Source organism: Bufo bufo, chromosome 5 (assembly GCF_905171765.1).
Source record: "Bufo bufo chromosome 5, aBufBuf1.1, whole genome shotgun sequence".
In the NCBI taxonomy this organism is placed as follows: domain Eukaryota; kingdom Metazoa; phylum Chordata; class Amphibia; order Anura; family Bufonidae; genus Bufo; species Bufo bufo.
In genome coordinates, this window is record NC_053393.1 from 556608987 (window position 1) to 556681075 (window position 72089).

Below are 72089 nucleotides of genomic sequence, written 5' to 3' on the forward strand. Positions count from 1 at the left end.
CAGCTGGTTCACTGTGAAGTGGGAGACTGCGGATTAAAAGCTACGACTGCCCCCCGACATGTTTCACCAATATTCTGGCTTCTTCAGGGTTAATGGGCAGCAGGGGGCTGTCATGTACACAGTTCTCAGTATATTCTAACCTGAAGCGTCCCCATCACCATGGGAACGCCTCTGTGTTAGAATATACTGTCTGATCTGAATTTTCACGATCTAACTCAAATCCGATGGTATATTCTAATATAGAGGCGTTCCCATGGTGATGGGGACGCTTCAAGTTAAAATATACCATCGGATTGGAGAAAACTCCGATCAGATGGTATATTAATATATTAATAGGGACTCCTGACTTTACATTGAAAGCACCATATTGTGTCAACGTCAAACAGATCCGTCCCCATTGACTTGCATTGTAAGTCTGGACGGATCCGTTTGGCTCCGCACGGCCAGGCGGACACCAAAACGCTGCAAGCTGCGATCGGGTGTCCGCCTGCTGAGCGGAACGGAGGCCAAACTGATGCATTCTGAGCCGATCCGCATCCACTCAGAATGCATTGGGGCTGTACGGATCCGTTCGGGGCCGCTTGTGAGAGCCTTCAAACGGAGCTCACAAGCGGAACCCCCGAACGCGAGTGTGAAAGTAGCCTTAGACAGCCCGGATCGGCACTCCTGCCGGTCCAGGCTGTTAGAATAGGAGCGGCTCTCATGCAAGAGTGGAGCCCCCACTCCCCGCTGCAAGGGATTTCCACTTATAGTATGAGGCTTCCGTGTATATAAAGTGTCGGTTCACCAAAAATTTGCTTATGTTTCAGGTATATGCCAAAGTACTGTCAAAAAGGTATACAAATGTTTAGTGTTGAATCTTTAAAGGGAACCTGTCACCTCCAAAAACCATCCCAAGCCGCCAGCAGTACCTGAAAGTAGCCGGCAGCAGTTCCTGAGAGTAGCCGCCAGCAGTACCTGAGAGTAGCCGCCAGCAGTACCTGAGAGTAGCCGCCAGCAGTACCTGAGAGTAGCCGCCAGCAGTACCTGAGAGTAGCCGCCAGCAGTACCTGAGAGTAGCCGCCAGCAGTTCCTGAGAGTAGCCGCCAGCAGCGAGTTTCTAATGATCATTTTCGTTCAGCAGTCAGATGCGGTAAAAGCTCCGAGAACGTTCCTTTATCCCCTGCCCGCGCTATTTTCTAGTCCAGGTAAGCGCGCGCCTCCTTCCTGCCTCTTCGCTGTGACTGACAGCCGGCAGTTTGGCAAAGCAAGCCGATCTCTCTGCATAAGCGCCGTCAGTCACAGCGAAGAGGCAGGAAGGAGGCGCGCGCTTACCTGGACTAGAAAATAGCGCGGGCAGGGGATAAAGGAACGTTCTCTGAGCTTTTACCGCATCTGACTGCTGAACGGAAATGATCATTAGAAACTCGCTGCTGGCGGCTACTCTCAGGTACTGCTGGCGGCTACTCTCAGGAACTTATGTTGCTATAGGTTAAACGATAGATAGCTAATTAAAAATGGGGGCCTATTGTGTCTATAATATCCCTTTTATGATTTATTTTTTTATTTTATTTTTTTTCCTATTTGGTCTTTTAGGCCAGTGAAGGTTTTGGTTCTTAAAAAATGACTCAAACACTACAACACACAGGATGAGCTGATGGCTGCCGTAAATGACTACGAAGAAAATGCAAAGTCAAACGTTGTTTGTGTTAAGCTCACCGAGGACTTTGGCACTTTGGTTTTATCCGTCTTCTCTCAGTCTTCTATCCATTCATTCTAACAATCATTACCAGGTGTCTGCACATAGACAAGGTTACTGAGTGCAGACAGGTCCCTATATCGGCTATTGCAAACATACTGGACTGATGTCCTTGGTACAGATCAAAGAGCATTTCTTTATAAAGCTCCTCACTACATAGCATATGGCTTGCTTTATTTAACTCTTCAATACCCAGGTCTTTATTGCTACAGCTAAAATCATATGTTACACTGTAAATGTTGTCAGATGTAATCTTGCATCTCCTCTTTATTTTGCAGTATAATTAGTGATGTGTCTCTGCTCCTGTTGGCCTGTAGCTCAGGACTAATGTTCATCTAATTCTTATATTAAACTGATTTAGCTCATTAAAAAATACAAAAGGTTTTTAGTCCGCTGTCTAGATCTTAGTGTTTTCATTCTCTTTTTAAGGCAGAGGATCATTCCTTCATTAAAAAAAGAACTATTATACAGGACACCAAAAAAATGGACTGTCCAGCAAATATTTTTATGTATCGTACATTAAACGTTCCAGACTATAAGGTGAGACTATGCAGATGTCATGTAAATAAAATTCTAATTTTATATTTAAAGGAATTTTCAGCATTTATGTTCAGTATTTATAACCCAAAAACTGAATGTTCATTTCAAGAGAAAAATGTAACAGATTTTAATAACTTTGTTTTTATCTGCTTATTCTAATCTGTAAATACTGTGACTTCGCTTTAAAGAAAATAATAATAATTAGGGAGGGACGCACAAATGATTTGCTTTAAAGGGAGTCTGTCATCAGCATTTCACTTTTTTAACCCTTCACATAGCTCCCTAGCATGCTTACAGTTAATAAAAACGTTACCTCCGCCCGCCCATCCTTTCCCTCTGACCGCCTATCTACCAACTTGTTATTCCGCCGAGATCCCGCGCCTGCGCACTCATTCCTTTGGCCGGCGCATGCGCACTGCGATGCCCATACCTTGTACGACATCACAGTAACTATTGCGCATGCGCCGGCTGACTACGCGAAAACACAATAAAGGAGGCGGTCCATCGGCGCATGCGCATTAATTACTGTGATGCCGTACAAGGAATGGGCATCGCAGTGCGCATGCGCCGGCCAAAGGAATGAGTGATCGGGATCTCGGCGGAATAACAAGTTGGTAGATAGGCGGTCAGAGGGATAGTATGGGCGGGCGGAGGGTAGGAAGGGGCGGAGGGAAGCAATGAAAAGGCTGAGCTAGCAGGGCACCTAGGAGGGTAACGCCGCCCCTGGGCACTTGCGAGTCCTCATTTGCATATATTATAAAGATCGTTTTTGATGGTTCTATAAGTCCAGGATTGATGCCAGAGGTAACGTTTTTATTAACTGTAAGCATGCTAGGGAGCTGTGGGAAGGGTTAAAAAAGTGAAATGCTGATGACAGACTCCCTTTAACTTGTGTAAGGGATCGCCTCTTATTCGGGGGTCATTCTCACAGATACGACTTTAGGACACCAGGTTTCAGGTCCAAACAGTGCATTTATTTTACACTCCAACCAATACAGGTCATCATGAAGTCGCAGCTTCACCGAACACATGTGACGTCCACATAAAATACCAAACACTTGCCCGGCTGGGCTCTAACTAACACAGAGTTTCCTGACTCACCTAGGTCACAGGTCACACCCTGTGAACTCGTGCGGCTTTGTCAGCCAATGTCCCACAGCCTCCTGGCTGTACAGAGCACAGTATGCCCACTGTCTCTAATTCACTGCTTCTTGTGGGGGATTGGGGCTCAGTAGTCCCCCCAACTCCAGGCTATCTCCCAGCCTCGTGGACCCTCAGCCTTGCCCAGCTGAGACCACACAGACTCTCCAGAGTGAGCCCCACCCAGGATCCAGTAGCAGGATTACATAGGATCCCTGGACATGAGCATGTCTCAAGTCCCGGACTGGAACCTGGGGAAACAACACCTCAATGTTCACATTGGCACATATGTTCAAACTCTCTCTCTCTGTTCAAACCTGTGGGGGTGAACACATGTACCAACTGGATGCTCGTGACAGGGCATCCGCATTATGCTGCCATCTTCCGGCTCAACGTTCCCCCTGGAAGAGATGGCCAGCGTCACAGGCTTCCCTTTATTTTGCCAGACCCAGGCCATCAGAGCTTGGTTTGTCATAAACACTGCCTTTCTACAGTGTCTAAGGGCCTCCTCCGTAATCTCTGCGCTGGAGAACTTCGCTTTCTGGCTTCTTTTCTAGATTTCTTCTTAGTCCCACAACCTTTAACTTCCGCAACCTTTACAGCCGCGTTTTCCACGGGGAGCTCCCGCCTCCTCCTTTTGTTGGAGATCCGGCTGGTCAGTTTTATGTTTCAAATGCTTTATTGAAAATTATTTTCATCATCATAAAAGCATCTTGGTGCAGCAAAAACAAATGTAAAAACAAATGCATTTCGATCATACATTAAGTATAGACATAAAAGGAAATAATAATTAAGAAATAATACAAAAAAGACAATAACATTCGTAAAATGGAGATCCAGTAGCAATCGTCAGCTAGAAAGTAGTAAGTAATATTAGATAGCATCACATAATTGAACGGACTATGCATTTCTAATTTGAGATAACATCATACGACATAATACACATTACAGTGATAGACTACGTTGCACATTGGCGGAGTAGGGTGAGGAGATCCAGGGTTCCCATAACTTTTCAAACGCTTCAAAAGCGTCCGCACGAATTGCCGAAAGTTTTTCATAGAGTAGTATCCTATTAACTCTGTCCAAAACTGCTTGGTAGCTTAAGGAACTTGTTTTCCACTTAAACGCTATATGAATTCTGGCAGCCATTAAAATATGTCGTGACAGTTTGAATTTGGCAAAAGTTAGCCCAGGAGGCTTATCTCCCAAAAGGCATAAAGCGGGCGTAATTTGGTAAGGACATCCTAAAATTGTGGTAAGCAACTTGCCAATTTTAGACCAGAACAGTTGAACGTGAGGGCATGTCCACCAGATATGGTATACTGTACCATTTTCATTACATCCTCTAAAGCATAATGGCGATACATCTGGATATATACGGTGTAACCGAAGTGGCACTAAGTGGGTTCTATAAAGAACTTTTACAGAGGTCTCTGCTAGCGTGGTCTGCCAAGAAGTCTTGGTCAAAGTCTGGGAACGAAGGAACCACTCAGATAGTGGACATTCCACCTGCATATCTCTCTCCCACTCCACCATGTACGGAAGATGAACCCCCTCAGGCGAGGGATCCAGCATACCTTACAGTCTGGACAATAATCCCTGTCTACATAAAGAGAAATTGACAAATCGTTCAAAGGGAGTAAAGTCTAAGGTCTGATTATCAGTCTTCAAGGAATGGAGAAATGAGAATACTTGATTAGCCGTGAATGATTCACCTCTGGGGAGGTTAAATTTATCTCTAAAATCACTCAGGGCAATCAGTTTCCCCCTGACCAGGAATCTGTGCAAAGTTGTACATTTGTTATCAATCCACCACTTGAAATTGGAGGATTTCAATCCCGGTGGGAAGGCAGGATTGCCTATTATGTGGAGGAGCGGAGAGAGTTTCAACTGTAGTGAAAACTTAAACCTAACTGATCTCCATAACAGCAGGGCCTGGTACGACAGTGGTGAGTCAGAGCGAATTTTTTTCGGAATGGGTAATGTAGACCAGAGTAAGGCTCTCCACGACCAAGGAGAAAGAAGGGACTGTTCCATCGAAACCCGTAGGGGATGAGTCTCGGGTTTAGTATGTGTCAAGAAAAGCTGGGCCAATCTAGCCGCTTTGTAATATTTTATGAAATCAAGAACTGATAGACCACCTTGTGTTTTGTGTCGGCACATGGTAGCCTGAGCTATACGGGCACGTTTATTGCCCCATATGAACTTCATTACCTCCCTTTGTAGGCCGTGGAGGTCTCCACCTGGGACCGGAATTGGTATAGTCCTGAATAAGTAATGGAGCTTAGGTAAGACAACCATCCTAATTACATGTATTCTACCTATCCAGGATATCGGTAATGTGTTCCAGGTTTTAAGGTCTTCTCTAATAGTTCGGTACAGAGGGATGTAGTTCATCTTATACATCATGTGAGGATAAATTGGCACTATTGTACCTAGATTTGGTATGTGACTGGACAAGTAGTGAAATTGGAAGTTTTTTTAGAAGGAGAGACTTCAAGGAGGGTGGGGTATTACATAACATAAGTTCGGATTTTTGATGGTTAACTCGTAATCCAGAGGCCTCTGAAAAGTTTTCTAAAAGTCGTAGGAGGTTTGGCAGTGAGACAAGTGGGTTGGTAAGGGAAAGGAGGAGGTCATCTGCAAACAAACTCCATTTGTGTTCCATGTCACCAACTTTGACCCCTGTCACATTCTGGTCATTTCTAATAGAGATGGCCAGAGGTTCCATCGCCAAGGCAAAAAGTGCCGGAGATAGAGGGCATCCTTGGCGTGTGCCTCTAAGTATTTGAATAGGGGCAGGATTCTGGGACGGGAGCTTAAGGTATGCAACTGGGGTTAAATAAAGAGCCCTAATAGCCTGTACAAATTGACCTTTAATACCTATAGACTGGAGGACTGAGTACAAGTAATCCCATGTGACTGAGTCAAAAGCTTTTTCTATATCAAGGGCCAGGACAGCTAGCGGTGTATTCCTTTTATTTGCTATTTGGATCAGGTTGAGGGTTTTACGTATGTTATCAGGGGCTTCCCTACCTGGAATAAACCCTACTTGGTCTTTCCCAATAAGATTAGGAAGCAGGCTATTAAGCCGGCATGCAAGTATAGACGTGAGAATTTTTGTGTCCAAGTTCAATAAAGAAATTGGTCTATAGTTGGAGGGAGATAGGTGGTCTTTTTTGGGTTTTGGAATGACTGTTCTGTTAGCTGCCAAAAAGTCAGGGTGTGGGGTATTACCTTGCATTATATGGTTACAAAATTTAGTGATATGTGAGGTTAGGAGGGGGGCAAATTTTTTATAATAAAGGGCTGACAGTCCATCTGGGCCAGGTGCTTTACCTAGTTTCAGGGACTTAATTGATAATTCCACCTCCTCATTCACTACTGCTTTGCCTAGATCATACACTGCCTCAGGGGAGACCTGTGGTAATCTAATAGAAGCTAGGAAGTTGTTAAGGTTCTGTCCCTGTTTATCACTCGGTTTGGCATACAATTTTTGGTAGAATGTGTGAAAGGTCTGATAAATGTTTTCAGGGTTGGAAGAAATTTGGCCTGTTTTTAATCTAATCTGAAATACCTGGTTAATGGTCTGCTTGGCTTTGAGTTGACGGGCTAACATTTTATCGGGTTTATTAGCATACTTATAATAGTAAGATTCGGTCCACCGTAGCGCTTTTTCCGTTTGATCCGTGAGAATCATATTAATTTGGAGTTTGGTGTTCTTAATCTTTCTAAGGAGGTATAACGATGGCGTTCTTTGGTGTGCATTTACTAATCTGCTAAGCTTGGATTCGAGGTTGGTTGTTTGTCTTTCTTTTTTCAAACGTGAGGCCTCCTTGATAATTTGACCCCTCATAAAGGCCTTGTGAGCGAGCCAGACTATTATAGGGTCTACATCCTGGTCAGAGTTGTCTAAAAAGAACTGTTTTAACTCATCTTGAATCCGATCACGTATAACAGGCCTGGTCAGTAGTGACTCATTAAGCCTCCATGCAAACAACCTACTAGTTGGGGTAAACGGGGTGATATAGTTGGGGTAGACGGGGTGATATCCGCAACAACCATGTCATGATCTGACCATGACATCACTTGGTGTCGACAGTAGGCTAGGTGCGGCAGAAGGGATGAAGAGATTAAAATCAGGTCAATGCTCGTATAAAGATGATGGGCGGGAGAGTAGTAAGTATATCCTCTCTGAACACCATTATACTCCCTCCAGGAGTCCGCTAAGGAGAGGGACTTTATAACATTCACAATCTGATGCCCCAAGACAGCTGAGCGTGGAGTGTTAAGCTGGGAAGAGCGATCAATCAAAGGATTCATCACAAAATTGAAGTCCTCTGCCCATATAATCTCATCATACCGTAATGCCTCTATTAGATGGCACATATGGGTGAAAAAGGTAATCGGGTCCTCAGTTGGAGCATATATGTTAACAATACACATAACTTTCCCTTTATTTTCTCCCAATAGGATAACATAGCGACCTTCCTGATCTATAATGTGATCATTAATCTGGATCGGAAATGAGTTCTGTAGTAGGGTAATTACTCCCCTACTTTTAGTACGGAAGGTAGAGGAAAAGAATCTAGAGTATCGGGGGTGAAAATATTTAGGATGAGGAGAAGGTGTAAAGTGTGATTCCTGTATACAAATGATATCTGGGTTGTGTCTATGATAAGTTGTAAATGCCGTTTTGCGTTTACCCGGGGAATTCAAGCCCCGTACATTATGTGATAATAACTTACACATTATCCCAGCAATATATAGTATAGCTTAGCATGACTAATCGCCTAGGCCCTAAAAAGCCGTTAGTTATGAGAGTTAGGATCTCCATATGGACATTAAAACTAGAAAAAATAATCAAAAACAACATTAACAATGCTGTTGAACAGCAAGAATGGCTAGGCCTAATGTGGCCTGCAATAACAAGTGGACCTACTGCAGATATCAGGGGAGCAATATCCATCCCTGAATCCACACGATAAGGCCCAAAGTGGGAGGACAACAAGAATATCCGAATCACTGGAACCCTGGCGAATGTCCTGAGTCATATCCTTGTAGGAAGCCATAGGTAATGAGTCCCGGCATCAGGATGTATGGTGATTAGAATAAGCAGTCACTCCTTGGACACAGAAAACAGAGCTTCATTCTCAATGACCCAGTGATTTAGTGTTGGTGGGCACCTGAGTCCAGACTCTGGCCGGGCGCTGAGGCCTCGGAGGCGCCATTGATTTATCCAGATGATCCACCTTTAATCCGGCTTGACGCAGCTTCTCGATCCCCTCATCAGGGGTATGTATCGTGTAAGAGCGGGAGTTAAGCTGAAAGGATAGGGCTGTTGTGGTGCCTGCGTAACCGGCTTCATCTCTCTACGCTTCCGAAGCGTTGTGGGAGCTAGGTCCGCATAAATGTGCACTGCTGGCGGGAGATCGGGTAAGGCCGCCATATTTCGTGCCGCATTCAGGATCATATCTCTTATCTCCGGATAGTGTAGCTTCAAGACCACATCCCTAGGAGTGTCGGGAGTGCGCGGCTTCCCCAGGGCCCTATGTATCCTATCCATTCGCAATTGACTCGGCTGGGGCTGGGTGAGTAAGGCTGTGAACAATGTGCCCACTGTGCTTGGTAAGTCCTGAAAGGATTCAGGTAAGCCCCTTATACGTAAGTTCCCTCTCCTTGACCTGTTCTCCAGATCTTCAATCTTTGTCTCAAGAGCTTGTAGCTGGAGGGAGTGCGCGTCAATGTCCTCTCTGTCAGCGCCCACGGCATCAGTTAGCTCGTCCGTTCTGGACTCCAGGTCAGAGACACTGTTTCCCAACTCATTAATCTGGCGGGAGAATTCAGCAACCACCTGGGACAGTTCGGTTTTAAAGAGAGCTGCTATGTTAGCATAAAGTTCTGCCTGACCTGCTTGTGAGGAACCTGCGTCCATGTGAGGTTCATTCTCAATTGAAGAGGCCGGGCTCGCCGGTGAGGCCGCGTTGTCGGCCATGATGGAATGTCTCGTGGTCCGGAAGATCTCCGGTATGGTCTGCGATGCAACAGGCGTTCCCGGGATTTTCGATCCTCTCTTGCCTCGAGTAGCCTTCTGCGACCCCTGCATGGTTGCTCAGGGCTTGTGGAGCCGAATGAACGGCGCTAGTATAGGGTAAATTCCAGCGGTTGGAGCGGAGCTCACAGAGACATGTCTGCTCCGTAAGCCTCGCACATGCGCCCCCAGGCTGGTCAGTTTTCAACCACCCTTCAGCCGCTCTAATGTCACCTGGATATCAGGCAGTAGATCCTTCAGATCACTCATCTGCTTCTGATTGCAGCTGTACTGACACGTCTGGTCCTCTACCACTGCCTGGGTATAGGTCTCAGTCACTAGACTGACGTTGCCCCACTTAACTCTCGTCACGTCAGGTATAACTGATGTCTGGTCGCTACTAGCAACTACTTTAATTTCGCCAGACCTTGACATGGTAGCTTCTTTCTCTGAGTTGCCATCGGTCACAGCACATACGTCACCTATACCGCTCGGGTCATTATCAATCCTGACCTCTAGGGGCCCCGATGAGCTAATCCCCCCCGGGCGCCTTCCTTAGTAACCAACCAACATTGTGGAGACTGCATTTCCCCCTCTGGTACGTGCGTTACACCCTCTAGCCCGATCATATTCTCCTGCACCTTCAAACACTAAGCTGGAGCTGGGCTTTGCTCCACACTACTTATATGCATGTCTTCAGACCTTTTGATCAAGTCATATCGCGGTTCATGAAACATAGCAGTTGCAGAAAATAAAGTTTCATCATCATTTACATTTTTACCGCCATGGGGGCGCTTCTCCACTGACCACAACCTGCAACGGAAAAGAAATATCGCTGTCACCACATATTTCATATGACATCACATTTTCCTTATACATTTCCGCACTCTTGTCACCATCACTTTGCACTTTACCAGCACCACTGTTTTCAATGGTCAACATTCTTTCCCCATGGAGGTCAATGTGCAGCTCCCTTAGATCTTCACTTAAAGGGACAGGTACAGGTTCTGCAGGAGTTTCCTCACCATCTGCAGAAGTGTCTACCTTACCCCCAGCAACAAACCGATATCACGGCCCAATAACACATTATGTATACGTGAAACTGCATCACGAAGTTCACCAGTCCCAGATTGCCCTGGAGTCTCACACTCGGAGAGCCCCCGGACAGTCCATGCCAACTCCATGAACGTCCTGCACATAGGTCTCAGCCACCCGACTGGCAGGTACCAGGACCACCTGGCTCTCTGTGTCCAACAACGCCTGGACTGGACTGCCCTTCTCCACAAGGTCACACATTGGCGTAGCAGTCTCTAGTCCTGGTGTTTTTACACCGACTGGCTCGGCAGATAGCAACTGCTGCCGGCTCATACCACCGCACAGGGCTTCTGAGGCATTAGGGCATGTCAGGGAACCATGAACCAGACGTACAACAAGAGATAAGTGAAAATAGAAGGCTTTATTGAAAATAAAGCTGTAAAGCAAAAGTCCAAACGGATGGTGAAACCGAGCAGAGTCTTTGCGAAGCCAGAGGTCAGGAACCAGAAGGGTAGTCAGACGAAGCCAGGATCAGGAACCAGCAGGGTAGTCAGACGAAGCCAGGATCAGGAACCAGCAGGGTAGTCAGACGAAGCCAGGATCAGGAACCAGCAGGGTAGTCAGACGAAGCCAGGATCAGGAACCAGAAGCAGCAGCAGTCTTAGAAGCATGTGAACACAAGAGGACCAAGCAAGGAACTGAAGCCACAGACCTCCTATATATATGAGCTAGGCATCCAGCTCCTCCCAGGGGAAGGAGGAGCCGCAGGGTGGAAGGCTACAAGAAACCCAGGACCCAAGATGGCCGCCAGCACATGTCAAACGAAGGAGAGCAGCAAGCAGGTAAGACCATGACAGTACCTCCCCCTCAAGGGCCCCTCCTCCGCGGAGCACAAAACGGTTTCTGAGGGAAGCGTGCGTGGAAGGCTCGGAGCAAGGCAGGAGCATGGACATCTGCGGAGGGAACCCAGGAACGCTCCTCTGGACCATAACCACGCCAATGGACCAAAAACTGCAACCGACCGCGGACCAGGCGTGAGTCCAGGATATTGCTCACCTCATATTCCTCACGATTGCCCACTTGGACCGGACGAGGCCGAGGAACCGAGGAAGTGAAACGATTACACACCAGTGGCTTCAACAGGGAGACATGAAACACGTTGGAGATCCGCATGCCAGGAGGAAGCGCAAGGGCATAGGCTACCGGGTTTACCCTGCGAAGCACTCGGAAGGGACCAACAAAGCGAGGCGCCAGCTTGGGAGTGGGCACTCGAAGGTTGAGGTTGCGGGTGGACAACCATACACGGTCTCCGACCTGGTAGGAAGGAGCAGGCGCTCGTCTGCGATCAGCCTGGAATCTCTGGCGCTGCGCAGAGACCTCAAGGGACTTCTGGATCTGTACCCAAGAAGCACGTAGGACGGAAAGGTGATCCTCCACAGCCGGAATATCCTGGGGAGAGAATACCTCCGGTAACACGGCAGGTTGGAACCCATAATTGGCCATGAAGGGAGACGTCCCAGAGGAAGAGTTCACCGCCGTGTTCCTGGCAAACTCAGCCCAAGGCAGGAGGTCAACCCAATTGTCTTGGTGATCGGAGACATAGCAACGAAGGAATTGCTCCAAGGCCTGATTGGATCGTTCTGCGGCCCCATTGGACTGAGGGTGGTAGGCCGAGGAGAAGGAGAGATGAATCCCCAACTGGGAGCAAAAGGCGCGCCAGAACCTGGACACAAACTGACTCCCCCGATCCGACACAATCTCCTTAGGCAAACCGTGCAACCGGAAGACCTCCCTGGCAAAAATCGTGGCCAACTCTTGTGCAGAGGGTAACTTCTTGAGAGGAACACAGTGGCACATTTTGGAAAACCGATCCACAATCATGAGAATGACCGTATGGCCTCGGGATGCAGGGAGGTCCACAATGAAATCCATCCCCAGGTGTGACCATGGGCGCTCCCCGGTGGCTATGGGTTGCAGAAGGCCCAACGGAAGGTGCCGAGGGGACTTACTCTGGGCACAAACGGAGCATGCCGCTACATATGTGGCGATGTCGGAACGTAGGGAAGGCCACCAGAACAGACGTGAAACAGCCCAGGACAGCTGATTCTTTCCAGGATGCCCCGCGGTCTTGGAGTTATGGTAGGTTCGCAACAACCGAGTGCGCAACTCCTCAGGCACAAAACATCTGCCGTTGGGTCTCCCAGAGGGAGCACCAGATTGAGCCGCCAAAATCTGCTCACCCAGGGGAGAGGTCAGGCTGGTGCGAATGGCGGCCAGGATCTGATTCGGAGGTATGACCGAAGTCGGAATCGACTCCTCCCTGGACAGCTCGGAGTACTGCCGTGATAAGGCATCCGCCCTGATGTTCTTGGAACCGGGTAGGTAGGAGACCACGTAATTAAAACGTGACAAGAACAGAGCCCATCTGGCCTGACGTGGTGTCAATCTCTTGGCCTCAGAAAGGTAGGTCAGATTCTTGTGGTCCGTCAGGATGAGAACCGGAACCACCGAACCCTCGAGCAAGTGCCTCCATTCTTTAAGGGCCTGCACGATGGCCAATAACTCCCTGTCACCAATCTGATAGTTGCACTCCGCGGAAGACAGTTTCCGGGAGTAAAACCCACAAGGAAGCAGAGGACCCTCTGGTGTTCTACGCTGAGACAGAAGGGCGCCTACTCCCGTCTCAGATGCGTCCACCTCGAGGACAAAGGGCAACCCAGGGTTGGGATGCGACAGAATCGGAGCCGACACAAAGGCGGACTTTAGGGCCTCAAAAGCTCGGATGGCCTCGAGCGGCCAGACCTGGGAATTACTGCCCTTCCTGGTCAGATCCGTGAGAGGCTTGGCCAGCATGGAAAAGTCCCTGATGAACTTCCGATAATAATTGGCGAAGCCCAAAAAGCGCACAGGGAACGAAGACCACTGGGCTGGGGCCACTGTAAGACAGCCGAAACCTTCTCAGGATCCATGGAGAACCCCTCAGCGGAAATGATGTAACCTAAGAAGGTTACCTGGGATCGGTGAAATTCGCATTTCTCAAGCTTACCGAACAGCTTGTTCTCTCGTAACCGTTGCAACACTCGTCTGACATCCAGAATGTGGGCCTCCATGGATTCAGAATATACCAAGATGTCATCCAAATAGACTACCACACACTGCTGCAACAGGTCACGGAAAACATCGTTGATGAATTCCTGAAAGACTGCGGGCGCATTGCACAACCCAAAGGGCATAACCAAGGATTCGTAATGACCGGTCCTGGTGTTAAACGCGGTCTTCCACTCATCGCCCGCCTTGATCCTTACCAGGTTATATGCCGCCCTCAGGTCGAGTTTGGTAAAGACCGTGGCCCCTTTAAGGCGATCGAACAGCTCGGAAATCAAGGGTATCGGGTAAGCGTTCTTGATCGTGATGCGATTGAGACCCCTGTAATCGATGCAAGGCCTCAACTCACCGCCCTTCTTTTTCACAAAGAAAAATCCAGCCCCTGCCGGGGACGAAGATTTGCGAATGTGTCCGCGTGAAAGCGCCTCCCTCACGTACTCCTCCATGGCCTCATTCTCCGCTACCGACAGTGGATAGACTTTGCCACGAGGAGGAACGGCACCAGATTGTAACTCTATGGCACAATCGTATGGGCGGTGCGGAGGTAGGGCAACCGCGCGCACCTTATCGAATACATCCCGGTACTCCTCGTATTCAGGAGGCAACAGAGAGTCCGAGGAAGTACACAGCAACTTGACAGACCCATGGATGCAACTAGCCCCACACTGCGGTGACCACGAGAGGATCTCGACCGATCTCCAATCGAAAGTCGGATTATGTTTCTGGAGCCAGGGGTACCCCAAGACCACCGAGTAGTGTGGAGACGAAATAACCTGGAGGCAGACCGACTCTCTGTGAACGGCACCAATGGCTATCCCCACTGGAAGGGTCTCATGAGTCACGTGTGGCGGCAGAAGGGGTCTGCCGTCTATCGCCTCAAGAGCCAGTGGGGAACCTCGAGCCTGCAGAGGAATGGAATTGGCGGCAGCGAACACACTATCAATGAACAAACCACCAGCACCAGAGTCCACCAACGCCTGGGTCGTCACCGAGCCCCCGACCCAGGAGAGGACAACAGTGATCAGTGGTTTGTCAACACGGGAAACCGGGGACGAGGAGACTCCACCCAAGATCTGCCCCCGACAGGATCTCAGGGTACGAGCGTTTCCCGGACGGTTCGGACATGCCAACCGAAAATGCCCACCGAGACCACAGTACATGCATCGGCCCTCGCGTCTCCGGAGTGCCCTCTCCCCCTCGGACAGGCGAGCAAACCCCAGCTGCATGGGTTCACCCCCGGACAAGTCATCCCCAGGAGGCGTGGGAGGAGAGGGAGGCACGGGTGGGACAGCAAACGTAGGCACCAATCTGTTAGAAGACCTCCGCAGGTTCTCCTTAAAGGAAGGTCTCTCCCTGAGTCTGGTGTCAATCAAAATCAGGAAAGAAATAAGAGACTCGAGCTCAACTGGTAGGTCCTTAGCTGCAACCTCATCCTTCAAGGCATCCGAGAGACCATGAGAGAAAGCAGCGACCAGAGCCTCATTATTCCAGCCCACCTCTGCTGCCAGGGTACGAAACTCAATGGCGTATTCAGCTACGGATCGTGAACCCTGTCTGATGGACATAAGGAGCTTCGCAGCAGAGGCAGCACGAGCCGGCACATCGAATACCTTCCGAAGAGAAGCAACAAAACCGGAAAACTCGGCAACCACCGGATTGTTGTTCTCCCATAAAGGGCTGGCCCAGGCCAAGGCCTTGTCCGAGAGCAGCGAGATCAAGAAGCCCACCTTTGATCTCTCAGTAGGAAAGGCATGTGGCAGCAACTCGAAATAAATGCCCACCTGGTTAAGGAAACCTCGGCACTGAGTTGGCTCTCCCCCAAAGCGCTGTGGAAGAGGGGCAGAACCGGTCATACCCCGAAACACCACAGGCGCAACAACAGGTGTCGGGGTAGACTCTGGCGCAACAACCGGAGCGGCAGTAGGAGCGAGCCCAGGAGCGACAACCGACCCATCGGCAACGGGAGCGAAATGAGCCGTGCGTTCAAGCAGGGTTTGCAACGCCACAGCGAACCGACCCAACAGGTGATCCTGCTGATCAAGTCTGGCAACCAGCGTGGGTAGCGAGGATGGCCCTGTACCGTCAGAATTCAGGGCTTGGTCCTAATGTCAGGGAACCATGAACCAGACGTACAACAAGAGATAAGTGAAAATAGAAGGCTTTATTGAAAATAAAGCTGTTAAGCAAAAGTCCAAACGGATGGTGAAACCGAGCAGAGTCTTTGCGAAGCCAGAGGTCAGGAACCAGAAGGGTAGTCAGACGAAGCCAGGATCAGGAACCAGCAGGGTAGTCAGACGAAGCCAGGATCAGGAACCAGCAGGGTAGTCAGACGAAGCCAGGATCAGGAACCAGCAGGGTAGTCAGACGAAGCCAGGATCAGGAACCAGAAGCAGCAGCAGTCTTAGAAGCATGTGAACACAAGAGGACCAAGCAAGGAACTGAAGCCACAGACCTCCTATATATATGAGCTAGGCATCCAGCTCCTCCCAGGGGAAGGAGGAGCCGCAGGGTGGAAGGCTACAAGAAACCCAGGACCCAAGATGGCCGCCAGCACATGTCAAACGAAGGAGAGCAGCAAGCAGGTAAGACCATGACAGGGCACTGGTCAGCCACATGCCCAACCTCCAGAGCCCCGCTGCCTGTCACTTTAACTGCTGTATAAGAAACTTGAATGCTCTTACCCACAGCCGTCACGGGTTTGGCGCTTCCCAGTGCTGTACGCACGTCTCCCCAGCAGTCATCTTCCTTCTCCGGGATGTTGGGTACCTCCCATCTTGGATTCCTGGTCATAGGACAACCAGGTGCACACCTTCCCACTTGGCCACATCTCCAGCAGCGCTCTCTCTGTTGCCAGGCAGCTGCCTGCTGTCGAGGTTGGTTGCTCTTAGCAACAGCATTACGGCATCTACCGCATCCTCTCTAGGACCCTGTGCACCTTGAGAGCCGCACTGCTCTCCATCTCACTCTCTTCCTGTCGGTTGCCCTTGGCAACGGCATACACCACCTCTGCATCCAACCGCATCCCGAGAACCTGCAGTTCTTGGCTCCTGGTCGCGAGGTCACTGTCCGGTTTCTCCGCACAGCGGAAACCATGGGAAACTCCTTGGGTTAGGACGTCTCTTGGTTTGTCCAACCCGCACATAAGCTTTTCCTGCTCCTGTTGCCACATCATTTGCCTTTGGCTAGCCTTCAGATTGGCCCGCATCAGCTGCTTGGTGAAATCCTCCATCCACCCCATAGCAACTGACAGTCCTTCCAAACAGGTCAGTCTCTCTCACTGGCTTCTGGCCCTTTAAATCCTGCACACTGTGCACCACAGAAAAAAAAATGTCCAGATTAACACCAGCAGTTTTCCAGCAGCCGCTGCTCCTGCAAACCAGCAGGCTTCCAGCACTTTTACTTCTCAGCAGGGACAGCTGCCCGCATCCGGCACCAATTGTAAGGGATCGCCTCTTATTCGGGGGTCATTCTCACAGATACGACTTTAGGACACCAGGTTTCAGGTCCAAACAATGCATTTATTTTACACTCTCTGCTTCCACAGGATTTCAAATTTTATTTATACTAACTCTTTTATTTAACAAATTTTAATATTTCCATTTCAGATGCAACCATTATGCTTTGTGATTTTCACCGTGAAAAAGCACGGACAGAGTGGGGGAAGAAAAAAGATCACAATGTTTACCAGCATCAAAGGAAAATTTTAAACATGATCCGCAATATTGCTCATGCTGATGACATGGAAAGTTTTAATAACTCTCTGAAGATTCTGCAGACAAGTGAGATATGGCAGAAAAAAACACATTTTTATCAATGGTTTTCCACAAAGTGGCTGCCATCCCAGAAGGTAATCCATGTATTATTTAACAGTGCCTAAACATTTCTTTAGGACCGGACGAAAAGAGAAAATGTAAAAGTTGTTTTCTCGCTCGTATCATTGGGGGACACAGGACCGTGGGTATAGCTGCTTGCTGCCACTAGGAGGCGACACTAGGCTGAAAAGTGATACCTCCTCCCCTGCCGGCTATACCCCCTCCAGCCTGGAGAGAGCATATCCGTTTTTAGCTTAGTGTCGTAGGAGGCAGACCTCCCTGCTTTAGCAGGGTGGCTTCCTTTTTCTTATTTTGTTCTTTCTTGTTTTATCTTTTTCCCTTTTAGCGAGGGGAAACGGAGGGGCCTATTTCCCCGGTCTACCCCGGGAGCAAGGCCGGTGTCGGATCCCCTCACCGCTCGCCCTCCCAAAGAAGCAAAAGTGGACCAGGGCAGCCCAGCTCCCCTGCTTCCCGCCAGCCAAAGGGTCACCTGAATCCGGTGAGACCCCCGCCATTCCAGTCTCCTGCCACTTCGGGTGCCAGCGGCTGAAGAGGTGACCCTGCTGGTACTCTGAGAAAGGGTGAAGAGAAGATCCTGCGGCCTGCGCCTTCCACATTGGGGGCCACCTTTACTGCAGGCCGCATCCCTATATCCGGCCCGCGGGGTGGGCTCCCGCGGCCGGTACCGACAGGCCGCATCATTAACCTTCCGGGGGCCTCACTCTTTACGGCCCGCGGGGTGGGCTCCTGCGGCCGGTGGACGCGAGCGGGCACATCCTGCACACCGGAGTCCCTCTGTTAACCGACCGGCAGTATTCCCGGTTGGCCGTAGAACTTTAGGTCCCGGCTTTGCGGCGTACAAGGCCGCAACTTTCATTCCAGGTATGGATGGGGCGGGTTCGTCCCTCAAGCGCAAACTCTTCCCGCCTAGCTGCCCCCCTCCCCCAGGACCGCGCTGAGCTCCACCCCCGGTTCTCACAACTGGGTTAACCCTTCATGATAAGCCACTCTTGCAGCCAGCATCGGATTATCCGATGTTATCTCCCTGCAGACCAAATTCCTTGATTTTAAGGAACTTAACCCCTTCCTCCCTCTTATCTAGTAGGCGGGGGCATTACAGGTAGCCTGCCCCCTCAGCCCATATCACCGCAGGACCACCCTAATTGTGAGGTACCAGACTGGGCCTATGTCCCATCCCAGACAGTGGAGGATGGCGCACAGTTCCCAATCCGCCCTCCGGGGCCGTTTGGTTGATTACTCTCCACCTGCATAAATCCAGGGGAGCAGATCTAAAGGATTCCCAATCCGCCCTTCAGGGCCGTTTGGTTGATGATGCTCCACCTGCGCAAATCCAGGGGGGCAGATCTGATGGATCCCAATCCACCCTCCTGGGTCGTTGGTTGATTAAGCACCACCTGCACAATCCGGTGAGTGGTTCTGTAGTAGTTCATATTCCACCCCCTGGGTGGTTTGATTGTTATATCACCTCCGGCGCCAGGGCCGGCCTTAGGTGTCCAGGCGCCCTGTGCGAGCTAACCTTGTGGCGCCCCCCCCCCCCCCCCAAAAAAAAAAAACACTGCTTGTTGCTGGCATCATGGCATAGGCTGGCTGACTATCCAACCAAGTAGTTACCAGCCCACACACCCCAAAGGCCGGTGTAATGTTATACTTCCCTACTTCGTGAGATTTCCCTACTCTCGTCACTTCCGGTTGCACCGGACATGACGTGAGGAGGTGTGCAGCGCCGCGCAGGCGCACAACGTCAGGTTAGGGAAGTTTCACAGCAGAGTGCGCATGCGCCAGGAGTCTCGCCGGCGGTTAGGGTAGGGAAAAACTATGGGCCAATGCGCAGGCGCAGTGATCGGATGGATGTTCTCAGCTGAACACCGGCCGACACTGCGCATGCACCGGGAGCCTCACCAGCGGTTAGGGAAGAGAAAAATTACGTACGGGCCAGTGCTTTTTCCCTACCCTAACCGCTGGTGAGGCTCCCAGCGCATGCGCAGTGTCGGCCGGTGTCCTGCTGAGAACATCCATCCGATCACAGCACCTGTGCACTGGCCCATAATTTTTCCCTACCCTAACCGCCGGCGAGGCTCCCAGCGCATGCGCACTCTGCTGTGAAATTTCCCTAACCCATCGTTGTGCGCAGTGCGCCCCCCCAATATAATAAACATTGGTGGCACAGTGCGCCCCCCCCAACACCCTAGTATAATAAACATTGGTGGCGCAGTGCGCCCCCCCAACACCCTAGTATAATAAACATTGGTGGCGCAGTGCGCCCCCCCAACACCCCAGTATAATAAACATTGGTGGCGCAGTGCGCCCCCCCAACACCCCAGTATAATAAACATTTGCGCAGTGTGCCCCCCCAATATAATAAACATTGGTGGCGCAGTGCGCCCCCAACACCCCAGTATAATAAACATTGGCGCAGTGCGACCCCCCTCAATATAATAAACATTGGTGGCGCAGTGCGCCCCCCCTCAATATAATAAACATTGGTGGCGCAGTGCGACCCCCCCTCAATATAATAAACATTGGTGGCGCAGTGCGCCCCCCCTCAATATAATAAACATTGGTGGCGCAGTGGGCAGTGCCAATGAGGGTTAAAAAATAAAAAAATAATTAACTCCCCTCCTCCAATTGATCATCTTCTGTTCTTTCTTTATGACCTGTCAAAGGACCTGTGGTGACATCACTGTGCTCATCACATGATACATCACATGATCCATCACCATGGTAATGGGTCATGTGATGAGCTCAGTGATGTCACCACAGGTCCTGAAGAAAGACCCGCAGCTACGCGATCAACTGGAGGAGGTGAGTTAATTTTTTAAAATTATTTTTTAACCCTCATTGGCACTTCCCACTGAGCCACCAATGTTTCTTATACTAGGGGGGGGCGCACTGTGCCACCAACGTTTGTTATACTAGGGGGGGGGCGCACTGAGCCACCAATTATGTTTCTTATACTGGGGTGTTTGGGGGGGGGGGCGCACTGTGCCAACAACGTTTCTTATACAAATACAGGAGGCGGGTGCCGGAATCAAATAGCCGACACCCGACCTTTGTGACAGGGAGCTGCGATCAGCGGCAGTTAACCCCTCAGGTACCGCACCTGAAGGGTTAACTCAACTGCAGCTGATTGCAGCTCCCTGTCACAGAGGTCGGGTGTCGGCTATTTGATTCCGGCACCCGCCTCCTGTATTTGTATTTCAGGTCAGTTATCTTCATTGGTGGCGCAGTGGCCACAGCCCCTCCCCTCTTCCTCCTGTCTCTCTTCTTATTGGCAGCGGCGGGGGCAGCAGGCAGGTCAGACAGGGGAGGGGGAGATGGAGGGGGCGCCCCGAGGGAGAACACAAGTGCTGCCTCGCCTGCCGCAGATTACATTGCGAGCTGTCGGCCGCCCAGCGCCCCTGTTACTATGGCGCCCTGTGCGGCCGCACAGCCCGCACACCCCAAAGGCCGGCCCTGTCCGGCGCAGCCTGCAACAGTCATGGCTAGATGCTGAGAGGTAGAACTGTGCATGAACCGGACAGAGCAGGACATATTTCTCCTCTGTCACCTCCACCCTTCCCCCCTAAAGTCACATTCAGAACCCTCCCTTCCTGAAGGAGTTGGCTCTGAAGGGGGGATCAGTTATTCGGACTCTGATATGAATCCAGTTCAATCTTCTGAGATGGCGTCCATGCTAGCCAGCAATACTGATTGTATGCATTACCCCCTTCCTTAGGCGGCATTTGCACTAATACTGGATACAGTACTTACTTTATGTATTTCCTCCTTCCATAGGGGACTAACTGCACTAGCACTGGTATCAGTGCCAGCCATAGACGCTCCCCCTTCCGTAGGGGGCAGAATTGCAGTTCCACTGGGTACAATACTGTCCGTGAACATTTAGCCTCTTTCATAGGTTGCGTTATGTCATTATCAATGGTTGCAGTGTTTACCGTATTCATTACTCCCTTACATAGGTGGAGGAATTACTCTTCCCACCGGGTACAGGACTGGTCATATGCATTTTTCCCTTCCATAAGGGTGTCATTTCTCTTCCATTGGATTCAGTTCCTGCTGTGGACATTTCCCCTTTCCATAGGTGTGGTACTTGCACTACCTTGGGTTACAGTATTTCCTGTATATGTTTCTCCCCTTCATAGGTGGAGTGATTACACTACCACTGAGTGCAGTGCTTACCGTAGACATTACCCCCTCCATAGTTGGGGTAATTACACTACCGTTGGATGCGGTTGTGATTATCAGGTTCTCCCCTTCCTTAACCGGAGGATGGCACTACCACTGAATGCTATTCCATCAGTCGTTGGCCTTCACCATGCTTCCGTGGCATTACCCTCTTCTACAGTCGTGGCCAAAAGTTTTGAGAATGACACAAATATTAGTTTTCACAAAGTTTGCTGCTAAACTGCTTTTAGATCTTTGTTTCAGTTGTTTCTGTGATGCAGTGAAATATAATTACACGCACTTCATACGTTTCAAAGGCTTTTATCGACAATTACATGACATTTATGCAAAGAGTCAGTATTTGCAGTGTTGGCCCTTCTTTTTCAGGACCTCTGCAATCCGACTGGGCATGCTCTCAATCAACTTCTGGGCCAATTCCTGACTGATAGCGACCCATTCTTTCATCATCACTTCTTGGAGTTTGTCAGAATTAGTGGGTTTTTGTTTGTCCACCCACCTCTTGAGGATTGACCACAAGTTCTCAATGGGATTAAGATCTGGGGAGTTTCCAGGCCATGGACCCAAAATGTCAACGTTTTGGTCCCCGAGCCACTTAGTTATTGTCACGGCCATGGCTATGACCGTGACTCCTGAACCGCATGCGGTTGTCAGCGGTTTAGTTTGATTGTCAATCACAGGTGAGGGCTGTGGTATTTGCCTCACCTGTGGTTGCCGCTGGCAACGGTATGTATGTGGCAGCATAGCACTCTGAGCTGTATTATGGCAGCTTGCTATGTTGTGCATGCGGTTGCACCTAGCAATCCTTCTGTTAGGTGTGTGTGTATGTATGTCTGTGTACACTCTGTGTTATGTGTGGTGTGCACGTACATCTTCCCCTCACTGTGGTTGCCCGTGGCAACGTTTGGTCGTTGTTGTACATGTGGTGGCAGTGTCCCGGCCTTCGGGCTGACTCCCTGGACATGAGTGCCACCCATGTCGTTGCCTGCGGCAACAGCCACAGTGTATGTGTTGTTTGGACACTTTTCCTTTTTAGTGTGTGTTTCCCTTCTTTGGTGCTGGAAGGGTTAATCTCCTTCCTAGTGTGTGTGTCTCACTGGGTGTGTCTGACTGTGGGGTGTGGCTTCTTGGCCTATAAAGCCTCACTGCTTTTCCAGGCCTGCAGGTTGCTTCAGCCATGCTTAGCTGAAAGCAGCCTCCTGTCTTTACTACCTGCCAGTGAGAGCCACCCCTGTGGTCATAACCATAATGTCACATTAAGTTTATTTCTAGTTATGTGTGATGTCTGTTTGATGTTTCCATGTGATTTTGTGCAGCTATGGATCTGGGTCCCTGTGTGGGGATGTGTTTGTGATCTGCACCCTGCTTACACAGGGATCCAGTCAGCAAGGCTGTGGCAGGTAGGTGGAACTCCTTGTTCACCTGCCATATCCATAGAGCTGTTTATGTTTCCCATTTTCCAGCAGCTTGGCCATTGAGACTCCTGCTCCTCCGTGTCTAGGAGGAGTGGGTTGTCTTACTCAGCTCCTAGTTTAGGGCCATCTTGAGGGCTAGCAGGGACTTCTAGGTTCCGGAGCATGAGCCCTCCTACCATCAAGGTCGGCTCATGTAGCTAGGAGTCAGGGTCTGGTTAGGAATGCGTTTAGGAGATGACCTGCTCCCTAATCCTGTCTTCCTGGCCAAGCAGCCATAACATCATCTGGCTTCACACGGCTGAGGATTTCCCCCATCCTCAGCCGTGACAGTTATCACTTGTGCCTTATGGCACGGTGCTCCATCGTGCTGGAAAATGCATTGTTCTTCACTAAACTGTTGTTGGATTGTTGGAAGAAGTTGCTGTTGGAGGGTGTTTTGGTACCATTCTTTATTCATGGCTGTGTTTTTGGGCAAAATTGCGAGTGAGCCCACTCCCTTGGATGAGAAGCAACCCCACACATGAATGGTCTCAGGATGCTTTACTGTTGGCATTTCTGTTTCATAGACCCCTTTGGACCCAGGATTAATAAATTATATAGTTCAAATAGCCAAAGGCTACAAAGCTCCTGTTTCTAGTCAAATAAAACTTAACATTTATTTCCATCAATAAAACTAATACAAAACAGGAGAGAAGAAAAGAAAGAAAAAACTTTTAAAACTTTAAGGGTGCTGTGATGTTACCACCGGCAGTATACTGGGAATATTCCCATAAGTGCGTCCTAAGTCGCTTGGGATAATTCCCACTGAATTCACCTAAATTGTCACTGCTATCATATAGAGTGTTCAGAAATAGACTCAAATGTATCGCTAGGAGAGATTCCTTATTAGCGCCACTCTAAGTTTAGCTGCTGCCGCTGGTGCGTCCAAGTATAGTGAGTCTGCAGTTCTCACTACTTAAACACTGAGTCCATCACATCCCTAATTAAAAAAGATATCAAGCTAGAGCTCTCCCAACATGTTTCGCCACTAGATGTGGCTTCATCAGGGGATAGAACTACTATCAACACGAGTGCTTCGTAAGTAAATGCTTATACCTGTTAGGGGTGGGCTCTTAGTCATCCTCTGCCCTATCCCTGTTCAGAACTCGTGTGACTGCCTGATCCTCCTATCAAATACCTTACGAGCTTCTCTTCCGTCATCTATTCGCGTCACCCCTTCAGACGCGCATGCGTCAGAACTTAGAAGATTTTCCCAAGTTACTCTGTGTGCCTATCGCGCATGCGTCAAAACTTCTGATAGAATCCCGTTTCACAACGTCTACTGCGCATGCGTCAACACTTCTATTTAAGTCCTATTCGGCACAGGCTACTGCGCATGCCCTCACACTTAGAGATTTCTATCTTTAGCTCTCCGATATTATTCCGGATGTATCTTGGGCATGTGTGAACACTCTTCTTCCGATTCTTTTTCTTAGGTCTCTGGTGCGCATGTCTTGGGACATAGAGTGTATTCTCTGCTTTTTTAGTCTGAATAGGCTATCTACGCATGCGTCGGCACTTTAAAATTTGTATCTCTATTCAATATGAAGCCCTACTCATCTGGCAGTTTGAATTTTGCCACACTATTACTCACCATATATTTCTATTTATTTAGGTGATGCACTGTAAAGATGTAATAGATTTTTATATATTATGGCTTGTCTGCTAGCCACATATATCTATATAGGGGCTTAGTTCTTTCATATCTTTAGTCATACAAATTAGAGTCTTCTTATTCATTTTCTCCCCTCTTTTTACAGGAGGGAGGGGGAAGGGGAAGGGGGGGGGGGGAGAGAGCATTTTTTCAAGATACGGAGAGGATCAATTTCCTCCTTCCCTTTCTCCATGTAAGTTTACTTTATATTTGTAATTTTTCTATTTTTTTGTTATTTGTATCAATATTCATACCAATATTTCTACATGCAATAAGTAAATTGGCCTTATAGTTTCATTGACTTGTGGCATTATTATATAGATTAAGGGATAATTAGAGGTCTTTTGTTGGTATGCTCTTTCCCTTTTTCCTACTCTTACATAGAGAGAGAGAAAGGGAACTTCAATTTCCTATTTTTATTTTTATAATCAAATAAAGGCCGTAAAAGAAAACCCTTCATTTAGTCCTTGTGGACTCATTGTACCCAGTCTGTGTATCCACCTAGCCTCACTCTGTAATAGTTTTTTATCCAGATTGCCTCCTCTTGGTCCTAGAGATATTTTCTCTATACCCCAGAAGCGCAGTACTGTACTCTTGTTGTTATGAAAGTACTTGATGTGTCTGGCTATTGCTGTGTCTTTACCTGTTTCTATGGTACTTAAATGGCCCGATATTCGACGTCGCAATTCCTGTGTGGTTTTACCCACATAGAGTTTTGGACAGGGGCAAGAGGCTAGGTAGATTACCCCTTGAGTTTTACAGGTGATCAGTTGCCTTATCTCATACTCCTTTTTATCCACAGGATTGATATATTTTTTAATACGTGGAACGTACCTGCAGAAGGAGCAGTCCCCGCATGGGGCTGATCCATGGTATCTCTCAACTCTCCTGCCACATTTGGCTCCTTCTTCCATGAGGTGGCTATGGACCAGTTGATCCTTAAGATTGGGGCCTCGTCTGTATGTAACTGATGGATTACTGGTAAGTACCAAATTGAGGTCTCTATCTGATCTTATTATGTGCCAGTGTTTTTTTAGGATACTATAGATTTCATTATTGTATCCATCAAAAGTCCCTATACATCTAATGGTCTCATTTCTTTTAGATGATATGTCTTTTAGAAGATCTTCTCTCTTTGTTTTAATAGCTCGATTGTACGCATTTCTCAAGGATCTTTTGGGATAACCCCTCTTTCTGAATCTTTGAAGCAGTTGTTGACTCTCCCGAGAAAAGGAGGCTTCATCCGAGCAGTTACGACGTGCTCTTAAGTATTGGCCTATCGGAATGCCTTTCTTAAGGGAAACTGGATGCCAACTGTTCCAATGCAGGTAACTGTTTGTCGATGTAGGTTTCCTAAAGACCTCTGTCACCAACTGTCCTCCCTCTTTCTTATTTTAAGGTCCAGAAACACTATTTCATGTTCTTGAATTTCATGCGTATATTTCATACCTATATTGTTTCGATTTAGCGTCTGGACAAATTCCTGAAACTGTGTACGGTCACCATCCCACAGGATCAAGATGTCGTCAATATATCTGCCCCAGAAAATAATGTGGCAGACATACGACGACATCTCTTCCGTGAAGACATGACAATTCTCCCACCACCCTAAAAATAAATTTGCGTAGGTTGGGGCGCAAGACGTCCCCATCGCGGTGCCATTAATTTGTTTATAATATTGTCCTTGAAAGACAAAAAAATTGTGCTCTAATATAAATTTAAGTGATAATAATACAAAATTATTGTGCCTACTAAAGTTTTGGCTGCGGGTGCTCAAATAATATTCAGCTGCGTGTATCCCCAGTGAGTGTTTGATATTGCTATACAATGATTCGACATCAAGACTGGCTAAATAGGTGCCTTCTGTGATTATGATGTCGTTTATTTTAAGAAGGAGGTCTTTGGTGTCTTTTATATAAGAAGGTAAGGTGGTAACGAAAGGTCGTAGGATTTGATCGATATATTCACTTAAGGCTTGTGTAAGGTTGTCATTACCAGACACAATCGGTCTACCTGGTACTGGTTTTCTATTTTTATGCACCTTCGGTAATGAGTAGAAGGTAGAAATCATAGGGTTTTTATTAAAGAGGTATTGATATTCTTCTTTGGTTATTATATTAGTCTGGAAAGCTTCCTGTAATAGGTTTTTCAAGTCATTCAAATATTCCTTCGTAGGGTCATTAGGTAGAAGTTGGTACGTCTGCTTGTCTTCTAGGAGTTTCAATACCATGTCTATATAGTCTTTTCGGTCTTGAATAACTATATTGCCCCCTTTATCACTAGGTTTAATTATGATCCTTTCATTTTTCTTTAGGGTTTCTAGGGCTTCTTGTTCCTGAGTGTTCAAATTTGGTTCGATATGTTCCTTCCTCATCTGTAATGATTTGATGTCCTGTGTGACAAGCTGTACAAAGGTCTCTATTTCCTGGAATTGTGTGAATTGTGGTGTAGTTTTTGATCTAGGTTTCAAAGTAGAGAAGGGGGGGTCAGGAATAATCTGATGACCCTCACTCTCCTTCTGTAATGCTTCCAACAATTCTACACATCTCCTTTCCTTCTCATATTGTATACGAGCATCATGTTCTTCTTTTTTATGTACCTTATGTAGAGCCAGTTTCCGTGCGAAGAGGTTCACATCTTTAATCCAAAGGAATTTATCACATTGGGGGACCGGAGCAAAGGTAAGGCCTTTGGATAGAAGTAATTTTTCTGATGGTGTTAAGGTGTAATTAGATAGATTAATAATCTGTTTCTCATCTATTTCTTCATTTTGTGTCCTATCAACTATTTGTTGTAGCCCCATCTCTCTCGGTCCCTCAGTTGAACCCCTGTTTGTCCTAAAAAAAGGGGGGCAATATTTGAGGTCCTCTCTCCCACATTGGTTGGGGGAGGAAGTGCCTGGGTAGATCCTTGTGATGTTTGTGTTTGGAATACATTCTGTCCCTGACCCGGAATCCCAAAAGAAAAGGGTTGAGTGGAGGCAGATGGATAAGATAGAATAGATGTACCACCGGGATTTATTGTTGTCCCCTGTTTTGGCATTAACCCCCCTGGACATGATTGGGACTGATCGCGTCTTTCAAGAGATGATTTTCTAGGGGGATATTGTCTTTTTTTATTTTTTCGTTTAGTACCCTTAGGGCGATCTCCCTGTCCAGTTGAGCTATAACCTGATCCCTCTGTGCCAGAGGTTTCTGTCTCTGAATTCTCCCTGTATGTTCTACGAGAATTCCGGTTATTGATTCTATTATTCCTCCAAATATATACACGGTTGCCTTCAAAATCAGTGCGATCTCTCAGGTACTTTACGTGTTTCCTTTCCTTTATTTCGTGTTGTAAAGTTTCTATGTTTTTCTTGATTTTTTGTTCAAGGTCAAGGAATTCCGGGTGTGGGGTGAACTCCTGTATTTCTTGGATCTCCTTCTCGAGCTGTTGGTCGATTTTATTAAAGAAAGCTTTTTCGTATTCAGACAGATATTTGATTAGTCTGAGTGAACACTCCGTTAGGAGATCCTCCCAGCCCTTTGTAAATTGGGTATCCTCTAGATGTACGTTAGGTCTCAAAGGGATACGTAAACCTCTATATACCATACCCTGTTGTAGGTATGTTTCAAGGCTTGCTATTTCCCACCACGACCGTATATGTTGACTATAGGTTTTATTTAAATTCCTGAAAGCAATGTTTATATCTGTCTGCCCCAATGGAATATGTGCATTAGAGAAGACCTGACTTGCTTCCAGGGTCAGATTTTCCAAACTCAGTTTTTGTTTGAGAAAGCCTGCCATTATATTTGGGGGTAGATCTTAAATTTTCATCTCCTATCTATCACACTGTGGACATCAGATATACAGAGTCTATATTCATAATAATGATCAATAGATGCTCTGTTGTCTATAGCTATTCTAGGGTAGATATACACTGAAGTTGGTTCTCTATATGCGGCTAATAGAGATAAACAGTAGGATTTCTTTTTCAAATGCAAAGCTATTACAGACCTCTAAAAAAATCCCTTCTTCAGCACGACTAGGGGTAAGCCTGTCTGCTATTTTGAAGGGGGTCAGTAAGGGAGGGTTTGACCTCCACTTGTACAATTCTGTTTCATAGACCCCTTTGGACCCAGGATTAATAAATTATATAGTTCAAATAGCCAAAGGCTACAAAGCTCCTGTTTCTAGTCAAATAAAACTTAACATTTATTTCCATCAATAAAACTAATACAAAACAGGAGAGAAGAAAAGAAAGAAAAAACTTTTAAAACTTTAAGGGTGCTGTGATGTTACCACCGGCAGTATACTGGGAATATTCCCATAAGTGCGTCCTAAGTCGCTTGGGATAATTCCCACTGAATTCACCTAAATTGTCACTGCTATCATATAGAGTGTTCAGAAATAGACTCAAATGTATCGCTAGGAGAGATTCCTTATTAGCGCCACTCTAAGTTTAGCTGCTGCCGCTGGTGCGTCCAAGTATAGTGAGTCTGCAGTTCTCACTACTTAAACACTGAGTCCATCACATCCCTAATTAAAAAAGATATCAAGCTAGAGCTCTCCCAACATGTTTCGCCACTAGATGTGGCTTCATCAGGGGATAGAACTACTATCAACACGAGTGCTTCGTAAGTAAATGCTTATACCTGTTAGGGGTGGGCTCTTAGTCATCCTCTGCCCTATCCCTGTTCAGAACTCGTGTGACTGCCTGATCCTCCTATCAAATACCTTACGAGCTTCTCTTCCGTCATCTATTCGCGTCACCCCTTCAGACGCGCATGCGTCAGAACTTAGAAGATTTTCCCAAGTTACTCTGTGTGCCTGTCGCGCATGCGTCAAAACTTCTGATAGAATCCCGTTTCACAACGTCTACTGCGCATGCGTCAACACTTCTATTTAAGTCCTATTCGGCACAGGCTACTGCGCATGCCCTCACACTTAGAGATTTCTATCTTTAGCTCTCCGATATTATTCCGGATGTTGGCATGACACGGGACTGATGGTAGCACTCACCTTTTCTTCTCCGGACAAGCCTTTTTCCAGATGCCCCAAACAATCGGAAAGAGGCTTCATCGGAGAATATGACTTTGCCCAGTCCTCAGCAGTCCATTCACCATACTTTCTGCAGAAGATCAATCTGTCCGTGATGTTTTTTTGGGAGAGAAGTCGCTTCTTTGCTGCCCTTCTTGACACCAGGCCATCTTCCAAAAGTCTTCACCTCACTGGTGGCACTCCGATCCCACAGCTGAATCCTCTTTAGGAGACGATCCTGGCGCTTGCTGGACTTTCTTGGATGCCCTGAAGCCTTCTTAACAAGAATTGAACTTCTTTCCTTGAAGTTCTTGATGATCCTATAAATTGTTGATTGAGGTGCAATCTTAGTAGCCACAATATCCTTGCCTGTGAAGCCATTTTTATGCAACGCAATGATGGCTGCACACATTTCTTTGCAGGTCACCATGGTTAACAATGGAAGAACAATGATTTCAAGCATCACCCTCCTTTTAACATGTCAAGTCTGCCATTTTAACCCAATCAGCCTGACATAATGATCTCCAGCCTTGTGCTCGTCAACATTCTCACCAGAGTTAACAAGACGATTACTGAAATGATCTCATCAGGTCCTTTAATGACAGCAATGAAATGCAGTGGAAAGTTTTTTGGGGGGATTAAGTTAATTTTCATGGCAAAGAAGGACTATGCAATTTATCTGATCACTCTTCATAACATTCTGGAGTATATGCAAATTGCTATTATAAAAACTTAAGCAGCAACTTTTCCCATTTCCAATATTTATGTAATTCTCAAAACTTTTGGCCATGACTGTACAAGCGATCCGTTAACGGGGGAATCTCCTAAGCATCTTGGCATGCTATAATTCAACTATGCCACGACACTAGATGCCTTGGCTTCCTTCAAGGTGGGCTGTGGCAACAGTCGGTGCCGTTGGGCCTTGTACTCTGCAGCTAGTGGTATCGGGATACTGCCACTGGATACTGTGGCTATTTCCATGTTGTGCTCGTCTTTTTCTTCCGGTGCGGGTTCTGGGCGCAAAGATGTCAACCGTTCAGGAGGGGGCACCCAGCAACACTTGTGTGTCCTAGAGACCTCCCATCCCCATGAGTCTCCACCGTTCAGGTCGGTCACGGTGTTGGGCCTCGACAATGCACGTCATTATTCGACATGTTGATATTACGATACAGCACACCGAATGGCACTGTCTCTGTATTCCTTGTCCACCACTCTTCCTTTTCTAAGTGAGGGTGTTTTTGCTGGCACTCCGCAATAGCCATTACAGCGTGTTTTTCTCTGTGGTGAAGGTTACACGCTAGGGCTAGAGATTGTAGTCGCTGCAGTGGGGCAGCCCACCTCAGTCACTACTTCGGCGGCTGCTCCTGTTCAGCACCCCCCTTGTTAGGTGGAGTACTTAAGGCTGGCTATCCTTATCTGGGTCACAAGGGTACCATGTTTCTACTGGGCGTCCTTAGGCCTCCCCGCATACTGTAGCTCCTACTGTACAGGGCGTATTAGCGTCTCCACTATATACTAGGTTTGCTACGGCGCAGTTCTTTCGTCGGGTGACTGGTTCCTCTGATTCTGGAATCAGTGACTTCGACGGGGTGGCCTCCTCCTCAGCTGGAGTATGGCGTTAGCGTTACTCTGATGGCTTTCCTTATATGGCCTCCTACTCCGGCGGAGTATTGCTGTACCAATAGATTCTGTAGAGTGTCAGTCTCAGTTGGCAATAGGCTTAGCCCTGGCCTCTTTATGGTTTACACTACCGATAATTGACCGTTGCTCCGACAACCGTTGTTCTGCTATAGTCAACTCGGGCTTGGCGATGGCGTAATTGCCATAGCTGTTCAGCACCTACCTTTTGGGTGCGCTCTTCTCGATAGCTTAGTCCCTACATAGCCATAGGTGGTACGGCTATAGAATCCCACCTCTAATTTTCCACGTGAATAGGGTTTCCCGGGTACGGTGAGGGTGTTGGACGTCGTATTTGCACTCCACCAAGCAAGAGTATTTTTCTCATCTTGGTCGTCTGCCCTTCCAGGCCGGATTTCCACATTGTCAATATATGGTCATTTACGGGGCTTCCCTTCACTGGTGATGTTCACATAAGCTTTACTTCTACCTTTCTCCGAGGTTTTGGTTCGTTGGCCTGCAGTGGGAATTTTTTTCGGTGGTTTCTCAAGCAGCTTCTCTCGCTAGAAGTCCCACCACAAGCCTCTACGTTTGTAGGGGCATTGGTACAATTTACCGCTTCCTAAGGGGCGTTCTCTTAACCACAAGGGGTTCCTGTGGACCTGGATTTTAGTTCTGCTTCCACAGTTGCGGCCAGGAGCGACCTGTGAATCGTTTGGGGGCTTTCAGTGAGGAACAAGTCCTCCCTCTGGGACGCAGTCTTCTCCTTTTTATTTCTGGGAAGGCAGCATTCCGGGTGGCAGATCTTCCACCCAGCGGCTCTCTGAGTCGATAGCGCCTTCTTGTAAGTGCTTTTTTCCCTTGTCATTAGCATAAGGCAGTGCTCCGCCCAGTATCTTCCTTTTTTGCAGAAGGTAGTCGCCGCTTACCAACCCATCTCAGACATGGTCTCTCTTCTTTCTCTGTCGCATTATAGAGAGCAGGCTTTCCATCAGTCCATAACTAACGCTTTCCGCGGTACGGACTCTTACCTGTTTGTTTCCTGGGGGTCCTGGTCAAATTGACGATCTCTAAAGGGGCATATTCCAGGTATATCTGTCTGACAGTTGCTCGGGCATTCTGCTCCTAGGACATTGCACCGCCCGGCGGAGTTATGGCCTACCCAACCAGCGGTAGGCGCTTCTCGGTTTTATCTGCTCCATGCATTAGCTTCCAGCGGTAGAGGGCAGTGTCTTGGCCTTCCGGGCGCACTTTCTACAAGTTTTTCCGGGTGCCTTCCTAGGCATCGGTGGATACTGCTCCGGGCAGCAAGGTCTTGCAGGCGGCAGTGGATTACGCATCCTCGAGGGCGTTTTTCTCCATGGGATGGTGATTTGTTTCCCTCCCCGGGGACTGCTTTAGGACGTCCCACGGTCCTGTGTCCCCCAATGATACGAGCGAGAAAACGTTATTTTTGTGAACTCCCCTGTAAAATCTCTTTCTCGCTTAGTTTCATTGGGGGACACAGCTCCCACCCAGTAATTCTGTTTGCCGCCAATGGTGGCGGTTGGTGGGCCTGCACGGTCCGCAGTTCTGGTTCGGTCCGACTGTCATTTGTCAGTTGTTGATTTTTATTAAATTTTTTTTCCTACTCCTATTGCTTGGGCACAAACGGATATGTTCTCTCCAGGCTGGAGGGGGTATAGCCGGCAGGGGAGGAGTTATCACTTTTCAGCCTAGTGTCGCCTCCTAGTGGCAGCAAGCAGCTATACCCACGGTCCTGTGTCCCCCAATGAAACTAAGCAAGAAAGAGATTTTACAGGTGAGTTCACAAAAATCTCGTTTTATTAAGTCTACTTAAAGTCCCCAAGAGACAGAAGGGTCCCAAAATAAAAAATTCCGAACAGTCTATTATAACTTGTATGTTGAATTATTCTCTTTTAGAAAGATTATTGGCTTTACAAATTCAGTAGACATCCACGTCTCCTCCTAGCAGTGAACACCTTTTTACTTCTCTGGTATCTCCTGCTCTCTTTTGACATCCAGGGATTTACATGCAGCAGCCAAAAACACCTAGAATAATGCACTTGCAGCTGAGTGAACAAATGACATGAAAGTTTTTTCAGGATGCACTCAGGTATGTATAATAGTCTATATAATTCTGACAGTCTGTATGAGGTCTATAGGCCGTGTGATTGTAGCAACTTTTTTTTTCTAGCAGCTATGGAAGGTGTGTGTGTGTGTGTGTGTGATGGGAGCTGGATACAGTGACACATTTTGCTTTTATAATTTGTTTGTATTATTATTTTTTCCATAAACTCCTCGTATGTTCTATACACAAGTTTGTGTTTTAATATAATGTAAACTTTGATGCCTATGTGTCTGATTGAAAATTTGAATAAATAGGTTTTTGACAGATATTTTCTTCCTTTCCAGGTGACTGCATAATCAATTACTAGATGTGGAAGACTACACAAACTTGGAGAGGCTTGCTCTGGATGGAAATCCCATGTAATTGTAGGTGCTATGGAAAAAAATCTTAAAAGGGGTTGTCTATTTTTATTTATTATGAAATTATTACATTTTGTAATTTATATGTATTAGAAATTATGCTCGAGTTCCACTGTTATAACTATATCTTGAAAAATGTAAATACTGTTATAGCCTATTTCACGTGCATGGCATTGGGGGACACAGCACCATGGGTATACGTCCAACTACCACTAGGAGGCACTAGACACAAAAAGTGTTGGCTCCTCCCAGGTGGGCTATACCCTCTCCACAGGCACTAGGCTATTCAGTTTTAGTCTAGTGTCCGTAGGAGGCAGACCTGTCCTGCTTTTTTTGTAGGTCCTGCTGTTTTTATTCTTTTTTCTCTCTTCTCAGGTCTCGGTGATCTCCACCGTTATACCTGCTCCATCCTGTTCCACTTTAGTTGCCCCCCCCCCTGCGGGCGCGTACTTCTGTACCATCGCCGGTCACCCAGTCCCCACAGACTGCATCCGCAGTGGCTTGCCGGCATTCCCACGGTTCCCGTGTTGAGTCTGCCGAAGGGGTGACCCTGCGGCGCCCGAAGATATCGGATGGTGAGTATATCGGATGGTGAGTATATTCCCCTGTCCCTGCCCCAGGGTTAGGTTCCCTCCTGTGGCCAGGGGGTGGGCTCCACCTTAGCTGGGGGTCCTGGGAAGCCTCCATCTTCCTCCAAGCCAACCCCCCCCCCCTTTTTTTTCTTGGTGGGGGGGTTATATTCTTGTTTCCCTTCCTTTCTCTTCCCCCTTGGTTGGTTTTTCTCTCCTCCTTGGCCACACAGTCTTCTCCCCGGCCTTCCCCGCTACTTTAGTCCCCGGCTTCTGCCTGGACTAGGCCTCATCTTCCATGGCCCGTTCCCAGCTCCCAGGTGCTCCGTTTGCCCTGATCCGCCCATCCCCAGGCGTCGCTTCTCCCCCCCTACCCTCCTCACCTAGTTTTGTGGGTCCAGAGGGCCCTCGGTCGGCCGCGATTCGCCCCGCCCCCCTCGCTCCATTCCCGGCCTCCTCATAAATCGAGGCCCCGGCTTTTGGGCCTGCTAGGCTGCGATCTTCCCAGCCCCTCCTCCTTGCTTCTACTCCCATGTCTCTCAGTCCAGTGTGTTCCTGCTGAGATTTCCTGGGCCTGTATCTGGTTCCTTTTTCCCCTGATACTTCATATGCCCATAGTTTCCTCTGGTCTTGCGCTTCACAGTGATATCTTGTTTTCAGAGGCTCGAGCCTCGTCTCTTGTTTTTGGGATGCAGGTCTTATCATTCTCTTTTCCTGGCCTTTACTTACAACCCCCTCCTTCTCCAAGGGTTGGCGGTTTCCTCTAGCAGCCTTGGGTTTTCACCTTTAAATAGGGGGCGCTTAACTTCTTCACCTGCCTTGCAGTGAGGGGAGACCTGCTCCCTTCACATGTGAGCCTTGCTATGGCTTCCCTCACTCGTTTGGCTTCCAGTGCTTCCCTGTTTCCTTTCTCCCCTGGCCTGTCAGGGGTTGGCCACAGGTTTTTTCGCTCTTTTGGTCTGTGACAATTTAGAGCGTTAGGTAGTTCCAACACGCGGTGCTGTCCTAATTTTTTCTCCAGCCCTTGGCTGAGCTCGGTGTTCCCTTTTGCTGCCTTCTTGCATTTGGGATTTTCTTCAAGGCATTTGTCCTGGGGTGCCGGCAGTCTTCACTGCTTCTTCCTTGAGGTTTCTTCCTTGTTATGGAACCTCTTGCCCATTCCGTGTTTTTTCCTGTTGGGTCACATGGTTCTCCTGCACCTGTATTCCCAACCGGTGGCATGGCTGTTCTTTTCCCACCCTTGGGGACTGCTTTGGGATGTCGCATGGTGCTGTGTCCCTCAATGCCTGTATTTTTAAAATATAGAAATGTTTAATAAACTGATGGCATCTTGAACTATTTAAATAAACATTTTGATAGAAATGTGACATGGATAAGAGCAAGACATTCATTTTTGTGGCAAATTTTTTTTTTTTTTATTCGCTTTATTGAACACACAAAGCCAATTATAATGACACTTTTTGTACATAATCCATATTTGTTACATAGCAGTAAGAACAGATCGAAGCGTACAAATATCATGTATATAATACAATATATAAAACAATAAACTCCTGTGCTGTATCTGTATAATTGTGTCTTTTTTCCATACAAGATGTTTACATTTTTATCAAAGAATAGCATCATTAAAATCCTTCACATATTGTGGCTTATCTACTTCATTATGTCCCACCCCCTCTCTCCCTTCAAACTTTGACAGTCTAACTTGAGGCTTCCGTTAATCTTTGAGCTGAATAAAGAGTTCTCGGTGGCGAACACCATACCCCCCACACCTTTTGAAACTTGGGCGTGCAGCCTCTATTCTTGAAAACTATGTTCTCATAAGGTATAATAGTATTAACCAATTGTTTCCATTGCGCTAAAGTGGGTGCCCTATCTCCCATCCATCTAATGGCTAATCCTTTACGTGCTAAGAACAGTGTTTCTCTCAGGAATATCCTTACATGATGAGAGTAGAGGGTCTCATCCAATATTCCAAAGAGACAGGTCCTCGGTTGCAATGGCACTGCGCTGTCCAATAGGTCTGAAAGTAGCTTTACCACTTCTTCCCAAAATTTTTGTATGTAGGGACATGCCCAGATAAGGTGCCAAAAATCTGCGTCCGCTGACGCACATCTATGACACTCAGAATGGGTAAGTCTACCCATCCTATGTAGCCTCTGTGGGGTTAGGTAGCTCTGATGTATTATACACACTTGAATGAACTTGTTTATGGCTGGTGACACTAGTGTGGGGGATTCCAGAATATTCTCTTCGTCATCATTAGACAAATCTGGAATCATAGCTTTCCATCTAGATAATGCTTGCATCGGATTACTTTTAAGTTTAACATCTAGGAGGTGGGTATATAATGCTGATATAAAGCCACGCGGTCCTTGAGAGCGTATAACTCCGATCATTGGAAATGTTGACAATTGAACTGGGGTATCTCTGTAGTGTGTTTGCATGGCATGTCTTAATTGTAGGAATCTATAGAATGCCCGTCTAGGAAGTTCATGTCTGTGATTCATGGACTCATAATCGTTGAAAACATTGTTGCTATATAGGTTTCCCAATGTGACAACCCCATGTTCCCTCCAGAACGCTCCTTCTTGTAGTGCCATCAAGTCAGGAAACATGGGATTATCCCAAATCGGGGTTTCCAACAGATCCGACTCCACCCCATGTAGACGTTTACATGCTGTCCAAACCTGAACAGCTCTAGAACTGGCCATAAATTGGTAAGTTCCAGGTAGTCTGCTAGCTGTTTCTCCTGCCTGAAGAGACCGTCTCCCTGTGACATCCATGACTTAATATTTCTCAATTGCCCAGCTAGGTAATATAATTGAATATCAGGCAGGGACATGCCTCCCCCCTTTTTAAGGCGTGACAGGTTTAATATAGATAGCTTGGCTCTGTTCGCACCCCACAGAAAAGGTGACATCAAGGAGGCAATTCTCTGGAAGAATGTTTTTGGGACTATATATGGTGCGTGCTGTAGAATATACAGACATTTCGGTAAAATAATCAGTTTTATCAAGTTTATCCTTCCTGACACAGACAAAGGCAATCCCTGCCATACCCTGAATTTTTCTTTGCAATACTCTGAGAGGTTGGATATTTAGTGTATGAAAGGAGGTGACCTCTTTTGTTATGTATATCCCTAAATATTTATAACTGTTTACAATAGGTAACTCCCCTTGGGGGAAAGAGTCTTCTAACTCATATAGAGGGCATAGGGTCGATTTGGACCAGTTTATCCTTAGTCCTGAGAACTGGCTAAATATTTCAATTATGGTGATTGCTCTAGGGAGTGTGAGTTCCGTTTGTGACATAAAGAGCACCATATCATCAGCATATAAGCCGACCCTATCCTAATGCTCTCCTATTTGAATTCCATGGAATTGCGAGTCCACCCTTATTCGCATAGCCAACGGCTCTATAGCCAAGGCAAATAGCAGTGGTGACAATGGACACCCTTGTCTTGTCCCTCGTCCCAGGCTGAAACTATCCGACAGCAACCCATTCACCAATATGCCCGCTCTAGGATGTTTTGTATAGCATTTCCACCCATTGTATAAAGTTAGGGCCAAAACCAAATCTATTAAGAACCTGAAATAAGTAGGGCCATTCAACAGAGTCGAACGCCTTTGCTGTGTCCAAGGACGCCAAAGCCCATTTCTCCTTCTTCTGTAGTCCTATCTGGGTTACAACTTGCACCCTTCTGATATTATCAGTGGTGGACCTGCCTGGTAAGAATCCAGATTGATCCGGGTGCACCAAGGTGTTAGCTACTTTTCCAAGACGTATGGCCAACAACTTTGCTATGATCTTATAGTCGATGTTTAATAAGGATATCGGACGATATGACCCGCACTCATCTGGTTCCTTGCCCGATTTTAATAGTACTACTATAGTTGCATCATACATTGATGGTGGAGAGCATCTATTTTGAAATGCATCCTTGTACATGCACAACAGAAGTGGGTTGATGTGGGCAGCATATTTAATATACACTTCTAGAGGTAGTCCATCTGGACCGGGGGCTTTACCCCTAGCTAACTGTGCTATAGTATCCTGCAACTCCAAAGCAGTTATAGGGGCCTCCAGACTTTCTACTGCCTCCCGCGTTAAAGTAGGGAATTCCAGATCCTCAAGATATTGCATGACATCATCTATCCCATAATTCACTTTAGACTCATACAGATCCCTATAGTACTCTTGGAATCTACCTGCTATAGTTTCCGGGTCTAATAATATCTGTCCATCCAATGATTTGATGCGCAATACTGCTGGGGATGTCTGATTTTGTTTAACTATGTGAGCGAGCAGTATACTGGACTGGTTACCCAGTTCAAAATACGTTTGTTTGACAAAAAAACATTTTTCTTTGAGCTTTTTCTTTAAGTAGAGCAAGGTACTGACTGCTTGTTATTAACCAAGACTCTTTATTTAAATCATTGGGGTCAGCAATATATGCTGCTTCCAATCTGGAACACTCTGCCGCCAATCTTTCCTCTTGTCTAGCTGATGACTTTCTAATGAATGGTATAGTAGATCTGAGACAACCTCTAAGATACGCCTTCATAGTTTCCCACAATAATGCGCAATCCAATTCCTCTTCATGTCCTTCCATAAAAATCTGCAATTGATCGGGAATGCGATCAGACGGACCAAACAGGGACAACCAAAAAGGATTAATCCGCGTTGAGCATCTGATCACATCCCCTCCCAGCCCCAATACTAATTGTACTGGTGCATGGTCTGAAATACCTTTTGGTCCGTATTCTATAGTATAAGCTAAGGAACACATAGATGAGTTACCCATGGCATAATCTATTCGCGACAGTGTGTTATGACTGGTTGAATGACATGAGTATTGTCTGATGTCAGGATATTTAAGTCGCCACATATCCGTCCATCCTACCTCTTCCATTAATGCAGCCAGGGACGTCCTATTATTTAGGCGGTTATCAGCAACCTCTGCCTGATGATGTCTATCTAGATTCCTGTCTAGGGTCATATTGAAGTCTCCAAGACTTACTATACGAGCTGACGGATAGAAGGCTGCAAAGCTCACCGCCTGCTGAACCACCTGCAAGGAAGAAGGCGGTGGAATGTATACACCAAGAATAACCTATAATATACAGTTTATGTACGCAGCTACGAACACATATCTCCCTGCTGAATCTATCTGACATGCTTCCACTTCCCATCTAAGGGACTTGTGTACCATGAAAGACACTCCCCTTGACATGCTAGTATGGCATGAGTGTTGTGCCCATTGAACCCAGGGCTTTTGTATATGTCTAGTATTTTCTGCCATTAAGTGGGTTTCCTGCAAGCAGAGAATATGTGGATTGAATCCCCTGATTGCAGAAAATACCATGGTGCGTTTCCTAACTGTACCCAGTCCTCTGACGTTCCAGGACATTATACGTAATTCCGCCATTTCAATCTTGTGTAAATGACCTTAGTTACCTCTTTTTTTTCTCCCAACACTTCATCATTTCCGATACAGCACATAACACATAACTTTTGAACTATCAGGCTTACCCTGACATATACTGCGAGGGCCTGCCTGATGCAACCTTATACCATTCACATCACTCTTGTCACTTATAGACAAAATACCTCGTTTGTAAGGTGGCACTTCAAGTAAACGGGGTGTGCATATGGTAATTTACCAGTAGCACTGTAGATCTTGTATATAAACAAACTGTAACTTAACCAGGGACCCTATCCCTAACCTCTAATGGGATCCGGCCGTCTCCCGGAAAACTATGCCAGCGGGGACTGTTGTCAAACTAGATACTACAACTAGTACTAAATACCTCCTGTAACGTGTGAGATTATTATTTTACCCCTACTATCATCCTCCTGTAGCTCCTGTTTAGTGTGCGCCATTTGCAGCACATGATCTCTGTCCATAGAGTTCAGTAGCCTTGCAAGTAGAGGTCTTGGAGGAGCTCCCGGTGGAAGGGGTTTGGCGGGAACGCGATGTGCACGTTCTATAATAAACGTCGTTGAGAATGTTGCTTCTGGGAAGGAATTGCGGAGCCAGGTAGTGACGAATGCACATGGGTTATTGCCCTCTGCTTTTTCAGGCATCCCAATTATCCGCAAATTATTACGCTGTGTGCGATTCTCATAGTTGTCACATTTCTGTTGCCAAAAATTAACCTTTTGCTCCAGCTCTTGCATTTTAATGGGAAGTGGTTGCAGTCGATCCTCCACGTCTGAGATCCTGTCCTCTGTCTCTTTAACGCGGTCCCGTATGGCCTGCATGTCATGGCGGAGTAGGCCTATATCCACTTTCACTTCCTCCAGCTTACCCACCATTGATGGGCGGCAGGTGGCTATTGCTTGCAGCAGCTGCTCAGTAACCTGCTTAAGAGATGGTTCGGCGGCTGTATGCGCTGCTCCTTCAAGTGCAGGATCCTTCTGTGTCCCGTCTAATGAGGGTGAGCGAGAGCCTGCGCCATCTTGGTCTTCCACGTGGGCAAACTCTCGTAGCCGGTCTGCAGCCGACTGCGCTCTATTCCGGGACATGTTCGTGTTGCGGGTCTTTCCCGACCTTCTGCCTGTTCTGGAGGTAATTTTTGCGGCAAATAAGTGTCAGGATCAGTTATAAGTTAGGGATTTGGGTCCGGAGCTCCACTACATGCGTCTGCTCATGTCAGCTTCCGGCCACGCTTCCTTTTGTGGCTAATTTTATTATAATTTTTTTTTGCAGGTGCATGGTCTGGTCATATCGGAGGCATACAACAATAGAGGTTGACGCGCGTTACCAGAAAGATATGTGGTGGTGATGTTTCCTGAGAACATCGAGCCTTAGGGAAAACGCTAAAGAATGGATATTGTGTGAAAGGTAAGTGTTTTACACTGCTCAAAAAAATAAAGGGAACACTTAAATAACACAATGTAACTCCAAGTCAATCACACTTCTGTGAAATCAAACTGTCCACTTAGGAAGCAACACTGAGTGACAATCAATCTCACATGCTGTTGTGCAAATGGGATAGACAACAGGTGGAAATTATAGGCAATTAGCAAGACACCCCCAATAAAGGAGTGGTTCTGCAGGTGGTGACCACAGACCACTTCTCAGTTCCTATGCTTCCTGGCTGATGTTTTGGTCACTTTTGAATGCTGGCGGTGTTTTCACTCCAGTGGTAGCATGAGACGGAGTCTACAACCCACACAAGTGGCTCAGGTAGTGCAGCTTATCCAGGATGGCACATAAATGCGAGCTGTGGCAAGAAGGTTTGCTGTGTCTGTCAGCGTAGTGTCCAGAGCATGGAGGCGCTACCAGGAGACAGGCCAGTACATCAGGAGACGTGGAGGAGGCCGTAGGAGGGCAACAACCCAGCAGCAGGACCGCTACCTCCGCCTTTGTGCAAGGAGGAACAGGAGGAGCACTGTCAGAGCCCTGCAAAATGACCTCCAGCAGGCCACAAATGTGCATGTGTCTGCTCAAACGGTCAGAAACAGACTCCATGAGGGTGATATGAGGGCCCGACGTCCACAGGTGGGGGTTGTGCTTACAGTCCAACACCGTGCAGGATGTTTGGCATTTGCCAGAGAACACCAGGGTTGGCAAATTCGCCACTGGCGCCCTGTGCTCTTCACAGATGAAAGCAGGTTCACACTGAGCACATGTGACAGACGTGACAGTCTGGAGATGCCGTGGAGAACGTTCTGCTGCCTGCAACATCCTCCAGCATGACCGGTTTTGCATTGGGTCAGTAATGGTGTGGGGTGGCATTTTCATTGGAGGGCCGCACAGGTAGCCTGACTGCCATTAGGTACCGAGATGAGATCCTCAGACCCCTTGTGAGACCATATGCTGGTGCGGTGGGCCCTGGGTTCCTCCTAATGCAAGACAATGCTAGACCTCATGTGGCTGGAGTGTGTCAGCAGTTCCTGCAAGACAAAGGCATTGATGCTATGGACTGGCCCGCCCGTTCCCCAGACCTGAATCCAATTGAGCACATCTGGGACATCATGTCTCGCTCTATCCACCAACGTCACGTTGCACCACAGACTGTCCAGGAGTTGGCAGATGCTTTAGTCCAGGTCTGGGAGGAGATCCCTCAGGAGACCGTCCGCCACCTCATCAGGAGCATGCACAGGCATTGTAGGGAGGTCCTACAGGCACGTGGAGGCCACACATACTACTGAGCCTCATTTTGACTTGTTTTAAGGACATTACATCAAAGTTGGATCAGCCTGTAGTGTGTTTTTCCACTTTAATTTTGAGTGTGACTCCAAATCCAGACCTCCATGGGTTGAAAAATTTGATTTCCATTTTTTTTTTTTATTAAATGCATTTTTATTTTCCAAAGGATAGAAATCTACAATCTTCAAATTTGACATCACATAGCAATATGATAATACATCATCTCATCCTATACTAAATTTCCCTCTTGTTTTTAACCCTCCCTTTTTTTATTTTTTTCGAGGAGCTACCGTCATTGCACCAAGTGTTGTCATTTCCAATTACCCCATATCCGCATCCAGGCTGCCTTTTTCCCCGCTGTTTGGGCGAGAGTGTTTTCATATTGCTTAACCCTATTCATCCACTCCATCCATTCCTGAAAATTAGGATATTTCGTGGAACCCCAATGTTTAACAATTATTATTTTGGCCAAGTCGATGCCCCGGAGCCAAAGTATCTGCTCAGTTTTATTTTTATCTGTCTCTGGGAAAGTGCCCAGGATCACATATTCAATACATGCTTCGTATTCCATAGGGGAACTGTCCTGCAGTTTCCGGAATATTTTGATCCAATAGTCTTTTATCCCCGGGCATTCCCACAGCAAATGTTTATAGTCTCCTCTATTTTTGTTACATTTATAACAGTTCTGTTTTCTGTCTTTATAAATGGTGTGCAATAATGCTGGTGTGTAGTAGAGACGGTGTATGATTTTCAAAAGAATCCATGTATGGGCGGGGGAGACCGTCAATCTTTTAATATTTCTATAAACAGTATTCCACAGAATGGGTTCCCCATTTTGCAGATCTTTGCGATATAGAAGTGTTAAATGTCATATCTTGACAAAAATCTAAAAAAGTGTTCCGTACAATGTTTAAATAATTTTTATTTTCAGTATAGTGTATAGCGTGTCGTAGTTCATATCTGAATTTATCAATAAAACCTAATGTGATGTCAGGTAAGATTTCATTTAAGGGCTTAATCTGTCCTTTATGAAACACCTGTGCAATTAAGTGTATCCCATTTTTTTCCCAGTATTCAACCTCACCCAGTTGCCTAATTTGTGGTAAATGTGCATTCCCCCACAGTGGGGTATACTGAACTGCTTGGGATACTCCAACCATGTATCTAACTTGTTGCCAAATATACCCAAGCATTCTACTAAACTGATTTATTATTGTTTTCTTCTCAGTAATGCCAGTTTCGAGAATGTGAAAGGTCCTCCCAGGGTCTACAATGCTCCCCAAAAATAAGCCGGATACATTTATTCTTTCGATTCCTCACACACCATCTCAATTGTGCAGCTACATAGTATCCTTTTAGGAAAGGGACAGAGATTCCACCCTCTTCTTTATACAAATATTGTATCTTGATTCTAACTCGTTTGCGGCCCCATATTAGTTCATTGAAGACTCAGATCTAGGATGTGTTTTTTTTGTGTTCCCTTTATTTTTTTGAGCAGTGAATATATATATGTAGCAGAGCTGTATAAGCGGATGGTCAGCCTCAGTGATGGTGGAATAAAGAGTTGTAGCAGAGCTTTATATGCGGACCGTCAACCTGAAGGATGGTGGGAGAGTATAATAAAGATGTAGCTGATGTAGCCAAACTTATGATAGGAGACTGGAGAAGAAACATGTTCCTGAGCTGTATATGCATCTATACATATACATAGTGTAAGGTTTATACACAATTGTATTACAGCTGTAATAGAAAGAAATCTGCATCAATGCTGGTAGGTGGAGGATGGTCATGTTTTATGGGAATCAAATGCACAGATTATAAGTCTACTGGCTGACAATCTTTAGAGCTAATGTATAATATGGAATTATAGTGTTTGCTGCACAGAATTGGTTTGTAAAAGATCAGACTGAGATTGTGTATAAAACTGTGCAGAAGAGCCACATGTTACTGTACACTGAGCTCACTTATCACAGCTCTCTGAGGATTCCACAGCAGGGGGAGGGGACTCAGACACTGCAGGCTGCCAGACTGATGAGTCATACTTTTCACATGAACGAGCACATAAGAACTCAGTGCTCAGTGTGATGTCATAAGGAGGTGTGGCCGGCCTTCACTCTAGCTGCCTAAGCCCGCCCAGCCTTATCTGCAGAAAACCAGGAAGTGGACAGCTAGCTGACTGCAGGGAAGGCTGAATAAGCGAGATGAGAATACCCCTTTAAGATAAGAAAGAAGCAGCTTAAAGTAAATACATAAGAAAATCATCTAGTTATACAAAAATTATATTCACATCTCTATCACTATCACGAGGATACATCTGTGTAACGAAAATGAGAGGGGGGCTCCACACATCGTATGTTATAGCAGGGAAACTAAGGGCTGTTGTTGTCGGGTAGTCAAACACCAGTGTGCAAATGACTCATTAATATAGGTAAGAACAGAAAATACTCCATTATCATGTAAGCAATCTCTCTAATGGATTGTTTATGGTAGCTATGGTAAAGGCCTTGAACTACAATCCATTCTCTGTTATATCTTTTATTCACTATACATCATGTGGCTATTGTTATATTTGGTTTTATGAAGTTATCTATGGTTCTAATTCATATGCTCTTCAAGCTGTAACACCTCGCTCGCTCCCAGTAAATGATTGCTCAGATGCTGTGGTTGCAGTTGGCTATAGCATCTGATGGAATGTCAGCGATCAGAGCTATCTCCAATCATGTGGACGCTGCTGTGTGAAACCGCACGCATGCTTCGCCTATGGCACTTAACTCTTCAGTGGGCACCATCTTTATATTCCCGACATCCGTCATACATGTATGGAGGATGTTGGGAAGGGGTTAGAACTTCTTCTCCCCTGTATGAATTCTCTGATATTGAACAAGGGCTTATTTCTGAATAAAACAGTTTCCACATTCTGAACATAAACATGGCTGCACCCCTGTGTGACTTCCCTAATGATTCTCAAATTTACATTCTTTAGTAAAACACGTTCTGGCCATTAATATCACATCTCCTCTGTGTGAGATTTCAGATGATTAACAAGATTTTCTTTCCGAGTAAACCATTTTCCACATTCTGGACAGGAAAATGACCTCTCCCCTGTGTGAATTTTTAAATGCTCAGCAAGATAATTTTTCCTAGCAAAACATTTTCCACATTCTGGACATGAAAACGACTTCTCCCCTGTGTGAATTCTCTGATGGTTATTAAGAATTGATTTATCAGCAAAACAGTTACCACATTCTGAACATGAATATGGCTTCTCCCCTGTGTGATGTCTTTGATGGATATCAAGATGTGATTTTCGATTAAAACATTTGCCACATTCTGAACATGAATACGGCTTCTCCCCTGTGTGATGTCTTTGATGGATATCAAGATGTGATTTTCGATTAAAACATTTGCCACATTCTGAACATGAATACGGCTTCTCCCCTGTGTGATGTCTTTGATGGCTCTTAAGACTTGATTTATGAGAAAAACATTTGCCACATTCTGAACATGAATATGGCTTCTCCCCTGTGTGATGTCTTTGATGGATATCAAGATGTGATTTTTGATTAAAACATTTGCCACATTCTGAACATGAATACGGCTTCATCCCTGTGTGAACTATCTGATGCCTCTCAAGATTTGATTTCTCAGTAAAACATTTGCCACATTCTGAACATGAATACGGCTTCTCCCCTGTGTGAACTATCTGATGCCTCTCAAGATTTGATTTCTCAGTAAAACATTTGCCACATTCTGAACATGAATACAGCTTCTCCCCTGTGTGATGTCTTTGATGGATATCAAGCTGTGATTTTCGATTAAAACATTTGCCACATTCTGAACATGAATAGGGCTTCTCCCCTGTGTGAACTATCTGATGCCTCTCAAGATTTGATTTCTCAGTAAAACATTTGTCACATTCTGAACATGAATACGGCTTCTCCCCTGTGTGAACTATCTGATGCCTCTCAAGATTTGATTTCTCAGTAAAACATTTGCCACATTCTAAACATGAATACGGCTTCTCCCCTGTGTGATGTCTTTGATGGCTCTTAAGCTTTGATTTCTGAGTAAAACATTTGCCACATCCTGAACATGAATACGGCTTCTCCCCTGTGTGAACTATCTGATGCATCTCAAGATTTGATTTCTGAGTAAAACATTTGCCACATTCTGAACATGAATAAGACTTCTTCCCTTTCTGAGCTCTTTGGGATCCAGCACCACTTCTGTGCTTTGCATTCTGCATAACAGTCTTTTTTAAAGGATCAGGTGGCAGATTTTTGATTTGAAGGTCTGAGTGTACAACTGGGATAATGGCACGTTTTTCATATGTATCTGGTGCGACAACCGAATCATCTGCATCATAATATGTAGGTATCAGGTGTTCCTCTGTGCTCTCGGTACAGTCGTCTGTCAAGAACAAAACTTTTAAAAATAATTCTTAAATAATATAATCTTTAAAATGATATTGATCTTTTATAACATAAAAATTCTGATACAAGTTGCAAAACATGAAGCAAAATTATATGATAAATTGACAAAGACAGTAGACCTCAGACCACCAGGCTCGAATGCCAAGTGGAGAATCATAAAGAGACCTGCGAGTCAGTGCTATTAGGTGGTGCCCGTGTCGTACAGGGCAGTGGAGAGGAACAGTGCGGTGATATATGAGGAGGCTATGGCTATGGAGCCAGCGTAAGGCTGGATTACCATTCCCTATTAGAATGTTCTCTTCCCTTAAAATAAAAAATTCTGCATTAAAAAGCATGTGTCAGCAGAATCAACCCTGCTAACCCAGATATACTGCCTCTTAGAGTTGATCACACTGAGTGAAACAACCTCTCTCTTCTTGAAATCCAGTGCCCTGTTTTTCAGAAATTAATTAATATGCTAATAAGGTGCTCACAGGGTCGCAGTGCCAAATAAGCAATGTGAGGTGATTGTCTGAGGCAGTTCCGGGTAGGGTCAATTGGGGGTTGGTGGCAGGGACCTGGGCAATGAGCGCTTCCATTGTGGAAGGATTCATATATGCATATTAAACTGTAGGATGCCTCCCTGCTCCGCCATCCCCTCTGCAAAGCTACAGACACTAGGCCTGAAGCCCATCAGAGGCCAGCGCAGCTCAGGGCACAGACCAGAAGAGGCCTTTGCCCTGCATTGTATCCTGACAGCCACATGGAGGGAAGTATTTGATTTTTTTTTCTTTGCAGCATGCTGTTGGGCCAGGTCGGGGTGCACATTATTATAACTGGGGGCGCTTGAAAAGGGCATTTTTCCACTAGCACACATTATTTAGGGGGTGGGGCACTAGGGGGACAAAGGTTCTGCTAGTGGCACTAAAAGGGGTATTTTTTGTACTGGCAAACAAAGGGGATTTTTTGTACTGGCACATATTGTAAGGGGGTATTTTTGTACTGCCACACATTATAAGGGGGATTACTACTACTAGGGGACTAGAGGAACATGATTAGTATGGGCACAATGCTGACATTATTACTATTGGGGGCACTGAGTGCATTCTGGCAGAGATTTATTACTATTAGTGGGACTTTGGGTAGAAGTAATATTATGGGGAGGCATCCATCTCAGTGCAGTTATTTTTGGGGAACATTATGTTTACACTATTAGTGTCAGGGACACTATTTGCTGAGTGCAGTTATTTTTTAGGGAACCGTGTGCCAATAATGTTTGAAGGGGCAATATCTGTTTCTACAGTACAGTATTGGGGAGCACAACGGGCACAGTATTGGGGGTGGCAGGATGGGATGTTGAGAAGGTGGGAGGATGATGGAAAAGTAAGAAACAAAGATTTCCGTTTGTGAAACTCTGCAGAGATGAGAGATGCTGAAAGAAATCATCATGGCGGTCTGGGGTGAATAGAGAAGATGAGGAAAGAGAACATCTACATCAGAGAAGACCTCACTGGATGTAAGAGGTATGTGCGCTGTATTACAGATGTCTGCTAGATTCTGCTACAATCACTGCTTATTAAATACCAGTCTTGGGCAGTGGCGCATGTCGTAGGAGACTCGACAGCGTCCTGAAGCTAAGCGACTTCCTTATTTCTGCATGCTGCCTGCTTAATTATTCTGCATCTATCATATTTTGTATCTTTATATATAGAAACTACTGGTGTGTTTCCATTTTTACTTCTCATCGTCTGATTACCATCCCCATCCTGGTCCAGTCATCTACTGATTGGTTCCTATCTCATGGCTTTCTTCTTACCTGCTAGTGCTGTGATATGTGCTTTGTACAGTCCTGATCAAAAGTTTAAGACCACTTGAAAAATGGCAAAAAATCATATTTAGCATGGCTGGATCTTAACAAGGTTCCAAGTAGAGCTTCAACATGCAACAAAAAGAAATGGGTGTCCTGTTGAAAAACCCAGTCGCTACCACACAGACGAGGGCCCTCAGTCATGAGGAATGCTCTCTGCAACATCTGGACATAGCCAGCGGCCGTTTGACGCCCCTGCACTTCCTGAAGCTCCATTGTTCCACTGAAGGAAAAAGCACCCCAGACCATTATGGCGCCCCCTCCACTGTGGCGCGTAGAAAACATCTCAAGTGGGATTTGCTTGTCATGCCAGTAACGTTGGAAACCATCAGGACCATAAAAAGGTAAAAAAAATTCTCATCAGAGAATAAAACTTTCTTCCACCTTTGAATCTCCCATGTTTGGTACTCTCTTGCAAAGTCCAAACGAGCAGTTCTGTGGCGTTTAAGGAGACGAGGTCTTAGAAGAAGTTTTTTGTGTTTGAAGCCCTTCAGTCTCAGATGCCGTCTGATGGTTATGGGGCTGCAGTCAGCACCAGTAAGGGCCTTAATTTGGGTCGAGGATAGTCCAGTATCTTGACGGACAGCCAATTGGATCCTCCGGCTCAGTGCTGATTAAATTTTTTTGGGTCTTCCACTTGACTTTGTTCCATAACCCTCAGGATCATTTAAGAAATTCCGCAGTCTTACTGCGTCCCACCTCAGCAGCAATGTGGCGCGCTGTGAGAGACCCTGCTTATGCAGTTCAACAACCTGACCACGTTCAAAAAGGGAGAAGTTTTTTTGCCTTTGCCATCACAACGTGTGACTACATGACAGAAAATGACAATAAATCCACATCTTTGCACAGATTTGGCCTTTTAAAAGGCATGTGGTCCTAAAATTTGGATCAGCTGAAAAACAGCCTGTTTCAGTTTAATCGTTATTTTTAATTAATTGAATGCTCAAAAAATGTTTTGTCTCACTCTCATTTCTTCTTGTTGCATGGTGAAGCTCTACTTGGAACCTTGGTCCTACTGCAAGTCCTGGGGGTATCTGAGTACTGGGGGACACCAAGTACCTGGGGAAGGCGCCTGCTATTGGGGAAGTCCAATTCAGGGTCGTTACAGTTACAGACTCATCTCTGCTTTATTTAGTGGTCACTACTCACCTGGGCGTTTATCTGTAGGAATCTCCTCCTTATACTGTTCATCACCCCTCACATCTGTCTCTGTAGGAATGTCCTCCTTACACTGGTCATCGCCCCTCACATCTGTCTCTGTAGGAATGTCCTCCTTACACTGGTCATCACCCCTCACATCTGTCTTTGTAGGAATGTCCTCCTTACACTGATTATCACCCCGAACATCTGTCTCTGTAGCATTAACATTCTTTATCCTGTTATAAATTCTGTTAAATACTCAAAAAATCAGTGCATTGTCTAAAAAAACTGCATGGAAAATGAAAAACTGGGAGTAAAGCATGCCAATATTTGAAGTACAACCATGCAAAAAGTGCTGCTCTCCAGTGTAAGTTTCATCCTAGTTCGCTTCTTTACTCCCTCCTCTGCAGCTCTGGTCTCTTTATTTTACCAAGGGAGGCAGAAGCTCGTTGTCACGGCGGACGTGCACAGTTAACAGATAACACACCAACCAGGCTCTGGACGAGAGACAGGGAAAGGGTCACCTCCTAATTTATCCCTGACCTCTTTCCCTACAATGCTCAGCCCACAGACAAATCTTGATGGTAGATTTGCTGTGTCCACCAGCCTATACTAACAAAACCCTGAACTCCCTGAGATGGTGAAGTGGGGAGAAAGGAGCTGCCAGCTCGCAAAGAACCTGGACAGGTAAGATGACATAAACAACCAAACAAGAAAAGACACTTATCTGCTGAGAGCAGGAACAAAAGCCAACCTTCCTTCCTAGCTTCCAAGACCACAATGATGAGTATAATCCGCTCAGAGCACTTTAGCTGGAGACTATTTAAACTAATGACTCCACCCAGTGCACCTGATGCGAGGCGGATCCAGCACAGCATCAAAACAAATACTAGACTCGTGCTGCAATCCTGGCTGACCTCCGCACATCGTCAGAGTGGGGCATGACAGTACCCCCCCCCCTTCTACGGGTGACCTCCGGACACCCTGGACCAACCTTATCCGGATGGGACCTATGAAAGGCCCTCACCAGACGGCTGGCGTTGACATCTGACGCCGGAACCCACATCCTCTCCTCAGGACCGTAACCCCTCCAGTGAACCAGGTACTGGAGGGAACCCCGCAGAACTCTTGAGTCGAGAATCCTGGAGATCTCGAACTCCAAGTTTCCCTCGACCAGAACAGAAGGAGGAGGCAATGGCGATGGTACCACCGGTTTAACATATTTTTTTAGTAAAGACTTGTGGAAGACATCGTGGATCCTCCAAGTCTGCGGCAGATCAAGTCGAAATGCCACAGGATTGATCACAGCAGAAATCTTATATGGACCAACAAATCTTGGACCCAGTTTCCAAGATGGCATTCTCAACTTGATATTCCTAGTGGACAACCACACCAAATCACCCACACACAGGTCCGGACCAGTCACACGTCTCCTGTCAGCCATTCGTTTATACCTCTCACCCATCCTCTCCAAATTCCCTTGAATCCCCCGCCAGATAGAGGATAAGGCAGAAGAGAATCTCTCCTCCTCTGGCATCCCGGAGGAACCAGACCCAGAAAAGGTACCAAACTGAGGATGGAAACCGTATGTGCCAAAAAATGGCGACTTACCCGTGGACTCCTGCCTACGGTTATTCAAGCAAATTCTGCTAAGGGCAAGAATGAGGACCAGTCCTCCTGATTCTCAGCCACAAAGCACCTCAAGTAGGTCTCCAGGTTTTGATTGGTACGCTCCGTCTGACCATTCGACTGTGGATGAAAAGCCGACGAGAAAGAAAGTTGATTGCCAAGTCGAGAGCAGAACGCCCTCCAAAACCTGGAGACAAACTGCGTGCCCCTATCAGAGACAATATCCGAAGGAATACCGTGCAATTTAACAATATTATCCACAAAAATCTGCGCAAGAGTCTTAGCGTTAGGCAGACTTGTTAGTGGTATAAAGTGAGCCATTTTACTGAAACGATCGACTACCACCAAAATCACTGTTCTCCCGGAGGAACTCGGTAGGTCCGTAATAAAGTCCATGGACAAATGTGTCCAAGGACGAGATGGAATAGACAATGGAAGAAGTGAACCAGGCGGTCGAGTATGAGCAACCTTAGACCGAGCGCAGGTTTCACAAGCTGCCACGTAATTCTCAATACACTTACTCAAACCTGGCCACCAGAACCTCCGGGACACCAGATCACAGGTGGACTTACCACCAGGATGTCCAGCGAGAACAGTATCGTGATGTTCCTTGAACACCTTGTATCGTAGGCCCTCAGGAACAAACAACCTCCCTGGGGGACACGAACCAGGAGCCCCCTCCTGAGCTCCCAACACCTCCATCTCCAATCCAGGGTACAGAGCGGAGACCACCACTCCATCCGCCAAAATCGCTGGATCTTCTGAATCACCTCCCCCAGGGAAGCTGCGAGACAAGGCATCTGCCTTGACGTTCTTGACCCCTGGGCGAAAGGTAACCACGAAATTGAACCTGGTAAAAAACAATGACCATCTGGCCTGTCTAGGGTTCAGACGCTTGGCAGATTGCAGGTAAGCCAAATTCTTATGGTCTGTATACACAATAACGGGGTGAGAAGCCCCCTCTAACCAGTGACGCCATTCTTCAAAGGCCAATTTGATCGCCAACAACTCCCTATCTCCAACATCATAATTCCTCTCAGCGACCGAGAGCTTCCTGGAGAAGAAGGCACACGGGACCCACTTGCCAGGAGAAGGGCCCTGCGAAAGCACCGCCCCAACCCCCACCTCTGATGCATCGACCTCGACCACGAATGGCTGAGATACATCCGGCTGCACCAGAATGGGAGCAGACGCAAAACGCTCCTTAATAGCCGAAAAGGCCTGCAATGCCTCATCCGACCAGACAGAGGCATCAGCGCCCTTCTTGGTCATATCAGTAAGAGGTTTGACTAGCGTGGAATAATTCAAAATACATTTTCTATAATAATTCGTAAACCCCAAAAATCGCATCAAAGCTTTCTGATTCTCCGGTCGGTCCCACTCCAGAACCGCCCGGACCTTTTCGGGGTCCATACGAAAACCAGAATCAGAAAGCATGTATCCCAAAAATGGAAGCTCTTGCTCCGCAAATAAACATTTCTCCAATTTGGCGTATAACTTGTTCTCCCGCAGGATCGTCAAAACCTGTCTCACATGATCCTGATGGGTCTTCAGATCAGGAGAATAAATTAAAATGTCATCAAGGTAGACTACTACGAACCTCCCCACCAAATGATGAAAAATATCATTTACGAATCGCTGAAATACCGCTAGCGCATTCGTCAACCCAAAAGGCATTACCAGGTTCTCAAAATGACCCTCGTGCGTATTGAAGGTCGTTTTCCACTCATCCCCCTCCTTGATCCTGATCAGATTGTATGCTCCTCTCAAATCCAACTTGGAGAACACCTTGGCTCCAACAATCTGATCAAAAAGATCAGAGATCAAAGGCAGGGGATATGGATCCCGGACTGTAATACGATTCAGCTCCCGGAAATCCAAACACGGTCTCAGTGATCCATCTTTCTTCTTCACGAAGAACAAACCTACAGCCACTGGAGACTTAGATGGTCTAATATGACCCTTTGCCAAACTCTCGGCGACATACTTTCGCATGACCTCTCTCTCGGGTTGAGAGAGGTTGTAGAGCCGAGACTTAGGCAACTTAGCCCCCGGAATAAGATTCACAGGACAATCATAGTCACGATGAGGGAGCAATTCCTGAGCCCCACCCTCCGCAAACACGTCCGAAAAATCTGAGAGATACTGAGGCAAGGCCGTAACGGACACTTCAGAAATAGATGTGACAAGACAATTATCCGAACAAAACTTGCTCCAACCAATGATTTGTCTCGCCTGCCAGTCTATAGTTGGGTTATGTTTAGACAACCATGGCAACCCCAAAACTATTGGAGCTGGCAAATCCTTCATGACGAAACAGGAAATAATCTCAGCATGTGAATCACCCACCCTTAAATGACTATCATGAACAACGTGAGTAAGGCTCCCTTGAGAAAGAGGGGAAGAATCAATGGCAAAAACACGAATCTCGTTCTCTAACGTGCAAATACTTAGTCCCAAACCCTCAAGAAACAGAAAGTCAATAAAATTTACCCCAGCACCACAATCAAGAAAAACATCAACAAACACATTTCGAGACTCTAGCGCCACCATAGCTGAAAGGAGAAAACGGGAACTGCAGGGAACTTGCATACCAGTCTGCTCTACCACACCATTCATACTACCAAGTGTGAGGGAGGTTTTTTTTTTTCTTTTTCTTTTCTCTTTATCACTCTCCCCTGTGGTTCAACATACGGACAAGAAAAAACAAAATGACCCCTCTTTCCACAAAAGAATCATAAATTGTGCGCTTTACAAAAGTCTCTACTATCCGAATGGAAAGATATCTGACCTAACTGCATGGGTTCCTCTCCTAGGCCAGAATAACAAGCAATATCTCCCTGGGCAGCTGGTGGAACAAAACTACACGCGGGAGGAATCCCCTGCACAGAGGGACCCTTACCCCTCTCTCTGATACATCTATCCAAACGTATCGCCAAAGACATTGCATTTTCCAAAGTATCAGGGTATTCATGAAAAGCCAGAGCATCCTTCAACCTTTCAGATAACCCCTGACAAAACTGGCTACGTAACGCGGGGTCGTTCCACCCCGACTCAGTAGCCCACCTCCTAAACTCTGTGCAGTAAACCTCAGCAGTATGTTTACCCTGTAGTAAGTTACGTAATTTTGACTCTGCCATTGAAACTCGATCTGGGTCAATGGCAGAGAACTGGGCGGCAGGGAAAAAGCCCAGGATTGCGCGTCCCCTTTCAGCAAAGACATGACGATACCCACCCTCTGATCCTCATTACCTGATGAAAATGGGCACAAACGAAAGTACAACTTACATGATTCCTTGAAACGGAAAAAATCATCAGTACCCCCTGCAAATTTCTCCGGAAGAGCGACTTTAGGCTCCCCAACAATTTGACTTGTACCTGAAGCTAACACCCTCGGACACTGTGTGACCGTACTACGTAGATCCGCAACCTCCAGGGACAAACCCTGCATGCGGTCAACCAGTGCATCAATTGACGCCATCACATAAACGCTGAGCAATGGCAGTCACAGTATGGCGGATTATAATGTCACGACGGACGTGCACAGTTAACAGATAACACACCAACCAGGCTCTGGACGAGAGACAGGGAAAGGGTCACCTCCTAATTTATCCCTGACCTCTTTCCCTACAATGCTCAGCCCACAGACAAATCTTGATGGTAGATTCGCTGTGTCCACCAGCCTATACTAACAGAACCCTGAACTCCCTGAGATGGTGAAGTGGGGAGAAAGGAGCTGCCAGCTCGCACAGAACCTGGACGGGTAAGATGACATAAACAACCAAACAAGAAAAGACACTTATCTGCTGAGAGCAGGAACAAACAGCCAACCTTCCTTCCTAGCTTCCAAGACCACAATGATGAGTATAATCCGCTCAGAGCACTTTAGCTGGAGACTATTTAAACTAATGACTCCACCCAGTGCACCTGATGCGAGGCGGATCCAGCACAGCATCAAAACAAATACTAGACTCGTGCTGCAATCCTGGCTGACCTCCGCACATCGTCAGAGTGGGGCATGACACTCGTCTCATGTGACTATCAAGCACCTGCATCTCCCAGAAGTGCGCTGCAGCCAGCTCTTTTTAGGCCCTTCTCCAGATTTCCTCTTCCTCACATACAGCCCCAGGGATTCCCATAATAGATGCCCCCCTCCCCTCTAGCCCCACTGTCTAGAGAGATATAGCTATATACCTCCATGAATATACAAGTAGGGATGAATTAAAGGAGTCTGCACTGCTTCACCACGAGAGGACTACACCGACACTGACAGGAGGAAGGGAGCAGGGAAGATACTGAGAATGTGTCCATCCCAAAATGCAGGACCAGAATTTTAGCCAAAGGATAAACAGCAGGGGGCGCTACCAGAAGGAAAGTGTAAAGTACAAAATAATGCAAACAATATTATTACAGCATGTACATTGTATTTAACCCTTTCTACACCAGTTTTCACCTTCCTGCCCAGGCCATTTTTTGCAAATCTAATGTGTCACTTTATGTAGTGAGTACTATGGCACTGGTCGGGAAGTCACTTCCCGCAGTTCCGTACTTTTACAGCGCTGGTCGGAAAGGGGTTAAACGCCATAAAACCTTTTCATTGCACAGTTATACTTTTCAACCCTTTTAAGGCCTCATTTACAATATGAGTTTTACAGTCTGCAAACTGCAGATCTGCGAAATATGAGTCAGGTCTGTGTGTCGCCGACCAGTACACTTTGCAGCATTCGTATTTTCATTCCCAAAACAGAACATGTCCTTTACTGGTCTGCAAAACGTGAACTCATAGTTCATGCAATCACAAAAAATGGCGGATGGCACATGGGCTGCATCCGTATTTTGTAGTTTCACAGTTTGTAAACCGCACAATGGATACAGCCCTGTGCAGGGGGCCTAATTATCATGACAACCGAAAATAGAAACACAGAAGATTGACAGCAGAAAATGATGATTACTTACCGTTAATTTGATTTTCCAGAGCGCATGACAGCACCACAAGAGACAGAGAGGATCCGCCCCCACAGACAGGAAACCTGCAGAATAAAAGGGCGGACACTCTCCTCCTCAGTGTAATATCCAAGCATCGGAGGAAGGCCACCAACATAATGTTAGATAGTCAATAATAAATTCAGTTTAACAAGATTCTCTTTTATTTTTTTTTGCTACACCCGTGCGAACATAAGATAACCATAAAGAACCAAAGGGAGGGAATATAAGGGTGCTGTCATGGGCTCTGGAAAATAAAATTACCAGTAAGTAATCATCATTTTTCCCTTCGCCCGTGACAGCACCACGAGAGAGTTACCAGAGGAAATTTCAGGGTGGGAGAGTAGAAAGAAGCACCTTTTCCCCAAAGGATGACCCCGAAGGAGAGGAGTTTAAATCAAGCCGATAGTGCTTAAAAAAAAGTTGAAGGAGAAGACCAGGTGGCATCTCTGCAAATATTCTCTATGGGACCTGAGGATCTTTCCGCCCAGGAGGTAGCCACTGCCCTGGTAGAGTGTGCCTTGAGACCAGCTGGAGGAGATAATCCAGAAGACAGGCAAGACAAGGAAATAGCTGAAACAATCCACCTTGCAATATAACTTTTAGAGGCTGCAACACCCTTATTAACTCCTTGAAAAAGAATAAAGAGTGAAGAAGATTTGCGCCAATCTTTAGTGCGAGAAAGATAGTTAATCAAAGCCCTTCTGACGTCTAGGCAGTGAAGGGATTGCTCTTCTTCTGATCCAGGGTTTTTAAACAGGGTAGGAAGAATATTCTCTTAATATCTATAAAATTTTGAAACAACTTTTGGAAGAAAAGCCGGATCTGGACGTATCACAACCTTGTCCTCTAAAATTGTGGTATAAGGAGGATTGATGGAATTGGCCTGAATCTCATTAATCCAGCGAGCAGATGTTAAAGCTATTAGGAGACATAACTTCAAGGTAAGACATTTTATGGAGCTGGACTCTATAGGTTCAAATGGAGGACGAGTTAAAGCCTTTAAAACTACATCTAAATCCCAAGGAGGAGGTCTAACTGAAGCTATCGGGGTGGATCTGTCCACTGCTCTAAAGAATCTAGATACCCATGGGCATCCTGCAATGTCCTGATTAAACAGGGCCGACAGAGCTGAGACATGCACTTTTAAGGTATTTCCTGCTAGTCCCAGATCTAGACCCTTCTGAAGGAACTCCAATATTAGATAAATGGGAGCAGAAGATGGGATGTCATTAATCTGGATATGCGCAAAATCAAAAAATTTCTGCCACACTCTGGCGTAGATGGCTACTGTTACTTTCTTCCTACTCTTAAGAAGAGTCAAAATCAAGGCATCGAAAAATCCCTTCCTCCCTAGCATGTACCTTTCGAGTTCCAGGCAGTTAAGTGGAGATTTTTTATGTCTGGATGGAATACTGAACCTTGGCTCAACAGACCCGGATCTCTGGAAGGACCCATGGATCCCAGATTGACATGATCAGGAGCCACGTGAACCAAGACCTTCTTGGCTAGAATGGAGCAATGAGGATAACCCTCGCCCCTTCTTCCCTGATTTTCCATAACACACGAGGAATCAAAGGAAGAGGAGGAAAGGTGTAGTGTCAGGGGAAATTTCCATTTCTGCATCAAGGCATCAGACAGATCTATGTCCAGCTGTCCCCAGAGGGCTGTTATATTCTTGAAAATTGATAGGTCTAGAGACCTCTCGCCCTGAGAGAGAGGGTGATGACTGAGAAAGTCCGCCTGTCTGTTTTCCACGCCCCTCATATGTACCGCTGAGATCGACGCACATTATTTTCTGCTAGTAAGAGGATACTGTGGGCTTCCTGCATTAGAGTTCTGCACCTTGTGCCCCCCTGTTTGTTTAGGTACGAGACTACTATCTTGTTGTCCATCATAATTCTTTGATTTTTTCCTCTTATTCATGGAAGAGCAGAATTCATCGCTAGGCTCACGGCCATCAGCTCCTTCAGGTTGATGGACCCTCTTTCTTGGATACTTTCCCAACAACCTTGAAGGGAGATCTCCTGAATGTGAGCTCCTCACCCCCAGGGACTTGCGTTCGTAGTCAGACAAATCAGATCTTCCAGCTTCCACGGAACACCCTGAATTAGATTTTTCCTCTCCAGCCACCATGTCAAGCTTTGGAGAGTCTGATCTCATATCCTTATTTTTACATCTAGGGAGCTGTTTTCCTCCCAAAGAGACAGGATTTCCCACTGGAGCGCCCTTGAGTGGAGTTGTGCCCATCTTACCGCTGGAATACAAGATGTGAGGGATCCAAGGATAGACATCCCTTTCCTTATTGAGGTCACCGGATTTCTGATCAGGCGCCTAGTTTTTTTCTGGATGAGAATTACTTTTTCTTCTGGAAAAAAACAGCTCTGGCAAGAAGAATCTAAAATCAATCCCAGAAAAGACTGTCTTCTGGTGGGATGCGGTCTTGATTTTTCTTGATTTAAAATCCATCCTAATCTGTTCAGGATCTCTGATACCGCAGCTACTGCTTTTTTACAGGCATTTTCTATTTTTCCTACAATCAGAAAATCATCCAGGTATGGTATGAAAAAGAATATCCCTCTCCCTTATACGAGCCGCCATCTCTGCGATTATTTTCGTAAACACTCTTGGAGCCATGGATAGGACAAAGAACTGAATTTAAAAATGCTGAAACTGAACCCCTATTCTGACTGCGACTCTTAGGAATTTCGGATAACCTGCAAAAATTGGAATGTGATAGTATGCGTCCTTGAGATTGAGTACTGCCATGAAGCAGCGAGGAGAAAGAAGCTTTATGACCCATTTTATAGTTTTCATTTTGAACTTTTTGATCTGAAGAAAATGATTCAATCTCTTTAGGTTTATTACAGTTCTGAATGAACCATCCGTTTTTTTGTTTTTTTTTACTAAAAACGGGGGGGAATAAAATACCTCGCCTTTTTCCTCCTCTGCTACCGGGACTAAAATTGATTTTTCTACTAATTTTAGAACCTCGGTTTCCATGGCCGAATTTCCTAGAGCTGAGACTTGATCTTTTGTAATTAAGAATCTTACTGGAGGGGCCAGACGGAATTTTAATTTTTACCCATTGAGAATGGAGTCTAGAATTCACTAACTTGACAAAATCTGGGACCAGGCTGCAAAGAAATGTTTTAATCTGCCCCCACCTGACTTCTGGCATCATTGTTGATCCTGTTTATTTTTATCTCCAAAGGACTGATTGAAGAAATAACTTCTACCTCTCCTTTGGATCTGGAACCTGTCCTTCCAGGACTTTTTATCTGATTCCTGATTACTTTTGAAGGGGCGAAAGGAACGGTTAAACCTATTCTTAGAGGGGAAAGAGCTCTGGAACCCCGGAAATTTTCTCTTTTTATCCGCAGCCTTATCTAATAAGTCGTCCAGAGTTGGCCCGAACAGGTATTCCCCTTCACAGGGGACACCACATAGTTTGTTTTCAGAAGGGAGATCTCCACCCCAATTGTTTAACCAAAGAGCTCTTTGTGTCGAATTTGACAAGGCTGCTGAATTGGCCTCCAGGTCTGACAGAATCAGCAGAGGCATCTGCCAGGAAGTCAGCCGCTTTTTAATTGTTGGCAGGGATGCTAAAATCTCTTCCCTGGGGCATCTGTTCTTTAGCTGATTTTCTAATTCAGAGAGCCAGACTATAAGGGACCGGGCCGTACAGGTAGAGGCTATACTTGGTCTGAAGGAAGAAGTGGATGCCTCCCAAGGCCCTTTTAAAAAGGTATCGGCTTTTCTATCTAATGGGTCCTTCAAAATCCCCATATCATCAAAGGGAAGAGCCGTCTTCCTTGAAACTTTAGAGATCGCTACAACTATCCTGGGAGCCTTATCCCATGTAGCAGAATCATCTTCTTTAAAGGGGTATTTACTCTTAATATTTTTTGAGATGTAAACCTTCCTGTTAGGCTTTCTCCATTCTCCTTTAATTAAGGCAGAAACATTCTTGTGAACTGGGAAAGTGCTGTGGTGTCTGGATTCTAGACCCCAAACATAATGTCCTGTATAGACCGGGGCTCTTTTGTCTCCTCAATGCCCATAGTCGAGCGTACAGCTTTCAGGAGTTTTTCCGTATCTTCTATGGGAAAACAGTGTCTACCACTAATCTCACCATCTTCAGGAGGAAGATAGAGATGAATCATCAGAATGTCCAAATAAAGAAAAGTGTATCTCCTCTTCCTCAGATTCAGATGATAAATGTTCTTGTACAGACTCATGGCGCCTCGTTTTAGGATCTTTCTCCCCCAAGACTTTTTTGGATGACAGAGTAGAATAAACCTCTGATCTGACTAATGCCTGGAGACATTTATAAAAAGATGGCGATTCTTCAGCCACTGTTCTATCAATCCAGGACTGACACATTTTTTATTTCCCAATCCGAAGACAACCCAGTTTTACACAGAGCACATTCCTTATTCTTCCTCTTAGTAACCACTTTCCTAGGTTTTGTCTGAAATGACATTAATACAACTGTATCAGCATAAGGAAGCATAACATAATGCCCCAAAACACTCACCCCCTCAGAGGTACCAACACTGGAGGGACTGCAGACTCCTCAGTGAGTTTGTCCTTCTCCATGCTTCCTGTTGCTGGTAACCAAAGCGCTGCTTAGGACGCCAGTCTGTAGCTCAAAGCGCGCACTACTCATAGGCGCTCCTGAGATGATGTCACATCCAACGCTGCGAGCCGATCACGTGACCTCCCGAAATTCTCACTGCCGGAAGCTCCTCTTCTTCCCCCTGGGGTTCGGCGTCTGTGCTTCTAGCGCATCAGCGATGCCGATAGGCACTACAAGCTCCAGCACACAATCACCCCCTCCGGAGCTCTGCCTCTGCCCGCCCTCAGGCGCACCAACTGATGCCGCCTTACCTACTAAGGGACTGCAGGTATGTTAGGGAGCACAACCAGAGGGAAGGACCTAAAAAAAAACTGCAGGCTTCCCCAGAGACAGGAAACCACACTGAATTGGGAGGAGAGTGTCCGTCCTTTTATTCTGCAGGTTTCCTGTCTGTGGGGGCAGATCCTCTCTCTCTCGTGGTGCTGTCATGGGCGAAGGGAAAAAAAGACCACCTGCTCCATCTAGTCGCCCTTTATCTTTGGATAGACCTGCGCTTATCCCGGGCAGGTTACAGTCACTTACTGTAGGCTTTTCAACCACATCTGCTGGAGGTTTGTTCCAAGCTTCAGCCAGTTTTTCAGTAAATTAATATCTGACATTGCTCCTGATCGTACCCCCGGCTGATTTCAGACTGCGGTTTCCATTGTTTGGACCATTTATCTAGTTCTCCATGTTACTAACCCCTCCAGGAACGTCAACCCTCTTACATACTCAGAATGCACCCCATTAACAACAAGCCTCTGATATCTGTCCAACAGCCGACCGCGGATCCACTGGACTATCCGCGGATTAAGTCCAATCTTCAGCCATTTATCTGTCAGCTTTGGCTGTGGCTTTGTATCAAAGGCTTTGCTAAAATCCAGGCAAGAAACATCCACGGAACCTCCATCATAGTCAAAGAAATCTATAAGATTAGTCTGACGTGATCGGCCCTTGGAGCAGCCATGCCGTTTTAGGTCCAGTACATTGCTAGTTTTTAGGTGGTCGATCATCTTCTTTTTCAGGAGGGTTTCCATCATTTTACTACTACAGATGTTAGGCTCACTGCTTTGGGTTTTCTCCCCGCACTCGGTTGTAGCTCTCAATAACTGATGGAAATTACTGAAGTGTGAACTCGGCCTAAGAGGGACTGGTTAAACAAATCAAGTCACAGACTGGAGTTCTTTAAGGACTCGGATGCCATCTGGCCCCATGGCCTTGTTAGACTTTAAAGGGGTTATCTCATCTCAGACATTGGGGGCATATCGCTAGGATATGCTCCCATTGTCTTATAGGTGCAGGTCCCACCGCTGGGACCTGCACCTATATCGCGAACGGAGTCATGCAAGGTGGTGGCTGGAGTACTCCGGTCCGGCCACCACCAAGCGCGGTCCCCATAGAAGTGAATGGGAGCACACCGCGCATGACTGCCCATCGCTCCCATTCACTTCTATGGGCTCAAGGGAAATAGCTACAGGGAGTGCAGAATTATTAGGCAAGTTGTATTTTTGAGGATTAATTTTATTATTGAACAACAACCATGTTCTCAATGAACCCAAAAAACTCATTAATATCAAAGCTGAATATTTTTGGAAGTAGTTTTTAGTTTGTTTTTAGTTTTAGCTATTTTAGGGGGAGATCTGTGTGTGCAGGTGACTATTACTGTGCATAATTATTAGGCAACTTAACAAAAAACAAATATATACCCATTTCAATTATTTATTTTTACCAGTGAAACCAATATAACATCTCAACATTCACAAATATACATTTCTGACATTCAAAAACAAAACAAAAACAAATCAGTGACCAATATAGCCACCTTTCTTTGCAAGGACACTCAAAAGCCTGCCATCCATGGATTCTGTCAGTGTTTTGATCTGTTCACCATCAACATTGCGTGCAGCAGCAACCACAGCCTCCCAGACACTGTTCAGAGAGGTGTACTGTTTTCCCTCCTTGTAAATCTCACATTTGATGATGGACCACAGGTTCTCAATGGGGTTCAGATCAGGTGAACAAGGAGGCCATGTCATTAGATTTTATTCTTTTATACCCTTTCTTGCCAGCCACGCTGTGGAGTACTTGGACGCGTGTGATGGAGCATTGTCCTGCATGAAAATCATGTTTTTCTTGAAGGATGCAGACTTCTTCCTGTACCACTGCTTGAAGAAGGTGTCTTCCAGAAACTGGCAGTAGGACTGGGAGTTGAGCTTGACTCCATCCTCAACCCGAAAAGGCCCCACAAGCTCATCTTTGATGATACCAGCCCAAACCAGTACTCCACCTCCACCTTGATGGCGTCTGAGTCGGACCGAAGCTCTCTGCCCTTTACCAATCCAGCCACGGGCCCATCCATCTGGCCCATCAAGACTCACTCTCATTTCATCAGTCCATAAAACCTTAGAAAAATCAGTCTTGAGATATTTCTTGGCCCAGTCTTGACGTTTCAGCTTGTGTGTCTTGTTCAGTGGTGGTCGTCTTTCAGCCTTTCTTACCTTGGCCATGTCTCTGAGTATTGCACACCTTGTGCTTTTGGGCACTCCAGTGATGTTGCAGCTCTGAAATATGGCCAAACTGGTGGCAAGTGGCATCTTGGCAGCTGCACCTGACTTTCTCAGTTCATGGGCAGTTATTTTGCGCCTTGGTTTTTCCACACGCTTCTTGCGACCCTGTTGACTATTTTGAATGAAACGCTTGATTGTTCGATGATCACGCTTCAGAAGCTTTGCAATTTTAAGAGTGCTGCATCCCTCTGCAAGATATCTCACTATTTTTGACTTTTCTGAGCCTGTCAAGTCCTTCTTTTGACCCATTTTGCCAAAGGAAAGGAAGTTGCCTAATAATTATGCACACCTGATATAGGGTGTTGATGTCATTAGACCACACCCCTTCTCATTACAGAGATGCACATCACCTAATAAGCTTAATTGGTAGTAGGCTTTCGAGCCTATACAGCTTGGAGTAAGACAACATGCATAAAGAGGATGATGTGGTCAAAATACTCATTTGCCTAATAATTCTGCACTCCCTGTATATTCGCCGGCCCCATAGAAAATGAATGGAGGGCGGATACGCATGCACAGTGCGCTCTCCTTCACTTTCGGGGCTCTGTGTCCCAGCGGTTGGACCCGCACCTATAAAACAATGGGGGCATACCCTAGCAATACGCCCCCATTGTTTGTCATGAGACAACCCCTTTGAGCCTCTGAAATCCCTGAAGCTCCTCTCTTACGACTGTAACTGCCCTGCCCATACAAGTGACGATTCTGAGAGCTGCTGACTCAAAATACTTAACAAAAGGAGATATTCAGACGCTCAGCCATAGCCTGATCGCCATTTCTGATTGTTGTAATGGTAGTTTTTCTTCTATCACTAATAGACCTGAAGAAGGCTTTATCTCTTAGCTTCACTTCTAGTCTTTAGACTTCCTATATGCTTCTTCTCATCTTTTACTATATTTCTTACTTCTCTAGTAAACTTGGGAGGGCTCTTCTTCCTTTTACTAATCTGTCTGACATATAGTTTGGTTGCCTTTAAGACGACCACTTTTGATGGAGTCCACTGGGTGCTCGCTCCTGCTGCGTTATCCTCCCCCAATTCCTTGAAGTTCTTCTTTCTAAAGTCTAACACTTTGGTTGTAGTGTAGGATCGTTCCCATAAACATTAGTCATCGCTGGAACCCAAATGTTCCTTCACATGAACCTCCGACACCAGATCTCTACGACTAGTTTCACACTAGCATTGGAAGATCCGTCAGGGAACAGCCGACTGGGTCTCTCTGGATCTGCCAGAAGCCACTGCGATCCTGTCCGGACTACTTACCGCTGCACGCAGTGGATTCCAGCAATGCCGGATCCAGAGAGACCCGCCCACTGTTCTCCGGATCTCACAATACTAGCGTGAAGCTAGCCTAAATCTAGAACGTCCTCTCCTCTGTGGGGGATGTGACGAGCTGCCGCTCCTGTAAGTGCATCCATTAGATTCCTGCTCCGACATGTAAGAGCACTGGAAATATCCCAGTCCACACCAGTCACCCATAACTACAAGATCCCCCTTTAATGCCATTTCAAGAATGTCACCCACCACCTTGATATGGTGATCCTCACTTTGCCCTGGAGGCCAATACCCCCCCCCCCCCGGCACCAGTTCTAATATCACTTCCCTCCTTCATCTGCATCCAGCTCTGAACTACCCTCCCGACAACCTGAGCCGACTGTCTGCAGGTCTCCCAGAAGCTGGACCTAGATGGCGGCTCACAGCCAAAAACCTTGTACACATGCATCCTCGGCAAAGCTGGACACAGAGGCGTGGCAGAGGGGGGGGGGGTGCTTCTATCAATACAGATGGAAGTGTTCATTGCTAGAGCCCCAATAAACGTCTCACTGACCGCTCTGCTCCCCGCGCTCCTTCCCTTCTCTGCTTCAACATTAAGACCTGCAGACACAGATCGCGCTGCCGGACCGTGTAGGAGGAGCCAAAAATCTGCCTGTGCTCCTCCCACACAGCACTGCAGCGCCAGCTGTGCCCACAGGGGAGTACGAGAGGGCATTACCACTGTTCGGGGGGGCCCAGAGAGGGCATTACCACTGTTCGGGGGGGCCCAGAGAGGGCATTACCACTGTTCGGGGGGGCCCAGAGAGGGCATTACCACTGTTCGGGGGGGCCCAGAGAGGGCATTACCACTGTTCGGGGGGGCCCAGAGAGGGCATTACCACTGTTCGGGGGGGCCCAGAGAGGGCATTACCACTGTTCGGGGGGGCACAGAGAGGGCATTACTACTCTCAGGGGGGCACAGAGAGGGCATTACTACTCTCAGGGGGGCACAGAGAGGGCATTACTACTCTCAGGGGGGCACAGAGAGGGCATTACTACTCTCAGGGGGGCACAGAGAGGGCAATACTACTCTCAGGGGGGCACAGAGAACATGGAGCGTCTGTGGTCGGCTGTAATCCCGCCATCTCCAGCTCATTACACCACTATAAACCAGTATAAACCTAAAAAAGTACTGGATAAAACAAGGCGTCCTCCTACAGAGGAGGAGACATCTCCATTACCTGACCATCCTGTGGAAGAAGAGGACGCGGACATCTCTCTGGTGTTGTCCTCTGACTGTAGCTCTTTCTGCAGGAGACACAGAGACTGGACTCAGACTTTACAGACAGAGAATTCCAGGACATTTGTATTTAGTCCTGTCCGTTACCTGGAGATGTGAGGGGCTGGTCCTCCTCCATCATCACCTCCTTCTACAGCCGTCCTATCCTCCTCCAGCTGCACTACCGGCTCCCCCGGTACCTGCTCCTCCTCATGCCGGGGCTCTCCCTCCCGCTGTCCGGACATCAGAGCCTCTTTACAGGACGTTTCCAGCAGAACTTCCTCTTTCCCTCAGGTTCCTGGAGTTTTCCTCTCCCAGCATGCTTTGCGGTGTGACGTCACAGGGCTGGCCCCGCCCGGCACACGGTCAGTTAGCACTAGCCCCGCCCCCTACACCTCCGGCGGCCATGTTAGTACACCCAGACATGGCTGCTGCTCCTCTGCTCACATCACTGAGGGCCACAGGCGCTTCCCTCACCATCTCCAGAGCCCCAAACACTGGGAGCGGCCAGCACAGCCGTATCTAAGCCTCTCATGTCAGATACAGCCTGCTGAGCCTGGATCACAGCTTCTCTTGTGCGATACTGTCTGCTGAGCTGTGTATCTAATCCTATCCTGTGTGATACTGTCTGCTGAGCTGTGTATCTAATCCTATCATGTGTGATACTGTCTGCTGAGCTGTGTATCTAATCCTATCCTGTGCGATACTGTCTGCTGAGCTGTGTATCTAATCCTATCCTGTGTGATACTGTCTGCTGAGCTGTGTATCTAATCCTACAGTGTGTGATACTGTCTGCTGAGCTGTGTATCTAATCCTATCCTGTGTGATATTGTCTGCTGAGCTGTGTATCTAATCCTAACCTGTGTGATACTGTCTGCTGAGCTGTGTATCTAATCCTATCCTGTGTGATACTGTCTGCTGAGCTGTGTATCTAATCCTACAGGGTGTGATACTGTCTGCTGAGCTGTGTATCTAATCCTATCCTGTGTGATACTGTCTGCTGAGCTGTGTATCTAATCCTATCCTGTGTGATACTGTCTGCTGAGCTGTGTATCTAATCCTATCCTGTGTGATACTGTCTGCTGAGCTGTGTATCTAATCCTATCCTGTGTGATACTGTCTGCTGAGCTGTGTATCTAATCCTATCCCGTGTGATATTGTCTGCTGAGCTGTGTATCTAATCCTCTCCTGTGTGATACTGTCTGCTGAGCTGTGTATCTAATCCTGTCCTGTGTGATACTGCCTGCTGAGCTTTGTATCTAATCCTATCCTGTGTGATACCGTCTGCTGAGCTGTGTATCTAATCCTATCCTGTGTGATACTGTCTGCTGAGCTGTGTATCTAATCCTATCCTGTGTGATACTGTCTGCTGAGCTGTGTATCTAATCCTATCCTGTGTGATACTGTCTGCTGAGCTGTGTATCTAATCCTATCCTGTGTGATACTGTCTGCTGAGCTGTGTATCTAATCCTATCCTGTGTGATACAGTCTGCTCAGCTGTGTATCTAATCCTATCCTGTGTGATACTCCCTGCTGAGCTGTGTATCTAATCCTATCCTGTGTGATACTGTCTGCTGAGCTGTGTATCTAATCCTGTCCTGTGTGATACTGTCTGCTGAGTTGTGTATCTAATCCTGTCCTGTGTGATACAGTCTGCTGAGCCGTGTATCTAATCCTATCCTGTGTGATACTGTCTGCTGAGCTGTGTATCTAATCCTATCCTGTGTGATACTGTCTGCTGAGCTGTGTATCTAATCCTATCCTGTGTGATACTGTCTGCTGAGCTGTGTATCTAATCCTATCCTGTGTGATACTGTCTGCTGAGCTGTGTATCTAATCCTATCCTGTGTGATACAGTCTGCTGAGCTGTGTATCTAATCCTATCCTGTGATACTGTCTGCTGAGCTGTGTATCTAATCCTGTCCTGTGTGATACTGTCTGCTGACCTGTGTATCTAATCCTATCCTGTGTGATACTGTCTGCTGAGCTGTGTATCTAATCCTATCCTGTGTGATACTGTCTGCAGAGCTGTGTATCTAATCCTAACCTATGTGATACTGTCTGCTGAGCTGTGTATCTAATCCTATCCTGTGTGATACTGTCTGCTGAGCTGTGTATCTAATCCTATCCTGTGTGATACTGTCTGCTGAGCTGTGTATCTAATCCTATCCTGTGTGATACTGTCTGCTGAGCTGTGTATCTAATCCTATCCTGTGTGATACTGTCTGCAGAGCTGTGTATCTAATCCTGTGTGATACTGCCTGCTGAGCTGTGTATCTAATCCTATCCCGTGTGATACTGTCTGCTGAGCGGTGTATCTAATCCTGTCCTGTGTGATACTGTCTGCTGAGCTGTGTATCTAATCCTATCCTGTGTGATACTCTCTGCTGAGCTGTGTATCTAATCCTATCCTGTGTGATACTGTCTGCTGAGCTGTGTATCTAATCTTATGTTGTGTGATACTGTCTGCTGAGCTGTGTATCTAATCCTCTCCTGTGTGATACTGTCTGCTGAGCTGTGTATCTAATCCTATCCTGTGTGATACTGCCTGCTGAGCTGTGTATCTAATCCTACAGTGTGTGATACTGTCTGCTGAGCTGTGTATCTAATCCTATCCTGTGTGATACTGCCTGCTGAGCTGTGTATCTAATCCTCTCCCGTGATGAATGATTGGTCGGTGACGGGTATAGGCCGGAGTGCACTGGCACCGCTCTACCCAGCACCACCGTCACTGCTGTATACGTTAGGATAGCCGACTGTGCCCGATGTCTACTAAGCCGCCATACTTGGGGTGTAACTTGTAGCATCGACCTGTTGGCAATGAGTGTTTTTCATCAAGCACACAGGTTTTAGCGTAACTCAATGGAGTGCAGCAAATGAAAACCTAAATTCCGCCCCCGACATGTTTCGCCAGCTCCTCTGGCTTTATCAGGGGTATCGGGCAGACTTCAACTGCTCCGACCCCAAACACTGTAGCGTGTTTCTCATTGGGGAGCAGTCCCACCGCATGTGGACCGCAGCAAACGACCATCCCCAGCAAAACAATGCGTACAATGGAGGATGCCGGCGCAGTCCACATGCACCACAAAGGCATCCTACAAAAAACGGAGCATTGTGCGGATGTAAATATCTAAATCTCAGAAAAAAAAATGCACCAAACGGATATGGCACTGACTATACTAGCTACTACTCTCACTATGGTGTGAACACGGTCTGAAGGTGATGAAATGTGATTTATATATATATATGACCAAATTGCGCTTAATCGGAACGTCCAGGTTTCTAGGCCGAGGTATAATGACCGTTCTTTAGAGAGATTCTAGAATTGCGATGTCTCTCATGGTCGCCAATTAGTTGATGGCAGGGTTAATGCAGTCCCTTCTCTCCTAATATCGCTCTCCGGTCGGTGGGATAGTAATCTGTGACGATAGTAGCTCACAATACAGTTAGTGCGGTTAGTCATGTTGTTCCAGAGCCAGACTGCAGTATTTCTGCTGTTAATTAGTCACTGCAGCTGCTCTTACAGTCCGGTTGTGATCCGAATAATATATACGGCAAAAACTTGAGAAAACGAATGAATCTGTTGCAAAAAGGACACTTTATGTGTTAGTCAATTAAAGTTCATCTGCAATGTTGCCACTTCATAAGTGGTCCGATGTCAGAGACAATGGATAAAGAGGAGTGGTCTTTTACTCGCTATTTAGTCGGTGGGCAATACCGCTGTGGCGTCCCACGTGGTTTCTCTTACCTAACTTGATGCGAGTCTTTCTATAGGATCTTTGCGGTGTCAGTTAGCAGATTCAGACCGAATTCTGGCAGCGCTAGATGTCGGCGTCTCACGTGTTCCACTCTACATCTCGCGAGACAAGATATTTAGATTTAATGTTAGTGTGTCTCTGATCCTGTGGGCATAACTACTGTATGGGGGCATAATGTGGGTATAATTACTGTGAGAGGGCACAATGTGAGAATAACTACTGTGTCGGGCCACAACAGAAACATAACTACTGTGTGGGGACACAATGGAGGCATAACTACCATGTGAGGGCACCGTGTGGGCATAACTACTGTGTGAAGAACAATGTGGGCATATCTACTATATTGGGGCACAATGTGGATATAAATACTGTTTTGGGGCACAATGGAAGCACAATTACTGTATGTGGGCAAAAGGTGGGCATAACTACTGTATGGGGGCACAGTGTGGGTATATCTACTGTATAAGGGCACAGTGTGGGCATAACTAGTTTCTGAGGGCAAAGTGTAGGCATAACTACTGTGTGAGAGCACCATGTAGGCATAACTACAAACCGGATTCCAAAAAAGTTGGGACACTATACAAATCGTGAATAAAAACTGAATGCAATGATGTGGAGGTGCCAACTTCTAGTATTTTATTCAGAATAGAACATAAATCACGGAACAAAAGTTTAAACTGAGAAAATGGACCATTTTAAGGGAAAAATATGTTGAATCAGAATTTCATGGTGTCAACAAATCCCCAAAAAGTTGGGACAAGGCCATTTTCACCACTGTGTGGCATCTCCCCTTCTTCTTACAACACTCAACAGACGTCTGGGGACCGAGGAGACCAGTTTCTCCAGTTTAGAAATAGGAATGCTCTCCCATTCTTGTCTAATACAGGCCTCTAACTGTTCAATCGTCTTGGGCCTTCTTTGTTGCACCTTCCTCTTTATGATGCGCCAAATGTTCTCTATAGGTGAAAGATCTGGACTGCAGACTGGCCATTTCAGTACCCGGATCCTTCTCCTACGCAGCCATGATGTTGTGATTGATGCAGAATGTGGTCTGGCATTATCTTGTTGAAAAATGCAGGGTCTTCCCTGAAAGAGATGACGTCTGGATGGGAGCAGATGTTGTTCAAGAACCTGAATCTATTCTTCTGCATTGATGGTGCCTTTCCAGACATGCAAGCTGCCCATGCCACACGCACTCATGCAACCCCATACCATCAGAGATGCAGGCTTCTGAACTGAGCGTTGATCACAACTTGGGTTGTCCTTGTCCTCTTTGGTCCGGGTGACATGGCGTCCCAGATTTCCAAAAAGAACTTTGAATCGTGACTCGTCCGACCACAGAACAGTCTTCCATTTTGCCACACTCCATTTTAAATGATCCCTGGCCCAGTGAAAAAGCCTGAGCTTGTGGATCTTGCTTAGAAATGGCTTCTTCTTTGCACTGTAGAGTTTCAGCTGGCAACGGTGGATGGCCCGGTGGATTGTGTTCACTGACAATGGTTTCTGGAAGTATTCCTGAGCTCATTCTGTGATCTCCTTTACAGTAGCATTCCTGTTTGTGGTGCAGTGTCGTTTAAGGGCCCGGAGATCACGGGCATCCAGTATGGTTTTACCGCCTTGACCCTTACGCACAGAGATTGTTCCAGATTCTCTGAATCTTCGGATGATGTTATACACAGTTGATGATGATAGATGCAAAGTCTTTGCAATTTTTCGCTGGGTAACACCTTTCTGATATTGCTCCACTATCTTTCTGCGCAACATTGTGGGAATTGGTGATCCTCTACCCGTCTTGGCTTCTGAGAGACACTGCCACTCTGAGAAGCTCTTTTTATACCCAATCATGTTGCCAATTGACCTAATTAGTGTTAATTGGTCTTCCAGCTCTTCGTTATGCTCAAATTTACTTTTTCCAGCCTCTTATTGCTACTTGTCCCAACTTTTTGGGGATTTGTTGACACAGTGAAAATTTGAATCAACGTATTTTTCCTTTAAAATGATACATTTACTCGGATTAAG

At 46.5% G+C, this 72089-nt stretch overlaps 1 protein-coding gene and 1 long non-coding RNA gene across 3 annotated transcripts; one reads left to right on the forward strand and one right to left on the reverse strand.

The window, feature by feature from the left end:
* Positions 1 to 17223: 17223 nt before the first annotated feature.
* LOC121000884 lies at positions 17224 to 41253 on the forward strand. Its single transcript, XR_005778925.1, has 3 exons — positions 17224 to 17436; positions 33761 to 33841; positions 41120 to 41253. It is a non-coding gene; the product is annotated as an uncharacterized LOC121000884 (long non-coding RNA).
* Positions 41254 to 44090: 2837 nt separating this feature from the next.
* LOC121000852 (oocyte zinc finger protein XlCOF6.1-like) lies at positions 44091 to 66662 on the reverse strand. 2 transcript variants are annotated; one of them, XM_040431583.1, is made up of 4 exons: positions 66520 to 66662; positions 66275 to 66345; positions 46192 to 46975; positions 44091 to 46023 (listed from the first exon to the last, which is right to left on the reverse strand). In XM_040431583.1, exons 1-4 carry the CDS (start codon positions 66555 to 66557, stop codon positions 45573 to 45575), a joined length of 1344 nt encoding a protein of 447 aa, XP_040287517.1. In that variant the 5' UTR covers positions 66558 to 66662; the 3' UTR covers positions 44091 to 45572. The 2 variants fall into 2 exon arrangements, with proteins under 2 accessions (XP_040287517.1, XP_040287516.1); XM_040431582.1 differs by having other exon boundaries at positions 66275 to 66341; positions 66513 to 66662.
* Positions 66663 to 72089: the final 5427 nt, after the last annotated feature.

Coding starts and splice junctions, on each gene's coding strand:
- LOC121000852 (XM_040431582.1), bottom strand. CDS start 66,557: ATGTCCGGACAGCGGGAGGGAGAGCCCCGGCATGAGGAGGAGCAG. Junction 66,342..66,512: donor CCCGGCATGAGGAGGAGCAG/GTACCGGGGGAG, acceptor TGTCTCCTGCAG/AAAGAGCTACAGTCAGAGGA. Junction 46,024..46,191: donor GAGAAATCAAATCTTGAGAG/GCATCAGATAGT, acceptor AAGTCTTAAGAG/CCATCAAAGACATCACACAG.